Source organism: Peromyscus maniculatus, chromosome 4, assembly GCF_049852395.1.
Source record: "Peromyscus maniculatus bairdii isolate BWxNUB_F1_BW_parent chromosome 4, HU_Pman_BW_mat_3.1, whole genome shotgun sequence".
Taxonomy (NCBI): domain Eukaryota; kingdom Metazoa; phylum Chordata; class Mammalia; order Rodentia; family Cricetidae; genus Peromyscus; species Peromyscus maniculatus.
Window position 1 is genome coordinate 62,963,505 of NC_134855.1, and position 72,089 is coordinate 63,035,593.

At 37.8% G+C, this 72,089-nt stretch overlaps 3 protein-coding genes and 2 pseudogenes across 4 annotated transcripts; 2 read left to right on the forward strand and 3 right to left on the reverse strand.

The window, feature by feature from the left end:
* The first annotated feature begins 1,091 nt into the window (after positions 1–1,091).
* LOC102919428 (olfactory receptor 5G29-like) lies at positions 1,092–6,481 on the forward strand. 2 transcript variants are annotated; one of them, XM_076569849.1, is made up of 2 exons: positions 1,092–2,023; positions 6,476–6,481. In XM_076569849.1, the coding sequence occupies exons 1-2, from the start codon at positions 1,103–1,105 to the stop codon at positions 6,479–6,481; spliced, it is 927 nt and encodes a 308-aa protein (XP_076425964.1). In that variant the 5' UTR covers positions 1,092–1,102. The 2 variants fall into 2 exon arrangements, with proteins under 2 accessions (XP_076425964.1, XP_006989819.2); XM_006989757.2 differs by lacking the exon at positions 6,476–6,481 and having other exon boundaries at positions 1,092–2,047.
* Positions 6,482–7,226: 745 nt separating this feature from the next.
* Positions 7,227–8,535, reverse strand: LOC102919731 (cullin-2-like; annotated as a pseudogene).
* Positions 8,536–24,990: 16,455 nt separating this feature from the next.
* LOC102916241 (olfactory receptor 5G25) lies at positions 24,991–32,093 on the reverse strand. Its single transcript, XM_076568641.1, has 2 exons — positions 32,068–32,093; positions 24,991–29,982 (listed from the first exon to the last, which is right to left on the reverse strand). Exon 2 carries the CDS (start codon positions 29,688–29,690, stop codon positions 28,734–28,736), a length of 957 nt encoding a protein of 318 aa, XP_076424756.1. The 5' UTR covers positions 29,691–29,982; positions 32,068–32,093; the 3' UTR covers positions 24,991–28,733.
* A 1,332-nt stretch (positions 32,094–33,425) lies between these two features.
* Positions 33,426–37,167, forward strand: LOC143272629 (olfactory receptor 9G19-like; annotated as a pseudogene).
* A 971-nt stretch (positions 37,168–38,138) lies between these two features.
* Positions 38,139–43,712, reverse strand: LOC102916550 (olfactory receptor 9G4). Its single transcript, XM_006989672.3, has 2 exons — positions 43,657–43,712; positions 38,139–40,134 (listed from the first exon to the last, which is right to left on the reverse strand). The coding sequence occupies exon 2, from the start codon at positions 40,116–40,118 to the stop codon at positions 39,180–39,182; it is 939 nt and encodes a 312-aa protein (XP_006989734.2). The 5' UTR covers positions 40,119–40,134; positions 43,657–43,712; the 3' UTR covers positions 38,139–39,179.
* Positions 43,713–72,089: the final 28,377 nt, after the last annotated feature.

Sequence of the window (72,089 nt, forward strand, 5' to 3'; positions counted from 1 at the left end):
CTGGTTATTGGTTCAGACTCTGTGAGCTCCTATGAGGCCAGGTTAGTTGTTTCCATGGGTTTTCTTGTGGTATCCTTGACCCCTCTGGCTTGTACAATCTATCCTTTCTTTCTCCAGCAGGATTCTCCAAGCTCAGCTTAATGTTTGGCTCTGGGTCTCTGCATCAGTTTCTGGATAAAGGCTCTCTGATGAGGATATAAAATCCTTTAATTGTTTTAACTCAGTAGACACTTCCTTCCCCACACAATTTTCATTGTAAGTTTTTGCCAACATTTATGAGGTTTGTTGATGTCAGAGGCATGACTCTGATGTCCTTTTGGTGACATCATATTCTTTAGGTCTAATTATGCAGTCAGGAGTCATGTCTACCACCCCATTCCTCACTTGATTTCTTCCATTTCATAATGATGCTTCTAGCATTAAATCTGTCGAGAACTACATTTTATATTTCTAAGGGAAGAACTTTGTGACCATGATCAATTGTAACTTTACTTCTAAACACAGTAATTTAATTATCATTTAAAATATTATTTTATAATCTGAAGGATTTTAGGTTATATAGGCAGACACGATTTGATGGGAGTAGTGACAGAATCCAAAGAGATCAAGAGTAAGCTACTTCCAAGGTTTTGAAGGGTATTTGCACAACTACCCAGACTTTAAAGTTAAGAATATTAATTATTTCTCAGTTCAATAATATTTCCAATCATGTTACAGGATACTTATTGTAAGAATATTGAATTAAAAATTATTTTAGCTGTTAGTGATTATAACTCAGTAATATAGTACACATAGTAAGTTGAAAACTAAATAGTTATTATCATGTCAAATATAATTTCATAATGTGAGTGCACTTTACATCAATCACATGCTAGACAACTCTTGATGAGAAGGGAAACAGAATCGAAAGAGCTCAAGGAAAAGTTACTGATGTTTGCGTAGGATTTTTGCATGACTTCCTGCATCTAGCCTTACAGTTCATAATGTTGATGAGTTGTCTGTAACTGACCTATTGAGGACAATCTGACATTGATTTCAAATATCACTTGGCTGAGCTTGGTAAGGCCTGATTCTTGTTCTTTTGACAGATTCCAACTGACCAATGGAAGAAAAGAATCAGACTGCAGTGACCGAGTTTCTCTTCCTTGGCATCACAGATAACCTCCATCAACAGATTGTCCTCTTCATCATCTTTTTCTTTGTTTATCTTGTCACCCTGGGGGGTAACCTGGGCATGATCACTCTCATATGGGTGGACCCCAGGCTGCACACACCTATGTACTTTTTTCTCAGCCACCTGTCCTTTGTAGATGTGTGCTCCTCTTCTTCCATAGCCCCTAAGATGCTGTGTGACATCTTTGCAGAGAACAAAGCCATCTCCTTTGTGGGCTGTGCTGCACAGATGTGGTTCTTTGGTCTCTTTGTGACAACTGATTGTTTCCTCCTGGCTGTCATGGCATATGATCGATATACAGCTATCTGTAAGCCCTTGCTGTATACTCTCATTATGTCACAGAGGATCTGTGTATGGTTTGTCCTAGGACCTTATGTCCTAGCTGCTATAAACATCACAACTCATACAACCTTGACTTTTCGCTTACCATTCTGTGGTCCAAATGCTATCAACCATTTCTTCTGTGATGTTTCCCCACTGCTTTCCCTAGCATGTGCTGACACATGGATTAACAAGGTAGTGCTTTTTGTCCTGGCTGGAGTGATAGGAGTTCCTAGTGGTCTGATCATCCTGGTCTCCTACATCTGTATCCTGGTGGCTATCTTGAAGATCAAGACTGCTGATGGGAGGCAGAAAGCCTTCTCCACATGTTCTTCTCACCTAACAGCTGTTTCCATTCTTTATGGGACTCTTTTCTTCATCTATGTTCGACCTAATGCAAGTTCTTCACTGGATATCAATAAAGTGATCTCCCTATTTTATAGTGTGGTGATTCCTATGCTGAATCCCCTCATCTACAGCTTGAGGAACAAAGAGGTGAAAAATGCATTCAGTAGAACATTGGAGAGGAAGCACTTCCTAACAGATGCTTAAGAGAATTCTCTTTGTGTCAGACCTAAGATGTTGGTGCAAAATTTATATTAAAGACCACTGGAATAGGAATTAGAGGCCACATAATGAACCTGGTAATGCAGTTTGTAGTTTGTTTGAAAAGTCAAGACATGCCAGGCTGTGGTGACAGACACCTTTAATCCCAGTATTTGGGAGGGAGAGGAGGCAGATCTTTGAGTTTGAGGCCAGCCTGGTCTACAGAGCTAGTTCCAGGAGTACACAGAGCAATACTGTATCGTACTCCCCCTCTCCCTCAAAAGTAAAGATTCTTCTAAATACTTTTATGCTCAGTCTTTTTTGATGTGATAGCTCTAGGTAAATAATAGAGGTATATTAAGAAGAGATGTGTAAATATATATTAGAAGGTAACTCAGATGAATATTATATGAATGTGTGAATCTTTCTTAATATAGACATGAAAACTAAATATTAGAAATGATAAATCAAAGTATGTAAAATAAAATACAATAAAAGCAAAGATGTTTTCATATATGTTCCATCGTGAATAACATTTATAATGTACAAAGGAGCGTTACATCAATAAACCAATGATTAAAAGTAAGCTGGAAAATAACTGAGTAGACAATGAGAACACAAATCACCAAAGATGTGAAAGTTAATCTTGTTTTTTCTTTAAATCAACAAAGGAAGAATAATTGATCAATGCAGTAGGTTCCATCTCACATGAAACACTGGAAGTTTATTTTCATTTTTTTAAAAATAATGCTTGATGAGCTTCCTGTTTGACTATATATGTCACTGTTTTTGCTGATGATCCAGTTCTACTCCACACAGACTTTTGGTAGTTTCTATTAAAAAATGAAAACTTTACATGGGTTTCTCTTCAGAAAACTCCTTTAGATATCTACATCCCACATATGTAAGTGCCGGGGCATACAGTTATACCTATTACAACAGTATGTGTAGTAGAACGAAAATAAGGGGCAATTACTCAAAAGTCCACCATTATAAGAAAAGATCATTCTTTTTGTAAATATTGTACAGTTTGCATAATGAATGATATTGAGAGAACAATTTTATATTGTTACAGTAACATAGAAAACTCAAATTGAGAATCATTTTGCTGTACTTATTAGATTTTCAAAAGGAGTAAAAGTACATTTGAATAAAATCTGCATGCATATATATTTGTGTAGAACCTAGGGAAGTGGAAAAAGAACACACACTTATCTGTGGATACTGATTACTTTGTCAAGAATAGACTGATAGTAAAATAGACCTTTATTCACCTACATATGGATCTTTCGTCCGCTCTGCTTTCACTAGGCTCAGCTCAGGTGTACCCTTTCACCTTAGGATGGACTGCTGCTGTGTTTTTCTAGCTTTGTTTATTGGAAGATATGACCAGATTCTGCTCACAGGGGGCAGGTTTGGATGCATGGCAAGACGACACCTCATATACAAAAGTTAGTTTTTTATCAAGAAGTAGAAACAGACCAGAAGCTGTTTCTCAAAATATGTATATTTCATGGCAGCAAATTGCATGGGTTTGCTTTTGAACTTGAGACCCAAGTTAACTTCCCACTTTGGCATAAGTGAGCGACATCCTGCGGTTTTTTTCACACCACTTTAACTTTAAATTTCACAGATTCTCTTGTATTATTGTATATCAAGTGACAGGGCTGCTTGTGCTGATGAGTCCCTTTTCTGCTCTGCCTTCCACTTGACACTGGCAGCTTTCTGTGCTATTTGCTGTTTGGGCTGGGACAGTATTGCTGGGATGGAATGTGTTGCTCCCACATCTGGTGAGCTTAGCAGAATACTGCACCTCTTTCATTGTGAATACAACTTGTGTGCGGTGTTCAAGTATGGTCTTTGGTTCTGGACCAGTAAAAGCCCCTTGCACCACCACTGAAATACATCATTTTACCCTTTCCTTTTCCTTACTCCACTCCCTCTTATGATAATTCTCATTATTGTCTAGTTACATAGGTGTCTCAGTGTGTGGTACTTCAGTATGCCTCAAGCTATCGGTAGTGAAGAAATGTGAATGCAGTTTATCTTATATTCTCTGAATTGTATGTATTTCTCTAAGATTTCCAATACTATAGCAATTGTTTATGTAACCCATTATGTAGGTATGATGTTATCTGTGTTGTAGCTAGTATGTTATTTTAAGGGATCTTTAACTAGACAGATATCTTCAGATTATATGACTGAGGAAGGTATGAGTATTAATATTGATTATAGCACAGATACTATGGAAGAAATATGAAGCCATAATTTTTAAAACAAAATGCCATTGAAAACACAAATACCAACATCTAAAAGCAACATCATGATGACCACAGTTAGTACATATTTCAATAAAAATTTTAAATATTAATGGCTTCAATTCTATAATCAAAGGATCTAGATAGACTGAATGGATCCAGAGACTAAATCTTTTTATTTGTTGTCTATAAGAAACATACCTTAAACTTAAAGATAAGCCTCAAAAGGATGAACAAAAGTACTCCAATCAAATGGGACCAAGAAGCAAACATATATCACCATCTCAATATCTGACAAAATAGACTTTAATCTAAAACTAATAAAAAGAGATAAAGAGGGATACTTCATTCTAATCAAGGGAACAGTTAATGTTTACTGTCCTAAACACATATGAACTAAATTCTGGGGCACTAAGTTTCATTTAAAAAATGTGCTGCTGGATTTAAAGATACAGCTTTGCATCAATCCATTAATAGTAGGTGATTTCAATACCCTACTTTGTCTGTTAGACAGGTCATTTGAACAAAAAATAAACAGAAAAAAATCAGAATTATTTGATTTCATGCATTAAATGTACACAATAGATATCTACAGAATATTCTACACAAACAAAACAGAATACACATTCTATTCAGCATCAGAAGGAAGCCTTTCTAAAATAGACCACATCTTGGGACACAAAACAAATCTCTACAAACCCAAAAAGATTAAAATAATTTTTTACATCTTATTTGAACACAATGCAACAAAACATATTGGCAGCAAACAAATCTCTAGTTAATATAAGAACCCATGGACATTAAACTACTTGTTACTGAATGATGACTAGGTCAAAGAAGAAATCAAGAAAGAAATAAAACCTTTGTGGAACTAAATGGAAATGAAAACATAACACAACAAAAATTCTGGGACACATTGATAGCAGTTCCATGAGAAAAATCTATTTGCCTACATTTAAAAAATTAGAAAAAGTATAAACAAGTGATTTAATAATATGACTCAAAAGTTGGAAAACCAAGAAGAAATCAGTCCAAACCCAGTCAATGGCAAGAAATAACACAAATCAGAACAGAAATCAGTGAAATATAGACAAATAAAATAGCACAAAGAATCAATGAAATTAAGAGCTGATTCTTTGACAAGATAAACAAGATTGACAGACACTTGGCACAATTAACCAAAAGAAAAAAGAGATGATCCAAATGAACAGAACTGGAAATGAACAGGGAAACATTACAACAGACACCAAAAAATTCAGAATAACAATGGAATATTTTAAAAATCTGTGTTTCATTAAACTGGAAAACCTAAAACCCAAAATTAAACTAAGAAGGAGTGAAAAAATCCAACAAACCCATAACAAATGTAGAGATAGAAATAGTAATATAAAGCCTGTCAGAAAAAAGTCCATGGAATTCTTCCAGAAAATTAACTGAGATCTTAAACAATTCAATACAACAGCAACACGAGCACTTGACAGTTCCTTCTATGTAGCGAGTAGCCAGTATTGTTTGAACACCAAAACCTAGCAAAGACACAACAACCACAACCACATCTATAACCACCAGCTCCAGCACTGCCACTGCCACCACCACTGCCACCACCATGACAACAACAGAGGAAACTATAGAACAATATCCCTGATGAAAATAGACTAAAAAATTCTCAGTAAAATGTTTGTGAACAGAATGCAGATATACACCAAAAAGAGTACCCATGATGACCAAGTGACTTTATCCTTGAAATGCAGGGGTGTTTCAGTATATGTAAATCAATAAATGTAATAATCTACATAAATGGGCTTAAATACAAAAATCACACAATCATCTCAATAGATACATCAAAGTCTTTGATGAAATTCAACATACATACATGATAAAATTACTAGAGAAGGTAGGGCTAGAGGAACATACCTTAACATAATAAAAAGCCATACATAAGAAACCTACAGCCAACATCACCCTGACTTCCACTGAAGTCAGGAACAAGACAGGGATGCCCGCTATCTCTGCTTTGCTCAAAATGCTAACTGGAACAATGAAGTAAGAGAAGGAAATTAAAAGGGTACAAATAGGGAAAGAAGACGTCTCTATCCGTGTTTGTAGATGATGTGATGCTTTACATTTGAGATCCAAAAAATCTGACCAGAAAACTTTAAGAAATGATAAACAAATCCAGTAATGTGGCAGGATACAGAATCGCCTCTTAAAAATCAATAGCTTTTCTGTATACCACCAACCAATATACAGAGAAGGCTATCACGAAAAAATTCCAATTCACAATTGCCTCAAAGAAAATAACATATATAGGAATCGTCTTAACCAAGGTTTGTGAAGGACCTCTACAATGAAAACATTTAACCTCTGAAGAAAGAGGTAGAAGAAGATGCTAGAAAATGGAAGGACATCTTATGCTTATGGATTAGAAGAAGTAATATTGTGAAAATGACCATATTCCTAAGAGCTATTTGTAGATTCAATGCAATCTCAATTAAAAATCTCATTCCTCACAGAAAAAATAAAAAAACCTATCCTAAACAATATATGGAGCCACAAAAGACCCCAGGTAGCCCAAGTAATCCTGAGCAAAAGGGATTAACCTATAACATAAAGTTACTGCTAAGCCTCACTGATCTCTACTATTGGATAACAAACATTAAATACATATGTGTTTTTATTACATGTTTCCTTATAGATCTGAGTGTGTTCTGTCATAGAGATCCAGATAACTCAGGAATCAAGAAAGTTGAGGCTTCAGAAAATTCATGACTATTTTCAAGCAAGAAAGGGTAAAATAATGGGCTCAAGAGAGGATGAGTTGGCATAATGATGGGTGACTTTGAGCTAGGAAAGTTTGGTTGGAACAGAGATACAGGTTTGAAGAGCAGAGAAAAACAGAGAAGTAAAAAAAAAAAAAAGACAATTCTTTAGTTAAGTTGGTTAAATTTACCATGTACTTCCAGAACTGATTGCAGAAATAGTGTTGGCATAGAATCCCAAGTAATGTTATTGGTTGCTCTAAGGCCCTCATGGTGGATATGATTCCACAGCCCCTGAATCCTATGAGGTGAGACAGTGGACACAGCACTGAGTGAGATGTCCATGTCTGCCATGTCATTGTTTATCTCTTGCTGAATGATGTTATGATAGTCCTTGTATAAGAACTGAATGAAAGTGGTCTTCAACCAACCTGCTGATACTTACAAATCACTTTAATATATGAGTTTTGACATTGAATCTCTTCATTCTTTAATCTACCTATAACCTTTTGCATGTACTATGAGCAGTTTTATTCTTGTAATAAACTTGAAGCTCCTTGCTTTTAATATTCTCTTACTTTAGTCAGAAAAGGAGACTCAAATATTTCCTAATAAAACTGTAAGAGATTTTTTTTCTTATGCTGTTCAACTTGAGTGAAGAAATTAATGACCCCATGGATTACTTCTGGTTTGGGTCTTCACCTCTGTTGTTATTTTTGATTTCTTAGAGCAGCATGAGATGAAGATGTTCGGAAGGGGTCAAACATAAATCTCTTCCACATATCCAGTGCTAGCTTTCTATTTCCATAAGTGGTTTCTTCATATCTATTTAATCACAGTGGTATTGCAGATTGGCTACCATCAATTTATTTGGCTCTCATTCCTCACAGAAAAAAAATTTTATTTTATTTATTTATAAATAAATTTATTCTTAGTAAATCAGGTATTTAGATGCCTATATAAGGAGCCCCTATAGCTGGCACTAGCTATATTTTTCTCAGTATCTATAATATACAACAAGTATTCATTCTTCGGACTCTAGAACTCTCTTGCAAATACCAAACATGATTTAACAAACAAACAAACAAAACAAAAGCAAAACAACACAAGCAAAAATACTTAGCTTCTTTGTAAAGTATTTCTCCAAGTAGTTTAAGATAGGCCAGGTATAAAGCATAAATATCTTTTTTTTTGGGGGGGGGGGTACAAGCCAGGGTTTCTCTGTGTAGCTTTGGTGCCTGTCCTGGATCTTGCTCTATAGACCAGGCTGGCCTCAAACTCAATGAGACCCACCTGGTTCTGCCTCCCCAGTGCCGGGATTAAAGGTGTGCACCAGCATGGCTGGCTAAGCATAAATATCTTAGAAGCAGTCAGTCCACATTGATCTCTCAACATATTCCAGCACAGCAACTTTGATTGTCCTTAGGATCTTATTTCATGTCTCTTCAAAATCTACTACTCTTAGATCTAAAAACATTGAAAATTTGATGTTGAAACCTTATAATATTTCCTGGTCCATGCCAAGGGGTAAAGCCTTCTGACTAGATTCTGACGGAGCAGCCTGTAACTCAGAGACAGACAATAAGTACATGTGTAGGGTCTCCTCTCTCTCATGAAGCCACCAGAATGTATCCATTGGACTCTACATCATGATTCATCAAATTCTAGTCTCTCCAAAGGCCCCACCTAGAAGAGACAAGGGCCACAATCAGAATAAATTTGTGAGGATGGAGAGATATTTCCATATTTTGCTCCTTTTGCAGAGGGACCTGGGTTTGTTCCCGGTGCCCAGATGGCAGCTTACAAATGTCTATAACTCCAGTTACAGGAGATCCAGATGACCTTTTTTGACTTCTGTAGGCACCAGGCATGCCTGTGTTGAACAGACATATATGCAGACAAAACACAATACACATAAATAGATAAATATAAAAACCCCCAAATTTCCATCTCCTTGACTTTGGGCTGTAGGGCAAACCATTCAAATTGTAGGGTGTGAGGGCAAGAAAACTATTATCTAAACAATTTCCATAAATCTACAACTGTACTATAAAACTATATTGTGTCAGGCTTGGTAGCAAATGCCTTTGGTCCCAGTACTCCTGAGGTAGAAGCAGGCATGTCTCTGTGTTCAAGTCAGCCTGATCTAAATAATGCCTTCCAGGACTGCCAGAGCATCAAAGTGAGATTTTGTTTCAAACACACACAACCTTCCCACCTTCCCAACCCCACCCCCTGCTGCCCAAACAAACAAAAGCTAGGCCTGGTGGTACAGAATTTTAATCCCAGCACTTGGGAAGCAGAGATATATGGGGATCTCAGTGAGTTCTAGATCAGTCAGGCTGCAGAATGAGGCTCTCCACTCCTACCAGGAAAATCAGGCATCCAAGGCCATCCTTGGTTACATAGTGAGTTGTGGGTCAGTCTTGAGTGTAGATGTAACCCTTATTAAATAAGAAACACAGAAACAATGTAAAAGAGAAAGCCAAGAGGTCAGAGCTCAGAGCTAAAATCTCACCCTTCCTCCTGCTGTGTCCCATCTTCTCGAAAGAGAGCTATTTCCTGTGTGTAAGTCGTTTTTTCTAGTCATTCTGCCTTCTCATTGGTTGTAAACCCAAACATGTGACTGCCTCATCACTGTCTGAATGTACAGCCCCCTAGGTCTTAAAGGCATATGTCTCCAATACTGGCTGTATCCCTGAACACACAGAGATCTATGGGATTAAAGGCGTGTGCCACCATCTCCACACTCTGTCTATGGCTCTAATAGCTCTGACCCCCGGGCAACTTTATTTACTAACATACAATCAAAATCACATTTCAGTACAATTAGAATACCACCACATTTCCCCTTTTCTATTTTAATAAAAAGAAAAAAAAGCAAAAGGTTATAGCTAACAAAAGAAAAACTATATACAAAAGTACAATAACTATATACAATATATACAAGTAATATATACCTAAACAGGTATTTGACAAATCAGAGAAAATAATTCCATTATCTATCCTATTTTGGTAAATCCAAGATGTATCTAATGCACTTTCTATCCTAATTAATTTTCAACTATAACTAATCTTCAACCATAACTAACTAATCTTCAACTCCCTCAGAGACCCAAGAAGGGAATAATATTAGCTAACAAAAATAAAAACAGGAAGTGCATGCAAGCAACTTCCAAAAAATTTGTGAGTGGACAGAAACAGCCATCTGCCTGGGCAGTCACCTGAGGTTTCTCTGCAGTGTTGGGGCATCATCTTCAGCCTATAGGCTTAGTGTATCTGACAGACTCATTTGTGATGTAGGATGTACACAAGGTCAGCAGTTCAACCTCACATTGGGTGAGAGCAGTCCACGTACCAGAAACACCTGAATTCCACTAGTGTCCTGTCATGATTCAGGATTTTAAATTCTGGAAATTGTTGACAGTTTTTTAATTCAGCTGTTCATTCTTCTTGGCTGTGTATATATGGCTTCATCTCAGCATCCCCTTCTTCTTTTAGCTGCTGTTCCATTGCATAACAGAAGCCATCGGCCCTCTGCCTCTTAAGCTGCCTTCGAAGAAAAGGGCACCGTACCTTTTCCGGAAGCGAAGGCCGCTTCAGGGATGGGGCCATATAGTCCTGGCCTCAGAAGATGCCTTTTGATAAAGCCATAATCACACTTGTTTTGGCAAGAATCAGTAGTCCCTTGTTTCGTGTTCTGTCTGTCCATTTTGTCCTGTTGATTTGAGGATACTTTGTTGTCCATTGGCTAACTTTTGCCACAATGAAAGTTGACTCCATATGCAGTTTCTTCAATGCCCATATTTTCTCTGAAGTAGATTGGTACTGCCAGGAGCCGACATGTCTCAAAAAAGAAAAATTTTCTAAGTTATTAAAACATTTTAAATGCTATATTCTGTAGATCTCTGAAGGGTTTGAAGATGACCTATCTAAAACATCTCTGCTCAATTTTTAAAACATATCTAATATGACTACAAGTTCTGTTGTAATGTCTAACTACTAACTTTCATTTCTTTATATCCTAATAGTTGGTAATAATAACATTCAAGGATCAGAAATTTGCATTACATTGTTAAATGAATGGTATAAATACAATTAGAAATATACATATAGCATTTTCTAACAATATCAGTTTCAAATTTGTATACAATATAAAACAATCCAATCCAATGTAAAGTATTTAAAACTAGTAATTGTCTTTTTCTTTTCTTTCTTTCTCTTCCTTCCTTTTTTTAAAAAAAAAAAAAAAAACAAGAACCTTAAATCTAATCTCCTTTGCTTAGCCTTTTTCCTAACCCTTGACAACAACTTGTAACCAACCCCCCTAAATACTGAAAATTATCCCAGACCCAAAACCCATTAAAAAGACCAAAAAACAACCCGCCCCACACCACCTCTTTGGGAATGTGGGCGTCATATTTTTAAAATTGCTTCCTGCTGGGTATGGGCGAAGTTTTCTTTATCCTGAAAGAAAAATTTTAGGTTAATTGTCAAATTCTAGGAAAGGTAACTATATCCATCATTATCCAGCCTGTGTATAATGCCAAAGTTCAGGGTTTATCTCAAGTCCTTATTCAAGTAGTTTTTGAGACTGGATCATCTCAGCTAGTCATCTCAAAATTGCTCTGAGCACCTTGTAGTTCAAAGCTGATCTGTGGATGATGTTTGTCAGCTTAATTATATTATTATTATCCACGTGGAATTGTTGTTGTTATGGGGCCCCATCTTCTTTCTGGAGACTTCAGTTGATGTTAGGCCTGGCTGTGATTTCCTGCAGAAAACTGATAAGAGACTCGAACACAAAGACATATATATATGCAGGTAATTGAAGCCTTTTTTTTTTTTTTAGAATTAGTTAGTACTCTATAGGACCATTCATATCTTAACAAAGTTTAAAATGTATAAATATCTATCTATATATATATATTAATCTTGTAAATTTTGATATAAAATTCATACCTTAAAGTTTAAAGAATCAGAATAGAATCAAAGAGTTGAGATTAGTAATAGAATAGTCCCTTAATTAATTTGGCTTTTGTTCTGTCCCATAGCAGAAGATGGCTCTTTTATTCTGGCATGATACAGGGAGTTTGCATTTTCCTTTTAACAACATGCTTGAGTTTAAAGAAGGAGAGAGCCATTCTCCAACTCCAAAGTCAACTTTAAATTTTAATTGAACTGGGACTATTAGAAAACCAATAGTGTTGAATCTTAGAGAAAAGCAGAAACAAACATTTAGGAAGACAAAATTTTTTTAGATAATATATACCCATACACCGTTTCACTCTGTTTCTTGGGATAGATGATTTGTCTCTTTTCTTCTGTTGTCTCATTTGTCCAGTGTTCTTCAGATTCCTTAACCTTCATTCTCCTAAAAGACAAAAACAAAAACCTTTCCCCAAGACTAATTTTGGGGATGTTTCCTTTTGGCAAGTTATTATCTGATTAAATGAAAAGGCATGTGTTATTGATACAAGTTAGTTTAAATTGGATGTTCATGCTGGTTGATGAACTATCACCTCCTCTAATTAAGAGGTCTCTCTTGTTCAAATCGAACCTTTATCAATTTTGATGGTACCCACAGCTTATCTTCTCCTGTAGAAACAAAAGCAAAACCTCGTCCCCAATGTAATACATACCCTGGTTTCCATTCTGAGGTCAGCACATCCTTAAAGTATATAGGCTGATTTAATTCTATAGTTTTTTCTATTATCCAATGTCTCTCTGCAGCTGTTGTTCCTTTCTCATTGGCATTCAGAAAATTCAAAGTTAGAAGAGCATTATGCAGTCTATTTCTGGGGGTTTTTGTTACCCATTTCTGTTTATTTAACATATTCTTTAGAGTTCTGTTTGATCTTTCTATAACTGCTTGACCTGTAGGATTATGTGGTATTCCTGTAATATGCTTTATATTGTAATAAGTAAAAAACTGTTTCATTTTAACAGAGACATATGATGGAGCATTGTCAGTTTTGATTTGTGCAGGTATACCCATGATGGCCATAGCTTCTAGCAAATGAGTGATTACAGAATCAGCTTTTTCAGAACTCAAAGCAGTTGCCCATTGAAATCCTGAATAAGTATCGATGGTGTGGTGTACATATTTCAGTTTTCCAAATTCTGCAAAGTGAAACACGTCCATCTGCCAGATTTCATTTCTCTGAGTACCCTTTGGGTTACATCCTGCTGTTAATGGCATTTGATTGTAGAAGGAACAAGTAGGACATTTCTTTACTATTTCTTTGGCTTGTTGCCAGGTTATGGAAAAATCCTTTTTTAAGCCTTTACTATTGACATGATGTTTTTTATGAAATTCTGAGGCCTCCAGCACATTTCCTATCAATAATTTATCAATCTCATCATTGCCTTGTGCTAGAGGGCCTGGCAGACCAGTATGGGATCGAATGTGAGTTATATATAAAGGATGATTCCTTTTCCTGATTGTATCTTGTAATTGAATAAATAGTGAAGTTAATTCTGAAGCATCAGGGATAAATTCTGCAGTCTCAATATGTAATACCACTCTTTCAGCATACTGAGAGTCAGTTACTATGTTGAGAGGTTCTGAAAAATCCATTAATACCAACAGAATAGCATACAATTCTGATTTTTGAACTGAATTATACGGACTTTGAACCACTTTACTTAAATTTTCTGATTTGTAACCTGCCTTTCCTTCTTTGTTGGCATCTGTATAAAATGTACGAACTCCAGATATGGTTTTTTGCCGTACAATTCGAGGCAAGATCCAATCAGCTCTCTTTATAAGATCAACTCTATTGCTTTTGGGATATTTGCTGTTAATTTCTCCCAAAAAATTACTGCAAGCTCTTTGCCAAGGTTCACTTTCTGTCCATAATTTTTCAATGTCCTCCTTAGTTAATAGTACGACAATTTCTGCTGGGTCTATGCCTGCTAATGGACGAAGTCTCAATTTTCCTTTATAAATCAAGTCAGAGATTTTTTCCACATTTGTTTTTAATTTTTTATTTGGTTTATTTGGTAAAAATATCCATTCCAATATAATATCTTCCCTCTGCATTAATATTCCAGTAGGAGAATGCCTAGAAGGTAAAATAACCAAAATACAATCCAGCTTTGGATCAATACGATCCATGTGTCCTTCATGCACTTTCTTTTCTACCAAGGCCAATTCTTTCTCAGCTTCAGGTGATAATTCTCTTGGACTATTTAAGTCCTTGTCACCTTCTAAGGTTTTGAACAAATTAGTCAGTTCATCATCTTTTACTCCAACAATAGTTCGTAGATGAGAAATGTCTCCAAATAATCTTTGAAAGTCATTAAGAGTCTGTAGTCTATCTCTCCTAATTTGCACCTTTTGGGGTCTAATTTTTTTGTAGCTCTATTTTATATCCTAAATAATTAATAGAATCTCCTTTTTGTATTTTTTCAGGAGCAATTTGTAATCCCCAGCAAGGCAAAATTTTCTTTACTTCTTCAAACATTCTTTCTAAATATCTGCATTTGAGTCAACTAGTAAAATATCATCGATATAATGATAAATTATAGATTTAGGAAATTTTTTACGTATCACTTCCAATGGCTGTTGTACAAAATATTGGCACAGAGTTGGGCTATTCAACATTCCCTGTGGGAGGACCCTCCATTGAAATCTTTTAACCGGTTGAGAATTATTATAAGTAAGTACTGTAAAAGCAAATCTTTCTCTGTCTTTTTCTTGTAAGGGTATTGAAAAGAAACAGTCTTTTAAATCAATAACTATGAGAGGCCATCCTTTTGGTAACAGAGTAGGCAAAGGCATCCCAGATTGTAGAGAGCCCATTGGCTGGATTACTTTGCTAATTGCTCTAAGGTCTGTTACCATTCTCCATTTACCAGATTTCTTTTTAATAACAAATACAGGAGAATTCCAAGGGCTGGTTGATTCTTCAATATGCTGAGCATTTAACTGTTCTTCTACCAGCTCTTCTAAAGCCTGGAGTTTCTCTGTTGTTAAAGGTCATTGTTGGACCCATACAGGCTTGTCTCTTAACCATTTTAAAGGTAGAGCTGTTGGTGTCTTTGGAAGATCATCAGTTATTGTGCCCTGTTCTTGTATAATATCGATGGCTGGTGACCACTCATTAGAACAATATCTTCTAATATTTCTCTCAGTAACATGTGCTAGTTTATGATTTGTTTCTGAGATTGGAGGGATGTTAATCTGAGTATTCCATTGTTGCAACAAGTCTCGACCCCACAGGTTCATAGTTATGTTAGCCACATATGGTTTTAATTTTCCTCTCTGTCCTTCTGGACCTATACATTCGAGCCATCTTGCACTCTGTTTCACCTGAGATAATGTCCCAATTCCTAACAGTTGAACGTTTACCTCCTGAAGAGGCCAAGTTGGATGCCAAAATTCTGGTGCAATTATGGTAACGTCCACACCTGTGTCTACCATACCAGACAACAAAACACCATTTATTTTTATCGTTAATTTTGGTCTTTGTTCATTAATAGAAGTTTGCCAAAATTTTTCTTTATGTTTTCTCCTGAATTTTTTATTCTCTCTGTTTCATCATCCTGACCAGCATGATTTATTCCAATAGGCATTTGGTTATTTAATCGCTCAGAGCAAGGATTTCCTCTATGGCTGCAGGAAAGGTTTGAACTGGATTTGCAATGGGGGCCTGCGCAAGGCCCCTCTGGGAGTTTCCCGAAGACTGAGGCAAAGGATTACCCTGTCTGTCCTTTGTTGATCTACATTTGTTGGTCCAGTGTTTTCCCTTACCACACCTTCTGCATACTCCAGAAGGAAGGGGCATTCTGTTGCCATTGTTCCTTGAAGAAACATTGTTTCTTGGAATGACCTGTCTACAGTCCCTTTTCAAATGTCCTTGCTTTCCACATCCAAAACATCTAACACTCCTCAAACCTTTTGAAATTACTTCTCCTACCCACGTATCATCATGCTCTTCAGCCTCAACATTAATTGTTTCTCTAATCCAATCTTCCATAGGTGCAGATCTTGCCCTTAATGGCCTGATTATTCTTTTGCATGCTGCATTCGCATTCTCAAAGGCCGAAGATTCAATTATTGCCTTACCAGCTTCTGAATCCGAGACCATTCTCTTTACTGCTGAAGCCAGTCTTTGTAAAAAATCTGTAAAAGACTCTTTTGGGCCTTGCATCACCTTTGTAAATGACTCAGATTTTTTTCCTGGTTCCTCAACTCTGTCCCATGCATTCAAGGCTGCTGTTCGACATAAAATTAGGGTTTGGACATCATATAAACATTGTGTTTGTACTGAAGCATATTGGCCTTCTCCAATAAGCTGATCCTGGCAAACTTGTATTCCTTTATCCCTCCATTGTTTTTCTATGTTTTTAGCCTCCTCCTTAAACCAGGTCAGAAATTGAAGTCTGGCTGGGTTCCAGAACACCTTGTGCAAGGTCCCGCCGGTCCTGTGGTACAATAATATTATATGTTGACCAAGAGTTTAACATTTGCTTTACATATGGGGAATGCATGCCATAAGATACTATTGCCTCCTTAAACCTTTTTAAATCCAACATTTCAATTGGAGCCCAAATATTTTGTGTAGCCATTTGATCAGGCATCTGCTGTACGGTTACAGGATAAATTAAGGGTGACTGTGTGAAAACAGGCTTTCTTTCTATAACCTTATGATCCAGACTTGAAACAACTTCACTGTTAATTTCTTCTGTCTGAATTTTTACAGGTTTAACAAGTTCTTCTAAAGCAGTTATCCTGGCACTTAAATTGACTTTTAATATTTTTAAATATTAAAATGAGGATTAGCATAGTGAAAAACTGCATAATTCCACCAATACTAATCTTCTCATATAGTTGTTCTATTGTCAGACTGCCTAAAATTTCGAACAAAAACCAATTTTCTTCCAATGTACACATAAAACCCATTTTTTTTTAATGTGGAAAAAAATTCTCTTTTAGATAGTTTCCTTTAAAATATCTGATATGTTATGACTTACCAAATCTGTGTAGAACAGTAGAAATCTGAGGGGGTTTTCAAAACAGCCACTTAGTATCCGAGGTGTAAATCCAGAGAGAGAGAGAGAGAGAGAGAGAGAGAGAGAGAGAGAGAGAATGCACAAGATAGCGTAGCCGACTAAAGCTTAAATCCAGCCATGTGTTCCCTCTTGTGCCGAGTCAAGGCTTGGTCTGGCTTCCTTAAGCTCCGACCACGTGCGTTGGCTTTACAGGCAGGGCCCTGTTCGGCAGGGCAGGTCTGAGTTGTTTGTAACACCTGTAACACCAGCTTTAAGCAAGCAGCTCACAGTTAGTCCAGTCTGAGGTCAAGCAGACCTAGACCCGGGCTAGGAAGCCGCCGCTCGGACTAGGAAGCCGACCGCCACCTGCTGCTGCCTGCCACCGCCTGCTGCCCTTTCGGGAAAGCGGACCTGCTGCCAAGCCAAGCGGTTTTTAATGGATTCTTGTCACGTTGGGTGCCAGATGTAGATGTAACCAACCGTCTTATTAAATAAGAAACACAGAAACAATGTAAAAGAGAAAGCCAAGAGGTCAGAGCTCAGAGCTAAAATCTCACCCTTCCTCCTGCTGTGTCCCATCTTCTCGAAAGAGAGCTATTTCCTGTGTGTAATTCATTTTTTCCAGTCATTCTGCCTTCTCATTGGTTGTAAACCGAAACACGTGACTGCCTCGTCACTGAATGTACAGCCCCCTAGGTCTTAAAGACATATGTCTCCAATGCTGGCTGTATCCCTGAACACACAGAGATCTATGGGATTAAAGGCGTGTGCCACCACCTCCACACTCTGTCTATGGCTCTAATAGCTCTGACCCCCGGGCAACTTTATTTATTAACATACAATCAAAATCACATTTCAGTACAATTAGAATACCACCACACTTGAGGGTTGCAGGAGAATTGTCCATACAGTCAATCCACTGTGCCAGTAAAGTAACCTTCAATCAAAGGATGAGTCAGCGATTGGCTGACTGGGATTAGCTATAAAGTCCTTGGAGGATTTAGGAGGGCAGAAAGAGGAGGGAAGAATTCACAGGAATTTCTATGGCTGGTTTGGGAAAAACGTGGAGAAAGGGTCAGCCAATTGCTTTGCTTTTGTGAATTTTTCATATCTTTATCTCAATTTCTGACTCCTGAGTTTTTATTATACTGGAACAATTAGCTAATTGTTACATCTGGCATCCTCATCTGGTGCCCAACATGCAGTGTTATTAAACTACTCCAAGGAGGTGAACTTGCCACGCTGTGGCTGTGACTGTAGGGGCCAGCATTATCTCCTTCCCATAGGCCTTCCACACCTGTTTTTCCTTGTCTGGAGTTTTTCCGTAGTCTTTATACAGCAGCCTTCAGCTGCTGTCTGTCCCTGCCCCTAAAACTCCGCTGGGGTTAGCAGCCTCACTGCCAGCCCATGCTCTTACTTCCCACCATGCAAGCAGACCACCTACCCATGCCAGAACAGCTGCTTTGAGACCCAGTTGGGGCTTGGCCTCTTACTGCTGCTTTCACTGACACAAGTTACCGAGGAGCCCCGCTATGCCAGCTTTGTAGCACAGCCATAGCCAGCAGTCCACACTCCTGGTCAGCCACCTCAACGACGCTAGAGGCAGGCAGGTGGTTCTATCCCACGCTACATCCCAGTCACTCAGATTTCTCCTATGGGTTTCTTCACATTAGCTCTTCAGACAGCTCATGCCCTTTCCTGCATGGCACATGAGCAGCCTCATTCCCCCCCAGCCCAAGTGTTCATTAGAATAAGGTCAGAGCACCCTGCCACACACCCTATATGTAAACAGCTACAGGTGCCCTCCCTCAGCCAGGCCTTTGCAACACAGCAACAGCTTGCTGTGACTCTAATGCCCACCATGCTAGTCTGGCTGCCTGGGCACCCTACTGCCACTACAGCTGGCTACTTAATCCCCTACCCCCTCCTTGTGTATCTTTGCCTACACTGTCAGCATCATCAGGTGCTGTAAGACACTTGGGACTTTTTAAACAAGGAATTAGGTTATAAGAAAGGGGGAAGGGCTAAATCTTTCTCATGTTAAGAATTGAGGATATTACAATGCGGGGAGCTAGGACCCTGTTTACTGCTACTATGGATAACTTGCAAATGGAAAAATAAATGAGGGGATAAACAATTTAACTGGGATTGACATAATCTCAATCATAATTGTTATATAATATAGTCTGTTTGGTAATTCATATTTTATCATTAAAAAGTGGTTTGATAACTGTGTCAAATATTGTAATTTGACTGATAAAAGACAAGCCTTAGAAAGATTTACTATTAACAAGAATCAAGACTTAGAAAAGCTTACTATTGATAAGATACAAGCTTTAGAAAGACTTATTACTGATAAGATACAACACTTAGAAAGATCTACAAATAAAAACAAGAAAAATACTCAGACACAGAAAGAGGAATTTAGAGCAGAACCTACCACACCATTGCATTATGAAACTGAAGAGAAGCAGTCTATGGTTATTAGAAAACCAACCTTAATTTATCAAGTTACCACACAAAAACAACTACCAGATCATAGGCACCCCCATATCCAGAAGTTAATCGAGATCCTGTAGAAATGTTAGATTTGAGGAGATTTAAGGAAGCAGTTGTTTCATATGGTATGCATTCACCCTTTGTGAAGCAGATATCAAGTTCATGGGCAACTCAGAACAGGATTATTCCACAAGACTGGAAATATTAGCTGGTCTTTGGTTAAAATGGAAAACATGGTGGAAAGAGAAAGTTAGGGTCATAGAACAACGAGGTAGGGCTAGAGGTATGGAAATTTCCCAAGACCAGCTTCTCAGTGAGGGACAGTATGCTGATGTGCAAAGGCAGTCTAGATTTGATGGTAACACCTTACTGCAATGTCATAGAAGCTTTGAATGCTTGGGACAGGGTTGAAGAATCAAGAAAAAGGACTGAGTCACTTATTAAAGCTATACAAGGTCCAAAAGAAGCCTTCACTGATTTTTTTTTAACAAAGATTAACTTTAGTTGTAAATAGAATGATATCAGATCCAGGTGTGTAACATGAATCTTAAAAGGTCTTATTAATAAAAAAAAAAAAACCGGAGCCAGATATTGGGGTGAAAATTGAAAGACCAGAGAATCAGAATAAGACAGCCATGTTCTTACCTCTACGAAATCCTCAGTCTCAAGAGAGTGAGTTCCCGTTTCCTCAAACCTTATATACCTTTCTGTGACCTGCCATATTACTTCCTGGCATTAAAGGCATGTGTCACCACTGCCTAACTCTGTTTCTCTCATGTAGCCTGGTGTTGCCTTGAATTCACAGAGATCCAGATGGATCTCTACCTCCCAAGTGATAGGATTAAAGGTGTATGCTACCACTGCCTGACCTCTATGTTTAATATAGTGATTGGCTTTGTCCTCTGATCCCCAGGCGAGCTTTATAGGGGTACACAATACATCACCACACAGATGTTAGACAAATATTGAGTCTTTGGCTTTTGAAAATGCTAATTCAGAATGCAAAAGAGAGATTAGGCCTTTAAAGGCAAGATTCACTGTGGGATGTCTTTCTGTTTGCTGTGAATAAGTGCGGCTCCCATTGGATAACAAATAAAGCTAGGTTGGCCTATAACAAGAAAGCTTACAGCCAGGTGGGAAATCCAAGCAGAGATGCAGAGAGAAGAAGGGTGGAGTCAGGAGAGATGACAGCCGCAGCCTAAGGAACCACAAGATGCTAGCAGACTGGTAACACCATGGCCACATGGCAACATACAGATTAATAGGAATGGGTTAATTAAAATGAAAGAACTAGCTAGCAAGAAGCTGAAGCCATAGGCCATAGAGTTTATAATTTAATATATATCTCGAGTATTTATTTATTTATTTTTAGGGAAACATTTCACCTTTTATTTCCTCTTTGCTTTTCTGTTTTTTTTCTTTCCTTTTATTTTTATTTTACAATACCATTCAGTTCTACATATGAGCCACGGATTCCCTTGTTCTCCCCACTCCTGTCCCCCTCCCCTTTCCCCCAGCTCACCCTCCATTCCCACCTCCTCCAGGGCAAAGTCTCCCCGCAAGGACGAGGACTGAGATCGACCTGGTAGACTCAGTCCAGGCAGGTCCAGTCCCATCCTCCCAGACTGAGCCGAGCGTCCCTGCATAAGCCCCAGGTTTCAAACAGTCAACTCATGCAATGAGCACAGGACCCAGTACCACTGTCTAGATGCCTCTTCTTATGCAGAGAGGAGATAATATTTTAGAATGGATATTTTTGCCACCCAAACAGAATAAAAAAAATAAAAGACTTATGTAGAAAAGGCTTCTAAATTGATTCTGGAAGGAAAATTGAGACTTTGTCAAATAGCAGGAATAGATCCAACAGAAATTATAGTACCTTTTACTGATGCTGAAATTTCCTCATTATAGAAAGAAAATAAGCATTGGCAAAGAGCTTGCAATAGTTTCCTGGGAGAGATTAGCAACAAATAAATTTACAAATAGAACTAATTTAATTCTTTCTCACATTGTGCAAGGAACACTAATTTCTAGAGCCATTACATTCTGTACTGATGCAAATACATCAGGAAAAGCAGGTTATAAGTCAGTACATCTAAGTAAAGTGGCTCAAAGCCCTTATGTTTCTCTTCAAAAGTCAGAATTATATGCTGTTCTCATGGTATTATTAGATTTTCCAGAACCTTTTAATATAGTTACCAACTCTCAATATGTAGAAAGAGTTATTTTCCACATTGGAACTGCTGGACTTATTTTAGATGTTTAAGAATTAACTTTGCTATTTATTTAATTACAAGAAATAATCTGAAATAGAAATCAACCCTTGTATATAACACATATCAGATCCCATGTGGGTCTACCAGGCCCTCTAGTACAAGGTAATGATGAAATTGACCAGCTGTTTATAGGAAATGTGCTAAAAGTCTCAGAATTTCATAAGAAACACCTGCTAATAGCAAGAATCTGAAGAAAGATTTTTCTATCATTTGGCAATAAGCCAAGAGAATTTTAAGGAAATATACTACTTGTTCTTTGTATAAACAAACTCCACTACATGCAAGAAGTAATCCTAAGGGTACTTAAAGAAATAAAATTTGGCAAATGGATGTGTTTCATTTTGCAGAGTTTGGAAAATTAAAGTATGTATATCATACCATAGATACATATTCAGTATTTCAATGGGCAATTGCTTTGAGCTCTAAAAAGTCTGATTCTGTAACCACAAATTTATTAGAGATTATGCCCATTATGGGAGTACCTGTGCAAATTAAGACTGATAATGCTCCAGCATATGTCACTAGTAAAATGAAACTTTTTGCATATTACAACATAAAGCATATTACAGTTATACTACACAATCCTACAGCACAAGAAGTTATAGAATGAACTAACTACACTTTAAAAGATATGTTTAATAAATAGAAAGGGATAATAAAGATCCCCAGAGATAGATTATACAATGCTTTATTAACTTTAAAAGTTATAAATGCTAATGAGAAAGAAGCAGCTGCTGTGAAGAGACATTGGATAGCAGGAAAAAAAAACTGCTGAACTAAATGAGCCTGTATACTTTAAGAATGATTTGACCTTAGAATGAAAACCAGAATGTGTTAGTTTGGGGAAGAGATTTTGCTTTTGTTTCCACAGAAGAAGAAAAGCTATTAATACCATCAAAACTGATAAAGATTTGATTTGAACAAGAGAGACCTCTTGATTAGGAGACATGGTAGCTCATCAAACAGCATGGCAAAGAGGAAAATTCCCCAAAGTTAAGGTTGGGGCAGTGTTTCGCTTTTTTGTCTTTCGAGGAAAATAAAAGAATTAAAAGAAGAAATCTGAAGACCACTGGACAGATGAGACATCTGAAAAAGAAGAAGAAGAAGAAGAAGAAGAAGAAGAAGAAGAAGAAGAAGAAGAAGAAGAAGAAGAAGAAGAAGAAGAAGTCGTCATCGAAAAAATGTCCCAAGAAAAAGAGAAATTGGCCTAATGGCATAGCGCACTTCCAATAGGATAAAAAATCTCATAAATGTTCCCAAATGTTTGTCTCTACTATTCTCTACAGACATACAAGACAAATGGTCTTTTTGTAGCCCCAATTCAATTAAAAATTAAAGCTGACTTTGGAATTGGAGCAGGGCTCTCTCCTTCTCTAAACCCAAGCATGCTTATTAAAGGAAAATCTAAAAATCTCTGTCTCATGTCAGGAGAGCCATCTGGTATGGGACTGAAGAAAAACCAAAATTAGGAACTATTTTATTACCCCTAATCTCATAATCTTTTGGTTTTCTTTTGACTCTTTAAAACTTTTCTTAAGGTATAAATATTATTTCAAAATTTATAATATATATGTATATACATTGACCTTCTATTATAATATTAATGATCATATAGAACACTAACTGATTCTAGAAATAGGCTTCTTCTACCTTCCTATATGTAATTTTGGTCTTGAATCTGAAGCAGGTAACTAGGAAGTAAGTTTTTGTACCCCAGATTTATTTAATAGACCGTGGTCTTTTAACCTCTCTGATATCTGCTGCATATGACATTTAAAATGTTTAATTTTCCTGCAGTGAACCATGACCTAACAGGGATACTTGTTGTCTCCAAAAGGATATTGGGGTCTCACAATAATGACTCCACTTGGATTGTGGTAATGCCACTAAGCTAACAAACACTACCCAAAGATCAGCTTCGGACTACAAATGGCTGAAGAGAACTTCAAAACAGTTAGCTAAGATGGTTCAGCTGTGTAGATTACTCCAGTCAGGACTTCATATAAGTTTTGCACCCCCTCTTCATGCCAAGGCTGGACAACAGGTAGCTATCCCAGGACTTTATCTCAATTTTTCAGGGTCCTCTAACGATGCCATTGCCCCCAGACAACAGAAAGCAATTTTAAGAACATGACACCCACATTCCTAAGAGGTGAGTGGTTTTTTTGGTCCTTCAGTGGATGTTTATAATCATTTAGGCGGGTTGGTCACAGGTTGTTATTGGTCACGGTCAGGGAGGAAACTAAGCAAAGGAAATTAGATTCGGGGATCTCATTCTAAAAAGAAAAGGGGGGATATAGAAACGGTAGGATAAAAAGGTAGATTATTGTATCTGCTTTCAAACTTTAAAAGCGACCACTAGTCTCAATTATTTTCCATTGGTATGGATTTTTGTATATTGATACATGTTTTTGTTGTACCTTGACTGCTGACAGTATACTGCCCAAACTGTACAAGTAAGACACAAAAGAAAGCAACTGCTGAACTTTGCCAAGACAGGCTAGGACAGTCCTTCAAAATTCCTGCTTCATGGAAAAATCTGTCAAATATTCTAGGCCCATAGGCCAAAGATAGATGTCCCAACATTAGAGAGCAACCTTGGGGTGCCTGTCCATACAGATAGATGCCTGTCATTTCTTAGTTTTGGAAGTTGCTTGCTCTGCACTTCCTGTTTGCTCAGGTAATATTATATCCTTTTTGGGTCTCTTATGGGGTTGAAGATTAGATAGTTATAGTTACAGTTTTCCTTAGTTGGTATAGAAAGTAAATTAGGTACAAAACTTTGGACTCACCAAGGTAAGATAGATAATAGAGTATTTTCTCTGAATTTGCCAATTATCAATGGACTGGACATTATGAATATATTTCTGACTTGATAATACTCTTATTGTATATATTTTTGCTTTGTTGGAGTTAAAATCTTTCCTTTTTATTCAGACAAAAAGGGGGAAATGTTGCAGGAGAATTGTTTGTACAGCTAATCCACTGTGCCATTAAAGCAATCTTGAATCAGAGTCAGTGATTGGCTGACCAGGATTAGCCATAAAGTTCTTGGATGACTTAGTAGAGTGCCTGGAAAGGACATGAAGAGAGGAGGGAGGAGTGTAGCATGAATCCTAAATGGTCTTAATAATGAAAACTAAGAGTCAGATATCAGGGTGAAAGCTGAAAGATCAAAGAAGTAGAGCAGCCAGCAATTAGAAACACTTTTTACCTCTACTGAATCCTCAGACTCAAAGGGGGCTCAGCACTTGTCTTTTTCTGTTTTATATTCCTCTCTGTCCAGTCATATCACTTTCTGTGTCCACCTCTTTAGTGCTGAGATAAAAGGTGTGAACCACCACCACCACCTGCCTCTCTTTCTCTTTTAGACTGGATCAATCTTGTGTAGCCCAGGGTGGCCTTGAACTCACAGAGATCCATATGCATCTGCATCCTTTTTTTTTTTTTCTAAAATTCAACCAGTTCTGCCCAGATTTACAAAGATCCTTACAGAAGTGTCAGGACAAGGTTTTAGTGTAAAAGATTAAGTTGTGATGGTTCCTATGATGAGTCAAAGAGTGTCTAGAAAAGAGGGAACCCAGGCTCACAAATACAAGGGGCTCTAAGGTGAGACAGTGGCTCCCACCTGGAGCAGCTGGAGCCAAAGCAAGTGGTCAGATCTGGGAATACCAACATGCTCTTTGGGTCTTGTGTGGTAGTGGGCTGAAGGGACAAGAAGGTATCATACTTCCTCCATTCCCTTCTACCCCCACTAAACACCAGCAGATCTGGGCATGTCTTATCTGGCAGACATCACTTATACAGAGGGCTTTGTTTGACCCCAGTGTTTGGCATTCCCTGCAGAGCTCCCAGAAAGTTTACCACCTCAACACAAGGAGCCATCCCACTGGGTGGAAAGTGGGCCTGTGCTGAAAGCAAATCACAGAAGCAGGCACTGTCATTCAAGAAAAATGGACATGCCTTGTTAGTCCTGTCAGGAACCCAGCGGACTGAGTGGAGTAAGCTGCTGCAGCCCTTCCCATAGGAAGGCCAGGGCTATTGGAAGTCATTGCAGATCAATGTTCTGACCTGCATGACAAACTGCCAGTGCACAGAATGACACACACACTGGAGCAACTATCAAAGAGAGAGGACTCAAGTTGATACTGGAGGGATCTGAGAAGAAAGGAAACACTGAGATGTAAGAACAAAACAAATTTCAATTACAGAGAATAAAATGGAACAAGAAAGGCCAGATAGTGTTCCCCAGGGCTGGCCAGGTTGACATTTAAAGGCTGGGTTGACCTTTCACTTGACCTTTAACCCGGGCCAGGCTGACCTTTTTTTTTTTTTTAATTAATTAATTTATTTTACATCCTGACCACAGCCTCTCTTCCCCCTTTTCCCCTCAGTCGTTCCCTCAACCCACCCCTCCTCTTAGTTGCTCAGAAAGGGGCAGGCCTCCCCTGGGATTCAGCAAAGCATGGCAGATCAAGCTGCCAAAAGATGAAGCAGCTCTCCTGTATTCAGACTGGGCAAGGCAATCCAGCACTAGGAATAGCTTCCCCAGAGCCAGTCAAAGCACTGGGGGCAGCTCCCATTGCCAGGAGTCCCACATGTAGACCAAGCTACACAGCTGTCACATACATGCAGCGGGTCTAGGTAGTTCAGGCTCTATGAGTTTCCATGAGCCAGGCTAGCGTTTTCTGTTGTTTTCCCTGGATATCCCTCACCTCCTCACCCACATCCTGTTTCCCACAATCCCTCCTCCCTCTCCTCAGCAGGATTCCTCAGCTGGGTCTCTGAATCTCCTCCATTAGTCACTAGATCTATTTATACTTGGGGAGTGGGAAGAAGCCAGGAATGAAGTGTTTTGGTTTTCAAAGCTACACATACTGGCCTCTTTTTATTTATTAGCAGCTTTTATGTATTTTCAATATTATCCCTGAAAGTAGCTCTTTCTCTGAGTTCCCTTTCACATCTGCCTGTCACTTCAGATTTCCAGGTGTTAATTTACTGATCTGAGCTGTGATTGATAAGAGCAGAGTCCAAGGTGACTTTCCCCCCTGCCCCCACCCCAAATACACACAAGTCACATTACATGGACTCAACAGGTTATATTGGGGAATATATATGTATGTATAAATACATATGTACATTCAATAACAATTGATGATCAGTGTCTATGAATTTGAAGGGAAAGTTTGGAATGGTATATGGGAGATTTGGAGGGAGGAAAGGAAGGGGAGAAATGTTGTAATTAAAACACAATCTCAAAAACAAACAATAAAGAGCTAAGGAAGAGAACTGGAGAATGTTTAGGGCAGTTCATTCATGTGCTTATCCATTTATGTTCTCTGATTGCTGAAAATTGAATTATTGCTTCTACATTCTCTCAGAGACCAGAAGCAAAAAACATTCTCTTCCTGATGTAACTCCCAAGGAATTGAGAGTGCTAGACCTGGATTGCAAAACTGACTATATGTTAGAAATATATATTAGCATGCAGAGTTTTGAGTTTACTAAAATAATTCTCCATGAAAACCTTCAAAGACCTTACATTCCATGCTAAATCAGTCCAAAGTTCAGTCAAGGTGAACAGGATTGTCAGGCAGTCTTCGTAGGAAGCATATATGATCAAATACAGCAAAAATGCAAGTTTTTCAAAGCAGTAACAATGTGGCTGTGGGAAAACTCACAAGGCCTCTCCCCTAACAAAGAACTGTAGGTAACCAAGGACTTCTAAGAGTTGGACAAATAGTCTTCCCCAGGGAATAGCACAACAGCTAGTTATCTAATACCAACAGTCAGACTGAAAACATACATTCATATACAAGCAACATTATGCCGACTGAGAATGTTGTACTTATGTATGTAACAACAATTAAAGAAACAAAAGGTCCTGAATCGGAGAGAGAGCAAGGAGTGAGTACATGGAGGGAAGAAAGGAAAAGGAGAAATGATGTAATTATAAGCTCAAAATATAGTGATCATTATTGTTTCATAGAAGTCAAAATCATTTTTATAAACAAATTAGAATATATGTAAAAAGCGAAATAATTTTTAACATTGTATTGAAAGACAAAATATTAGTTATCATTGTATTAAAAGTCTACACATTTTTTGTCTTAGGTGTATAAATACAAAGGTATATTGGCATAATCCTCCAAAGCTACTAGTATAGTTTAAATAGAGACTACAGTGTGTACACAATTTCTTTGTAAAATATCTACTCCAAATATAAAAATACTTGTAAAAAGGGGTGTGATTGCTTACTACCTGATCATATACTTATAACTTTATTTGAACAGATTCAACATTATGTTTTAGTTCTGTGAAGAGACACCATAACCATGGCAACTCCTATTAAGGAAAACATTTAATTGGAGCTGGCTTACAGTTTCAGAGGTTTAGTACATCATCATCATGATGAGAAGCATGGAAGCATGCAGACAGACATGGTTCTGGAGAAGGAGCGGAGAGTTCTCCATCTTGATCCACAGGCAGCAGAATGAGACTGCTATACTAGGCCTTGCTTGAGCAAATGAGACCTCAAAGTCCACTTCCACAATGACACATTTCCTCCAACAAGGCCACACCTCCTGATAGTGCAATTCCCTATGGGCCAAGCATTCAAACACATGGGTCTGTGGGGGCCATTCTTACTAAAACCATAACAAATTATGAAATATCCTATTATAAGGGACTTGGCCTACTGTAAAGCACAGCTGAAGTATTATGAAATTCATTGCTTACTAAGTTTTATTGTTCCTTAGCTTAACAGAGTCTGTTATTTTTAGTCACAAGGCTTCATAATTTTGCTAAAGTTGTACATCCTATATTCCAGTCAGTTTAAAGGTCTAAACTTCTTGTGGTTAAAAGAAAAAAACTGAAATAGGATATCTAATAATGCTTATATCTAAAATATTTTGTCTTGCAAATTGTAGCAAAATTGCTTTTCAAATGTCCTGATGAATGCATCTTTGACTTCCTTATTTCTCAGGCTATAGATGAATGGGTTCAACATGGGGATAATGGTGGTATAAAATAATGACACAACTTTATTGATATCCAGAGAGAAGCTGGTGCTTGGACATACGTAGATAAAGAAGAGAGTCCCATAAAGGATAGAGACAGCTGTCAGGTGTGAAGAACAGGTGGAGAAGGCTTTACGCCTCCCATCAGCAGAGTGGATTTTCAGGATAGCGATGACAATGTAAATGTAGGACACCAAGATGATTGTACCACTGAATACACCCAGGATACCAGCCAAGATGTAAAGCAAAAGTTTATTCACCTGAGTATCTGCACATGCCAGTGAGAAAACAGGAAGAAGGTCACAGTAAAAGTGATTGATGAGATTTGGACCACAGTAGGGCAGGATAAAGGTAAAAGTGGTATGTACCATGGTGCTTATAAGGGCTATGCCATAAGGCCCCGTTACTAGCTGCACACAAACCTGCTGGGACATAATGAGTGTGTAGAGCAAAGGCTTACAGACAGCGACATACCTATCATATGCCATGGAAGCCAGGAGAAAACATTCTGTTACCACAAACTGGCTGAATAAACAAAGCTGGATAGCACAACCAAGGAAGGAGATGACTTTTTTCTCCACAAAGATGTCAGACAACATCTTAGGACTGACGACTGAAGAAGAGCAGGCATCCACAAAGGACAAGTGGCTGAGCAAGAAGTACATGGGGATGTGGAGTCGAGTGTCCAGGCGAATGAGAATGATCATTCCCAGGTTCCCCAGAAGAGTTAAAAGATAAACACAGAGAAATATCAGGAAGAGGACAATTTGGAGCTGGAAGGAGCTGGTTAATCCCATGAAGAAGAACTCAGTCACTACAGTTTGATTTCTGTGCTTCATTCCTCTGGATCAGTCTGTTATGACAGTGACAGAATTTCTTTCTCTGCAGTAAATTCACAATTAAAGTTCAATTTTTGTTAACTTGAGTTTTACTCTTCGTGTTCCTGCTAGTCATTAGAGGTTCCTTCTCCAGAGCTTGGGCACCTCTGAGTCAGTAACAAACCTCATTAGGTCTTTGATTTCCTCATTATTTTTTTTAATGAATGAGAATTTTATACCTACAATGTGAACTTTGGAGATTATGTCACAGATGTTTCCTACCTTCAAGCTTGGTTTATCTGTCTCAAAAGACCTGTTTATGAAACAAGGATATTTTAGGAAACATTACATGAGAAAAAGTAATTGGATGAATAAGTGAATTTAGATTATCTTAACCAACTCAAGGGCAGGCAAGTGTTATGTGTATAATCTCCATCCCTACACACTTACACCTTACAGAACCAAGTCTCCATGCTATCTAAGATATAATTTATAATGTCTAAGATATAGAATGGTATACTAAGAAAAGAAACTGCATCTTTGGAATAGGACTCACACATCTACAGAGTACACTTTCTTTCACACATTTACTGACCCATTTAAATCCTAAATATCACAGCCACAATTCCTCATATATTCTGTGGATCCCAAAGAAGGGTTCAATTTTAAATACTGATTGTTGACAGGATCTTTGGAGAGAACAATAAATGATTTGAGAATAAAAGCAGATACTTCATATTCATCCCAGAAAAATAATCTATATTCACACAATAAACTATATGTAATTGTCCATAGAAGCTTCATTTATAGTGGCCAAGAATTTGAAATGGCCAAAATTCCAGTAAGTTAGTGAAATATTCAAGTATGATACAGTCAACAACACGAACAGATATCAATAGCATTTCACTGAGTTGGAAGAAGCCAGGTCTGACCTAAAATATCTTATAGTTTATGAGTTCAGTGAGATGGCATTCTCCTAGGGGCAAAATTATATGGATAGGCAACACCTGAGTGTTTGCCAGTGATATTGTGACTATACAGGAAATGTCCCACATTTGTCTATGTAGGGATAGAACATTTCTGGCTGTGGGGTTTTTGAACAATTCCACCCTTGTGATAGATAGAACGATCAAGAATGATACAGACATGTTGTTTCCACATCATTAGTGATTATGACACCAACCACAGTTACATAATATTTACCACTGATAAAAATCAGAGAAAGATTACCAAGGGTATAACTATATCCCCTTGTTTTCTGAGCATCTGTGATTTTTTTCTAACTTAAGCACTTATTTAGGGAAAATGAAATCACATGGAGGAGCAGGAGAAGAAGGATCAGAGCAGTAAGACTAGGGAAGAGAGACATGCAGTTGAAATGATCATAGGTATTTCAAAAATTGTAGAAAAATAACCTCAGGATGTGCTATGACTTCAGGATGTATTGCCTGAAACTATTGACATGTATTTACTGACTTTCTCTCTGGCAGGAAAAGTGGGAAGGGTTTTTATTTACAGAAAGCAATTAATGAGAAAAGTCTTTCCAGTTTCAAAAACAATGGGAGGTGAGAAAACACTTGGATGAATATGACTAAGGTTGGTCAGAAAAACTCTTAGTACTAAAAAATATGTCAAAATTTTTATCCTTTCCAGGTATAGAAACTCACTTCTGGTTATTTATATTTTTTCATTATTAAATCAAGAGGTTATAAATAAAGCATTTTATATGCCACTACTAAAGTTATAGAAAAAAATGTGAGGCAATCAAGAATGCGCAAAATTGTGTCCCATATAATTGCCCCGTTAAACAAAGATATTAAAATGCATACAATTTTATATGATAATTAGTATACTTTTAAACTCTCTGTTCAAAGTGAAATGCTGTGTGAAATGATAGTCTAGTTGTATAAAATTTATTAGACTTTATGTTTGCTACCTTGGACACTAGCTGCCTGAGATTTAAATGAACTGATTCAGATGTGTGTTTTTTTTCTAATTATAATTAAAGGAGCTGTGAATGGGTGAATAAATTAGTTCTCACCAAAAATAAGACTTCTCAACTCTAATATACGATTAGCCAATAAATCTTTCTTCATATTGTACTATCCTTATGCCAACTCCCACACCCCTACCTCAACAGAGATCACACTATCATGTACATTCAAGTTAAGCCATTTAAAGCAAAAGACATGGGCGAAATAGTCAACTAATGCCTAATTGATTTTTCATGTTTAAATTACAAATGGTACTTTCCCAGGTCACTGAATTCATTTTAGTTACCTGGCCTCTGAAGGTATTTATGTATCAATTAATTCATATTTCAGAAGAAATTTGCCACAAACCACCCATGCAACAGTGAAGTATCAAATTTATGGTTCTTTACATGAGAATGACTTACCCTGAAAATATATACCTGCTGTCTTCAGCTTTCCTGGTTATCCAGAAGTATAAATACTATGTCATAGCACCTTGAAACATTAATAAGCTGATTTAATTCTGCACAGGATGCAGAGAAGTGTTTTCTAAAGCTTTGGAATAAATTGGTATCAACTCCCTCAGGAATCAGAATCCCAAGAGTGGAGGTCTATGAGGAAAATGTTAACAAATTTTTATTACTAGATTTTTTAGGCTCTAGATCATAAATAAAAGTGGCATAGGTGGAGATGGGGATAGCTCATTGCTAGACTACATGTGTAGTCCCAGACTCAATCCCCACCACGCTCACACAAAATGGTAATATTTATATACAATATGATATTTTGGTATATGTATAAATTGTGAAAATCTTCAATCTAATTAACATATTTATCCTCTGTGATGACAACACATGAGAGCTACTCTCTTAGACAATTTCACATAGATAAATATTATTAACTAGAGTCATCTTGATGTAAAAAAGATCTATAGTATGTAGCAGAATTACTGTTTTTGAAAAAATAATATTGGAGACTGAACCAAGTTGAAGTGTCTAAAATAAAACTCTTATTGCCAACATGTAATATATGCACTTTCTATAGATAAAATTTTAAAATAAAGACAATATTAAAAAATTGATTTAAATGTATAGCAATGATTACTAGAGACTGAGAGGGCTGAGGGGACAGTCAGATGTTGGATGATGGATATTTTAAAAAAAAAACAGATGGGTAGAAAATAATGTGTTCTAATTTTCTTTGACTTTGTAATAACTTAGCAATCAGTGCATTTAAGGTTTGTATCATGTTGTCATTTCTCAGCATGAAAAGGATTTATTTTACTGAGCAAAACCAAGCCTTGGTAAACAAATGCAATAGAATATGTTAGAATCACTAATGCATTTGAATGTTAGAAGTCAATTCAGAGACTCTGGGAAGAGCAATATGGGTGTTACTTTGTGAGTGATTACATGATTCACACCAAGAAGGAAGCACATTTTTGTGTTTGGAGAGTAGGAACACTTGTGACCTCTTCACAGGTTGAAAGAGAGGAACCATCACCTCTTCCTTTAGCTGATGCCACCACCTTATTTTGTTCTCTGACATGTGCTTTCCTCATGGATCTCCAAAGTGATTTTACATCATCAAACAGATCAGAAATGTTGTTACTCAAAACCCTCAGGTCTTGATACATGCTTTGCAAGCCAGGACTAAATGATACAAACTACTTAGAATTCTTACAGTCCTTAGAATAAAATTTGAGCCTGTTTAGTCTGGAAAGCTCCCGAGACTCCAGGTTACATTTATTCTCCACAATTCTAAGGCCAAATCCAAGTCACACATGCTGTGCCCAGCTCGATGTGGTGAATCTCTTGGATCTTATCCAACCTGTCTTTTCTGGGTCTATACTCCAAAGATTCTAGTGACCTGCCTCTCTGAAGACAAAAGTGGTTCCTTTGCTGGATATTTGTCTCAGCTCTTCTTTTCTGCTGGATTGGTACTACCTTCTAGGTGACAGTTTATGATCACTATGTGGCCATGTGACTCTCGCTTTAGGCACAGGTCTTATTAAGGAGGTTGCTCACCTGTTTGGTTATATATTCTCATACATGAGGATTTATCAATGTAGTAAGATTAACCAGCAATACTTTACATTAGAGTTTTTGGAGACAATGTCATTGGTGAGCGTTTCTGTGATGTCCCACCTCTGGTGAAGATGGCGTGTGATGTCAGGGAGAGTTACCAGTCTATGATATACTTCTACAGGCCTTCAATGCCTGTAGTTGGAAGTTTCTCTGCATCCCAGCCGGCTAGCAGTCAGGACAAACCTCTCCTATTTGTGTCCCCCAAGTAAACACTCAGAGGCTTATATTAATTATAACTTCTCAGCCATTAGCTCAGGCTTTTTACTGACTAGCTCTTACATTTAAATTAACCCATAATTCTTATCTATGTTTAGCCATGTAGCTTGATACCTTTTCTCAGTTCTGCCTTGTCATCTCACTTCCTCTGTATCTGGCTGGTGATGCCTGACTAATCACTTCCTCTTCTCAGAATTCTCCTTGTCTGCTTGCCCCACCTATACTTCCTGCCTGGCTACTGTCCAATCAGCATTTTATTTATCAACCAATCAGAGCAACACATATTCACAGCATACATAATGACATCCCACAGCACTTGCCCTTTTCTATCTAATCTAAAAGGAAGGTTATAACTTTAACATAGTAAAATTACATATAACAGAACAGTTATTAAGCAAGAATTACAGTTACAATATCTAGTCTTTGTATTTGGCAAAATTAAAGACATCATTTTATCATCTATCCTATGTTTGTGAGTCTAAAGTTTCATATCTAATTTATCTTTTATCATAACCAATGAAAATTATAAGTATCTAGTCTTCAACTATATCAAAGACCCCAGAAGGATATAATATTACCTAAGTAAACAGGAAATGCATTATAAGCAACTTCCAAAATTCTGGAAATGACAGAGACAGCTGGCTACCTGGACAGTTACCCAAAGTTCCTCTGCAATGTTGTGGCATCCATCTTCAGCCAACAGTCCTAGAGGTTTTTAGTTCCTTTTCCCTGTGTCCCGTGGAATATTTGGGAGTCTCCTCTACAAAGCATGTACCTGAAGAACCATTTTGCCTTGCAAAATTCAGTGGTTACCTTCCTATGGGTCCTGCTTGTCCACTTTATATAACATATTATCAACAGTCCAGGCAAGAGCAGTTTCTTGCCCAAATGGCTATTTTTTTGCCAAGAAGATAAACTCCATGTGGATTGTTTTCAATGCCCATCTTCCTCTTTGAAGTAATTGGTGCTGCCAGGAGCAGACGTGTCTCATTGTCCAGAAAAGTCTAAGTTCTTAAAACATTTTTAAATGCCATATTCTGTATGTCTTTGAAGTGTTTGATGATTACCTACCTAATTGAAATATATCTATGTGTACCTAAAAAAACTTAACTAATATGACTATAAGTTTGATTATTATAGATGACTAGTTATTAATCTGTATTTCTCAACTATACACTACAATTTTAAATGAGTTGTACAAACAAAATACTTTAAACAAGAATAGCAATATACATACAGTATAACAAATTTAACTTTAAATTTGTATCAATAAACTAAAATCCATAGCAATGTAAAAACAAGTTGTTCTTTAAAAGTAGATTCAATAATCTACCATTTATCCTATCATATCTATATAATCTTCTTTAGAAAGAGATTGCATTTATAATCAACCCTCTTTAAATAAAAATAAACATTTATAAACAATATTTTGGCAATTAGGGCATAGCTTCTCATACTACTTCCTGGTGATTAAGAGCACTGGCAATCTTATGGGAATCCTGAGAAAATTAAGAATTATGATCAAGTCCTGACTGAAGTAGTCTGTGAGGTTGCATTGTCTGAGTCAGTTGCCTTGAAGCTAATCTGGATGTTAGATCATCTGGACTAGAGTGTCATTGGAAAGCTTTCAGGGAGTCTTGGCTGATCAAATCATATTAGCCTAGAAGCAATCCACAGGTTCTCATCTTTTGTTGAAACAAAAGCAGAACCTCTTTTCTAAACCAATGTATCCTTAGACACAAAGTCAAGATAACTTTAAAATGTATATGTATTGACTTAACTCAGCAGCCTTTACAATCAAATGTCTTTCTGCAGTTAAAAATCCCAAAGACAATATAATCCAGACTCTATGTGTGATTTCCATCTTTGTGTAGCTTATTTTTTATATTACTTTTATTGTCTCTGTAAATACTTTATTTCTTAAAACTATCTCTTTATATAACTGCATACATTCCTTTTTCTCTCTCTTCCAAGCCTGTGTACATTTTTACACTGTAAACCATTTAGAGATTTATTCCATCTGAATCTGCCTTATTCTGAATCTATAATCCTTTTCTGACCAAGAGAAATTTTAAATTGCTAAACTGCATGTTTGGAACTAAAAAAGCAGCCTTGGCTGCTGACTCTGCCCATTTCAGCTTTTCAACATGGCGGAGGTAATTCACCTCTAGCTCTGGGAGCCATGCTCTGGGAGACAGTGGGTCCATGCCTCCATCAAAGCAGCATGTAGCCCAGAAACCATTTTTTTGTCTGTACTAACAAAAGCTAAATCCACCATGCAGCATACTGCATGGCTTGGAAACACCTCTGTATACTGTGTCAGGAATCCATCATGCTGCAGGTCAAGGTCACATGCAAACCTGCCATACCGTAGCTCATGGCTTGCATGAGAGACACAACTAGGAAGCTGTTTTTAGTTTTGTTTTAGAATTTTTTTAAAGCTTTCTCAGGTTTTAGGTGGAAACTCTTGCTCCACACTGGGCAGCCAAATGTAATTGGAAGTTTCTCTGTGTCCTAGCTGGCTGGCAGTAAGGACAAATCTCTCCCACTCACATCCCTCAAGTAAACACACAGGGGTTTATATTAATTATAACTGCTCGGCCATTAGCTCAGGCTTATTACTGACTAGCTCTTACGTTTAAATTAACCCATAATTCTTATCTATGTTTAGCCATGTGGCTTGGTACCTTTTCTCAGTTCTACTTTGTAATCTTGCTTCCTCTGTGTCTGGCTGGCAACTCCTGACTCGGCCCTTCCTCTTCCCAGATTCTCTTCATCTGCTTGACCACCTATACTTCCTGCCTGGCTACTGGCCATCAGCATTTTATTTATTGAGCAACACATATTCACAGCATACAGAGCAACATTCCCACAGCAAATGCCATTACTCTCACCCTGCTCATCTTGGCCTCCTATCTCTTCATTATTGTTGCCATTCTGAAGATCCAATTCACTCAACCATCTCAAAGCCTTCTCAACATACTTCTCACATCTTATCTCTGTGACTTTGTTCTATGGTTCCATTCTCTACATCTACTCTTGCACAAGTTCTAGCCACCCCCTGGAGAGGGACAAAATGTCTACCTTTTATATGTTTTATTTCTCATGTTGACCCATGATCTATAGTCTGAGGAATAAAGATGTGAAGGAAGCACTGAGAAAGCTCTCAGGTTAGCTCATTCTGAAGTCTCAGTTAACACATGCTTTGCAAACCAGGACTAAGTGACAACAAATTCCTTGGGGGCATGGTAAAGGAACTGAGAATATAGAGATAAAATTTCCATTATTTGAAACTCAACAGAAAATGTTTCATTAGTGTACATGTTTTCTTTAGTAGTGTCACAATTTTATCTTTTATAATATTATGGATTTTATTGTTATGTCTTCATATATATATATAATTATACATAAGGTACTTTTCTCTCATTAACTTTGTATTAGTTGTTGAGTAATTGAATTTCAGTCAACTATTGACTATCAATTTATATTATTAATGCAATTTTCAAACACAAAACTTAATTTGGATGTGAAATAAGAAAACCTATATTACTTGATTTTTGGATTGATGTCTAATTTATTCTCCCTCCTAGTACTTATCCTATTCTTGTCCTTGCACAATGGGTATTGTAGATATGTAAAGGAAAAACATTATGAATTATTAGTATATGTACAACAATCTGCATTTTCTAATAGTTGGATACTGGTAGGGATTGCTCATTGAACAAAAAATATATAATGTCAAAATTGGTTTTAGGGAAGGAAGATGACAATTATGTATGAAAGAAATACTACAGATAAAAGGAAAGATGGGAAACTTTGAGCTAGTTCACCTGCTGTAGTGTCTGCCACTATTGGCTATATTTAAATTTTACTGAATATATAAATGTGCTCATTTTATCAATTGTAATAATAAAATTTAATCTCTGATAGAGAAACCCCTTTTTTAATCTCTGCTCTAGAAACTTAATTAATAACTAAACCTGCCATGCACTAAATTTTGAAGTATAGTTTTTTAAATTGGCTGTTAGATTAATAGTAGTGTTGTGTCTAGAGCATTGTTTTATTTATCTGAACACATAGGTAGAATTGGCCTGAAGAGGTAGCAGAGGATTTATTTCAAGGTATTGTCCCACACTATCCTAAAACACTATCTGTTGGGATTCCAAGAAAGTAAATCACTAGATAACATGTTGATCGATCCACTGCATTTATTAATGGAACTTAGATATGGAGGGGATTATAGCAAGTCCTTAAAGGACACTAAAGCAGCAGCTTTTTTACCCTGTGGTATCCATCCACTAGACGCCGAGTTCATATGAAGGTGTAAAGCAGTTGGCTCAGAGCCAGTGGTACCAACTATTTGATCCTCCAGGGTTTCCTGAAGCAACATAAACAGCTTTGTTAGGGCTGGAAATGTGCTGAGAATTCCCTAGCTTGTCCCTAAGAGACAAACAGGCAACTGCTGGATCTGGGCAGATACAAGCTGAATGAACTTTTTTTTTTAATCTTAAAGATGTAAGTTGTTCCCTCCAATTGAGCTATTTTAGTATGTGACCTGAGAGAGGGTCTTGTCAAGTACCTACTCTACCTAGGAGACTATACACTAATTAGGGAAATACACACCCAGAAGGACTCATATTTTTCCATAGATTTATAAAGAGTTTTATTGCTATTTTTAGCTGCATCTCATAATCTTCACAACTCTTAAATTCTTTGTCTAATACTACATTGATATAAAAGATATGTAGTTTACAAAGAGTGCTTCTACACACTCCATTTATACATCTTTAAGTAATTTATTGGAGGTAGCACTGTACTAAGGGAAAATCCTGTAGTCATGCCTACATACCCAAGAATCTCAGCAGTCTGAATCTTCTTCTCAGGGAGCAACAATGGCTTGACAAATTTAAAATTAGACTGTATCCTTTGAAACTGTAATTTCTTTTCTCTTAAATAATTTCAGAATTAACCAATAAAATGAATTTTATGAAAAATTAAGAGACAAAATGTAATATTGAAGAGCATTAAATTCTCAAGTATTATAAACTATAAGTATTTAAATGAATCATATTACACACATAGTATGAAAACAATAATAAATAAAAGTCATTTGCTCAACATTTCATTGTCTAGAGGATCACTTGTTGAATTTAAGTGAAATGCATAAATTGTGAGCACAGCAAAACTGGGCTACTTCAAGAATATATCAGCAGGTCTTAACAAAAGGATAATCTTCATGCATGTGGTCGTATTGTCTGTATTGCTTTCCTGAAGGCATCTTTGACATCTTTGTTTCTCAGGCTGTAGATGAGAGGGTTGAGCAATGGGTTGACTACAGTGTAGAAAAGGGCGGCCACTTTGTCCTTTTCCAGAGAGTAGGTTGAACTAGGCCTTGAATACATGAAGAGCAAGGAGCCATAGAATAGCATGACAGAGACCAGGTGAGAGGCACAGGTGGAGAATGCCTTGCGTCTTCCTGAGGCTGAGCTGATCCTTAAGATAGCCAGGAGGATGTTGAAATAGGAAATGAGGATGGCAAGAATGCTGGAGAGCACAGTGAAGCCCACCACACCCAGAAGGACCTTTTCATAGACACGGGTATCTGTACAGGACATTTTTACCAATGGTGGTGCATCACAGAAAAAATGATCAATAATATTTTTACCACAGAAAGTTAGCCGGAAGGTGTTAGCAGTATGGGCTATGGCATTCAAAAACCCTCCTATGTAACAGCCAGCCACCAGCCCAGTACAGAGAGAAGTGGACATGATGCTTGAATAAAGCAATGGGCTACAAATTGCTGAATGTCTGTCATAGGCCATGGCTGCCAGCAGGTAGCACTCAGTGTAGGCTACAACACAGGAAAAGAATAGTTGAGCCCCACAGCCAGCCAAGGAAATTCTTTTGTCTTCGGAGACACAAGTGGCCAATATCTTTGGGGTATATACAGAAGTATACCAGAAATCCAAAAATGACAGATTGCCGATGAAAAAGTACATAGGTGTATGTAGTCTAGAATCAATACGGATTAAGACAACTAGCATCATGTTCCCTGACAGTGTCAACAAGTAGATGGTTAGAAATATTCCAAATAGAATCAGCTGCCAGCGGGGGTTTGCTGAGAAGCCCACCAGGATGAATTCAGTCAGGATGGTTCGATTGTCCACCTCCATGTCCACAGAGGAGAACCTGGTCATCAATAAACATTGAGTCATGATAGCAAACATATTAGGTAGTTCAGAAATTACTAGGAAGCCTAATAGATTTTATTTACCATGTTGAATTATAGAACTTTAGTCAGTGACATTAAAAGATCATTGCAATTGTAGTATGAATGACTTTAAAATTAGGGAATCTATATAGCAGCTTTAATACAGGGCATGAAATAGATAAGAGAAATAGCTTATAGAATGTTCAATAAACAACTGGCATCCTTTCTGATAATATAAACATGAAAATGTCCAGAAGAAAGTTTGGTCAGTAGTCACCACTCATAAAAACTGAAGTATGGTGAGCTGGATATGATGCCACATACCTATACACAGATGACTGAGACAAGGGGATCTAAATTCAGGTTAATCTTAAGCTTTCATAGTATCTCCAACAGAAAATTCACATACACACACACATTTAGTGTTCTTCCATAATTAATTGAGAATTTATGTGTCAAGAATTAAAAATTCATATACATTATCCCTTCTGCCGTGTAACAATCTGAAAGAAGACACACATATGGATCTTATAGCAGGTTCTACATTGAACTTTATGATTAATTTAATTTACTTAATTCTCATCAACTTTGCATAGGTCAAGTGGCATTTCATATTTTGTGATGTAATTGATAAAACTTAACTGTAGAATGTGAGTGACCAGTCACACAGCTAAGTAATCAACAAAACAGATATTTTAAGCCTCAAATCAGCTTACCCAAGAGTGTGTGCTGAGGAACTAGCTGAGACTTAGAAACATAAAAAAATTTCAGTATGCTACTGTGTCATAGATTATAGACATCTGTAATAACTATTTCAAACATTGTAAAAAATATTTTGAACATTCTCCCATCAAAGAGTAATTAATGGGGATAGTGAGATGGCTCATTAGGTGAAGGATCTTGCAGCCAAGATTGATAACCTGAGTTTGATCCTCAGGACCCATATGGTCCTCCTGTGGAGAGACATGATTCTTCTCAAAGTTGTCCTTTGACCTCGACATTTTACACACACACACACACACACACACACACACACACACACACACACACAAAAGAAATCTAAATAAAATAAAAATAAAAGAAAACATGAATTGCTTGAGGATATGGCATTGTTATATTTAATCCAATTATAATATTCTACACTCTATTTAAATATCAGTGCTACATAAATTTTTCTCAGTTTTTATTGAGTTTTTTGGGGGTGTCAGTAAAAATTAATTTGAATCTGAAATATGGGAAAGGAATTAACAAAGGAAGGCAGGAAGGCAGGCAGGCCAGAAAGCAGGATAGGAAAAGGATGGCAATATGGGGAGATGCAAAGAAGGAAGAAAGGAAAGAAGGAAAAGGAAGGAAGGAAGGAAGGGAAGAAGGAAGAAAGGGGGAAGAAGAATGGAAGGGCAAAATGGACTAGGGAGGTGGGAAGGAGGGAGGGAAGGAAGTCATGCTCTCAAAGATTCTAATGTGTCTTGTAATGATTATTTATTTCACCCATGTTCCTGTAAATTTCCTCCATGGATATTGTAAAGTTATAATCCTTTTATAAACCAAAACCACTTACTATTCACTTTATTTCAGTTGATGTGAGATTCAGAAGCATTTGTCAGGCATTTCCTTATATAGTAGATACTAAACCCCAGGAAGAACTTTTTATTTTATTATTTGCTTGTAATACATTGAGGAACTATGAACCAAGAAGTTAGAAAGCTGCTCTCACAAAAATTCCAAGAATTCTCTAAAACACAATCAAATTCAGAACCACACTCAATAGAGGATTTTATCTTTAGCTGTTAATGCTGAGTGGTAGTCTAGAAACTAACAGATGTTGCTGATGGATTTCAATGTTCAAGACACTCATCTTTGGGCAAAGCCAGTCACTATTGTCACTAGAAGGATGCACTCAAGACCTTTGGTTTTATTTGTCCTCTTCATGCTAAGGAGGCAAGGCACTTGGTAGTTTTTACTAAGCATAGAATTTAATGGATGCACCATGGCCAGTGCATCTTAAAGATGTAAAGCCAGTCTACGTCTCTCACTACTGCTATACCCTGCATCATTCCATTAGCACATAGGGTGCAAGCACTTTAATTTCACCCTTGAGGGTCTGAAAGCAGGCTGTATCTTACCTTGAGAACATCTCTGTCACTGGTCCTTTCTTATTTAGGAAGCAAACATATTTGATATTCACACTTGATTTATCCATAATGTATAATATGGCGTAGATGTTCCACAGTGCCTGGTTGTCTTTGTCTTGCTCTCGTACCATGGATTTGCTGTTCTGGCGATTTCCTAATTATAGGACATTATCTTCTAACACTTTCCATAACCTCCAATTCTGCCTCAACCTTTTTCTTTCCCTTTCTCAAACATGACATTCATGTGCAGTTTCAAAGAATTTTTAACAGTGCATTCCCTGTCCCTGTTATACTAATTGATGGTCATTTTCATGGTTAATATACCAATCTCTTTGAATGCCTTCAAAATGTCTTTTTCTGACTATGGTCCATCATTAATCACTTAAAAATAGCCTTCCTACCTCCTATCAATAGTTGTCACCCTTATGACTCTACTGAGCTCCTGCTCTGTTATCACTGTGTTGAAATATTGTATGCCAATGCCTATCAGTTTCTGATCAATCCACTGTCTGTTTCTCTCCACTAAAATGCAACTTCCACGGAGCAAAAATATTTCTCTGCTAATTGCTGCTATATTGTGGTATTGAGAACATTCTATGGGGTAAATAAATAAATACATAATCAAATTTCTTGAACTTGTATTTCCTAAATGATTACATATTTCTAACAGACTTGAAATATTTAGATCAAAAATTCAAAGGAGTATTACCATTAAATGTCTGACAACAAAAATCTGTCCTCAAGAGTGGCATACTTTATTACAGCAAGAAGGAAGACTAAGTGAAAACCCATTCCCAGAATATCAAATCCATTCTGAAGTTGAGATAAATTGCTGATTAGACATGGTTATAAAAATACAACCCACAGAAAATGTCAGAACTAGTCATGATACATCACACAGGCAGAATGGCTTTATAGAAATGTATTTCTCGTGTGTCTGCCATGTTCTAAGTTGCTTCAATGGAGAAAGAAAACAAACTGTTGAAGTATATCTCTCTGGCATCTGAAAATCAGTTCTAAGAAGGGGAAGAAACACATGCCACAGATTGAAATGCATAGAGTATTGCAAACAATTCAGCTGAAAGCAACTCACACAATCTAATATTTAACTGCTTAATTAAATAAATGGTGCTTCTGGTCAGATATTAAATATGTATTCTAATTGTGTAAGAACAAATAGAATATTAAGTAAAATGTGCACGCTTGCATGTCTCTGTGTGTGTGTGTGTGTGTAATCTGTATTCATATTTAGCATAGCAGTGACCTTTGGGTGGCTAAGCCAGACTCTATATAATATTCTCCTGTTTATTGTAGCTGAGGTCCCAGAATGAGAAAACTACTTAGTTGTCTCTCATTCCAGCTACTTACCCTTTGTCTCCAATGTCAGTTCTTGGAAGTGACACAATTTTTCTTTCTTTTGGTCTTTTGGTGTATCTTTCTCTGACCTAATATATTTATTTCCTCAGTTGCCCATTGAGGGCAATTACTTCTACATAGGAACCAGAAACAGATTACTTCTACATAGTAACCAGAAATATATACTTGATTCTCCAAAGACACAATTAGAGTTCACTTAGAATTTGGGGATAATATATCAATTAGGGTATAATCAAAGGAGTAGGGCTTTGTTCAGAGTTGAGCATATGCAACTAAGTCACAATATAAGCATAAAATATCTGATAATAGAACTTTTCCAAATTATACTACTCAGAGTTTTCTAGACTATATTGTTGTTCCAGTATTTTTCATTGTCATAGTCTTTCCTTTGTGTACAGACTACCATCCCTCTCTAGTTTTAGAAAGTGACTCATGTCTACCCTAGTTAATATTTTGAAGCCTTGACTTTCAGTGCCTCAGATTGTAAGTTATTCTGAGATAGGGCCTGTAGAGTGGTGGTTAAGATAAAAGGAGATAGTGAGTGGACTCTCACTCAAAGATCTGATATACAAAGAGACATGAGTAAACAGAGAGATTCCTGTGAACATAGAATAGAGGAGTCATCTTCAAGGCAGGCAAGGAGCCCTCAGGAGAAACTAGCTCTGCCTTCCCCTTGGACTTGGTCTTTAAGTCTTCAGAACTCTGAAAAAATAAATGCTTGTTTAGTCTGCCTAGTGTGTCGTCTTTCCTTATGGAATTCCTTAAAAATTAATATGGTTAATTGTCTATACTAAAGATTTTTATGGTGGAAAATGCCATGCTCTATATGCAAAAGTTATCTCAAATTAGTAATGTGATATCTCACAATGAATTTTCTCTAAATTTAATTAATTTATAAAAAACAGAATAAGGAAGCATATTATGTGTGTTTAGAGTTGAGAGAGGGAGAGAGACAGAGTGAGAGAGACAGAGAGAGACTGAGAGAAAGAGAGAGATACACACAGAAAGAATATCAGCAAAAACAAAATGTGGTCTTTAGATTTGAGTAGTAACTGAAGAAACTGGAAAGTGAAAGGGGACTGTTGCATGGTAGGGGAGCTATAGAGAGGGGAATAGAAGGGTGCAAATGATCTATATGAAGGAGGAAGATGACAAAAGGTGGCAGCTTTATTAGGGAAGGGAAAGGGAGATTAAAAACAGAAGAAAGAAGGAGAGTAAAATATTAGTAGGGATGTCTGAAAAAGTTATAAGGAATTCTGCTATTGAATATCTTCCTGAAACACTTATAATACATGTAGGTCTGTCTCTATAAATACATATTCATGTATAGTTTAAAAGAAATGTTTCTATCTGGGCTGGCAATGCTCTCCCCTGGAACTGCAGACACCATGGACTTCAGACACAGGACACAAAAGGACCAAGATCTGATCCAAAAGCCTCTTCTCTGAAGACTAGCTTTCATGGTACCAGAAGATGCCATATAAGCTTCCAGAAGTGGGAATCAACCGTAGTTCTATCCTGCTTTGAAGCACATGAACCAAAACAACAAGCAGCATAGCACAATAACCCAAGGATACAAATAAGGCATGCATAACTTTGCGGTATCCAACAGCTCTCGAATTGAGCTTAAAGTCATCTCAATAAGAGGGAAACTATGGCTGGTACTGGAAAAGTTGCCAACTTAGTGAAGTCATGAGTCTTTAAGGAGACCACACAATCAGCATTTTCCTATACCAGTATATTCTATAACTGCATACTAAATGTTTATCCTTACACCACAGATATAGTTCTCACCCCTCACCAAGGAAATTTCTATTTGTAACAGAGACCATTACAGAAAACCACAACTCATCAAAATTCAGCATTGTGAAGTCCAGTCTCCACCTGATACATCTCCAACTAGTGAATCAATGGCACAAATCCTGTACCCAGAAGCTCAGGGATCCTTGAGAAAGAAGCATAAAGAATTGTAAGAGCCAGAGGATTAGAGACTTTGCTGTGAGACTGTCTCTTCCAGTAATATCAGAACCTACAGACACAAAGTCTCATCAACTTGTCTAAATATGACAACAATAGACATGCTAAGGTGAGCAGGTGGAAGGTCATGAGGCCTCAACCTTACATAAAGAATTACAGGTAGCTAAGAAATGCTGAGAGTGGAGAAATAGTATTCCCAAGGGAAGAACACACAAGTTGGTTATCTAATACCAAACGGTCAGTCTCGAAAGTAGCATACAGACTGAGAAGGTTGCACTTATGTATTTAAGTTTATCTATCTATCTATCTATCTATCTATCTATCTATCTATCTATGAGTAATCAATGAAAAAAGAAGCCATGGATTTGAAAAGAGCAAGGATGGTATATGGGAGAGTTTAAAGCTAGGAAAAGGAAGGGGTGAAATGATGTAATTATATTATGATCAAAAGGAATAAAAGAAATGACTAAAACCACAAAATTGAATAAGTTGAACTGGTGTTATTTTTAATGAGATAATTCAAGTCCCAAAAGACAAAGTCCATTATTTCTGTCATGTATGAAGCCTGGCTTTAAAGCTTTTGTGTGTTTAATCTAGAACAGATATGGAAGTCAGAAAACTAGAAAGGGGCTTTGATGGGACATGTTAAGGGAGTGATGGAAAATTATAGGTAAAACAGAAGTAGTGCAGTAGACTGCTGGTGGTAGAAAGGCTTAATCAGAAAGGGAGTGAGAATGTTGGGAAAGCAGATGTAAAGGGGAAGGCTAATTCAGAGTAAGTAGATAAGAACAAGTCATATTGACTATTATCTCAGAACTCAACTTAAGAAGTGGGAGATAATCACATATATGTGAAATGAAATAAGAATGAAGGACTACTGAGGGTTAGAGAATTAAGTGGATGTGGGGTTGAGGAAATGTTAAAGAAGAAGAGGTAATGATTAGGTTTATCAAAACTAAGAATTTCTGAAAAAGCCTTATAGAAACACACTAGGTAATAAGCTAATTTCAACAAGGTATTTGAATAAAACTACCCAGCGTAGGTGGACAATGCTACACACAGTTACTTGGGTTAATTAAATGAAAACCACAGTATAAAGAACTGAATACTCCCTATGACTAATTGGTCAAGGAGGCCCCAGTGGTTTCCAACGTATCACAGACTATTTCTATCACTCCTGGTTATCTTCAATAAACACATAGTAAGATCCTGTTGCTAAAGACCGCAATAGACTTTGGCTGAAAGACATAGAAAAATAATTCTCAAACAGATTGAGAATGCTATTACATTCTGGCTAGCTTTGATAGAGCCATAATGTGCAATGCATGCTACCGGGAGAGAAAATACATCAGTGATCTTAGCTAGCAATGGACCTTGGCTACTGAAAAACTGACCTTTCAGGAAAGATATTTAATACATCTGCAATATAGATACAACTCTTTTTTTTTTTTTTTGAGACAGGGTTTCTCTGTGTAGCTTTGCACCTTTCCTGGAACTCACTTGGTAGCCCAGGCTGGCCTCGAACTCACAGAGATCCGCCTGCCTCTGCGTCCTGAGTGCTGGGATTAAAGGCATGCGCCACCACCGCCCGGCTTAGATACAACTCTTATGAAGTAACTCATTTATGTTCTGATTTGCCTTTACAATTGTTCCGCAGGAGCAGGTTTTATACTTGATACTGAAATCCATATCTCTCAATTTCTAGAAAATAATTAACACTTTAAATAAAGTGGCAAGATAGAAAATTAACCTATAACAGTCAGTAGCCTTGTACACACAAAAACAAATGTTGAGGAAAAAGTAGAAACATTCCCACTCATAGTAGTCTAAAAAATATCTAGAAGTAAGTTGGACAAAGGACATAAAAAACCTCTACATCTCTCTCTCCCTCTCCCTCTCCCTCTCCCTCTCTCTCTCCCTCTCTCCCTCTCCCCCTCCCCCTCTTCCCCTCTCCCTCCCCCCTCCCTCTCTCCCTCTCCCTCCCTCTCTCCCTCTCCCTCCCTCTCTCCCTCTCCCTCCCCCTCTCCCTCCCCCCTCCCCCTCTTCCCCTCCCCCTCCCCCTCTCCCCTTCCCCCTCCCTCTCCCCCTCTCCCTCTCCCTCCCCCCCCCCCTCTCTCTCTCACACACACACACACACACACACACACACACACACACACACACACACACCATCAATCTTCAAAAGGATAGCTATCAGACAAAAGAGAACTCTAGAGTCTGGAAGTGTAGGTTAAGAAATTAAACTTTGAGCTTGGATTTCCCTGTGTTTTTCCAATAATCAAATCTCCCTGGTTTTCATGAGAACATAGCTGCATGTGTTTCTATAATGGTAAACATCTGGGAGGGAGTGAAAAATCCAGTAGATTGTCTCAACACATCCAAACACAGATATCCTGTGCTGTTCAGCTAGATGCTTCCCTCCTGCCCAAATTCAACTTGGGAATCATTTGCCCTAAGCCCTAATGAAAGCCATGGATAGTGTGCCAGGCTATGGACAGGGCAACTCTGCACACAGGGCTACCCTGTATGCACTGTGCGGATGGTGCTGCCCCAAGCCCGATTGCTAAGAATCTGGAAGATGCTGAAGACTTTTACAGCAACCCACTAGGTGGTTTGAAGCATCCTAAATTTAGTAATTGGAAAACAAGCTGAGACTTTCTCTGGTTTACTTAAATGGTATTTTTTTCGATATTTTAATTTTCACAAACATATCTGTGACCAGCAATTAAAAGGAAGAACATAATTTTCCAGACAGTGCTTGTGTTTGACAAAACGCTAGGAAAGAATCCTTCCCACCATGCTTTTGGTTAAATGACAATAACATTGAATGAAAAACGGTCATTTATTATGAATGCTGATACCCAGGGGATTGTGCATTTAATTAGATAAAGGAGAAGAGATGGGGGTTCCTCTGGAGAAGCAGCATGCTTTCAGCTGAATGGGAGCCTGGGCACTTTGCTGCTTTCACTACCAAACTCTGCTCTTCCTTCCCTGTGTGAGTGCAGCCTTACTGCCTTTGATGCCTGCCAACCATTGTGAGGCTAATCTTGGAACTCATATGTGGGACAAAAAGGACAAGCAAAGAGATTTTCTGCAGATAACAGAATGGGATTAAAAGAAGTGTGGATAGGAGAAGGTCCATGCAGGAAGAAAGATCTGCCTCATTAAAAAGAAAGTCTAGAAGGATAGTCCCTGGACTGCTGACAGTGGCCATCTTTTGGAGGTAGGATTACCAAAATCTTTTGCTTTCTAAAAGTCCATGTCTTTGTATATTTTATAGCAAGCATTCGGGACTACTATTGGAAGAGGAAGGAAGACTAGTGAGGTCTAAAGATAGATTTTTGGAAGCAGTGTATCACTTGAAAGGGAATTTACTAAGAATGCCAACAGCAATACAAAGAAAGGAGCCCCAGAAAGCATCCCTCACCCAGCTCATACTGCCTGTGCCTGGGTGTCTGTGCAACTGGGCAGCCTGTCTTTATGGCAAGGCTCTCTTTCTTTCTTTCTTTCTTTCTTTTTCTTTCTTTCTTTCTTTCTTTCTTTCTTTCTTTCTTTCTTTCTTTCTTTCTTTCTTTCTTTCTTTCCTTCCTTCCTTCCTTCCTTCCTTCCTTCCTTCCTTCCTTCTTTCTTTCTTTCTTCTCTCTCTCTCTCTCTCTCTCTCCCTCCCTCCCTCCCTCCCTCCCTCCCTCCCTTCCTTCTTTTATCTTCTTTTTTTGAAAATATCCGTATTTTTTTTCTCTTATTCAACTTTTAAACATTTGTTTTTATTTCACATGCATTGGTGTTTTGCCTGCATGTATGTCTGTGTGAGGGTGTCAGATCCCCTAGAACTGAAGTTACAGGCAGCTGTGATCTGCCATGTGGGTGGAGCCAGTGCTCTTAACTACTGAGCCATCTCTCTAGGGCCACAGTCAAGTGTTTATGGGAAGATCTGAGGGTTGATGCTAGGAGTCAACAGGCATGTCATATCACATTGAGGCAGGACCAAGCTCCTCCCCCTGTGTCAAGGCTGAGTAAGGCATCCCAGCATGGGGAATAGGTTCCAAAGCACCAGCTCAAGTACCAGGGACAGGTCCTGGTCCCACTACTAGGCGCCGCCTGTGGTGGTATTGTGTTCCCCAAAATATTGTGTACTCTAATAAATTTATCTGGGGTCAGAGAGAAAAAAAAAGTCTGCAGGAAACCATGACCATGCCTAACAGTGACTTTGAAATCTTCAAAAAGATGATAGGATCCTACAACGATGATTCCACATGGACTATGATAAAGCCATTAAGCCGATTAACACCATGGAAGAATCGACTTTGGACTACAAACTGGTCAGGACAATTTCGAGAGGACTAGTTGAGATGATCCAGCCTGACAGACTACTCAAACAAGGACTTGAAACAAGCTCTGAACTTTCCTATTATGCAGAGACTGGACAAACGATACAGGACTTGATGATTAACCCCAAAATTTTCTTTTCAAGATTCCCTAAAGATATCTTCACCCCTAGAAAGCAAAAAGAAAAAGAGAATATAGATATGAGATAGATCATCGAATCTACTCTGAGAAAAAAGATAAAGAAATAATAGGATAAATAGGTAGATCACTGAATCTACACTGAAGAAAAAGGGGAAGATATAAAAATGACAAAAGGTAGACTAATGAATCTATTATGAAAAGAAAAAAGAGAAAATATGGATATGATAAGATACAAAGGGAGATTATGCAATCTACTTTTAAAAAGGAACTACTTGTTTTAAATAAGATAAGTAATGAAAATTTTTTGGTCTGAGTTTATCAGATGTTACTGGACTGGACATTGTTAATATATATAATGGAGTTTTTTGTCTGGATCTGTCAAATGTTAATGGACTAGACATTGTTAATGTAATCTTGACTGTATATTGCATATACTTATTGAAGATAGTTTTTCTTGTATTAGTTATAAGCTTTTTTAATTTTAGACAAAAAGAGAGGAAATGTGGTGGTATTGTGTTCCCCAAAATATTGTGTACTCTAATAAATTTATCTGGGGTCAGAGAACAGACAGCCACTAGATACAAAGGCTAGAAAATGGTGGCACTCACACCTTTAATCCTAGCATTCCAGAGATAGAAATCCCTCTGGATCTCTGTGAGTTCAAGGCCACATTAGAAATAGCCAAGCACGGTGACACACGCCTTTAATCCCAGAAAGTCAGCCTTTAATCCTAGGGAGTGGTGGTAGAAAGCAGAAAGATATATAAGGCATGAGGACCAGAAACTAGAAGATTTTGGCTGGTTAAGCATTCAGGCTTTTGAGCAGTAATTCAGCTGAGACCCATTCCGGATGAGGACTCAGAGGCCTCCAGTCTGAGGAGACAAGACCAGCTGAGGATCCGGCAAGGTGAGATAGCTGTGGCTTGTTCTGTCTCTCTGATCTACCAGCATGGACCCCAATAACTCGCCTCAGGTTTGATTTTATTAATAAGAACTTTTAAGATTCCTGCTACAGCCGCCCCACAAACAAACCAAACTACACAATTGCTATCCATATGCAGAGGGCCTAGGTCAGTCCCATGCAGGCTTCCTAGCTGTAAGTCTAGAGTTCATGAATTATTATTACCTTAGGTCAGCTGTCTCTGTGGGTTTCCCTCAAATGACCTTGACCTCCATTGCTCTTACATTCCCTCCTCCCTCTCTTCAACTGGACTCCCAGAGCTTGGCCCAGTACTTGGCTGTGGATCTCTGCATCTACTTCCATCAGTTATGGGATGAAGGTTCTCTGTTGACAACTAGGGTAGTCACCAATCTGATTATAAGCCAGTTCAGGTACCCTTGCCACTATTGCTACAAGCTTTAACTGGGGTCATCCTTGTTGATTCCTAGGAGTTTCCCTGGCACCAGGTTTCTCCCTAACCCCAAAATGTCCCCCTCTATCAATATTTCTTTCATTACTCTCCCCCTCTGTTCCATTCCCAATTCGACCAACCCAATCCCTCATGTTCCCATCCCCTCATCTCCTCCACTCCACCTACCCCACTGCCCCAGGATATCTCATCTATTTCTCTTTCCTGGAGAAATGTATGCATCTCTCTAGCATCCTCTTTGTTACCTAACTTTTTTGGGGCTGTGGATTGTAGCCTAGTTATCCTTTGCTTTAAATCTGTTATTGACTTATGAATGAGTACATAGTGTGTTTGTCTTTCTGGGACTGGGTTACCTCACTCAGGATGATTTTTTTTTCTAATTCCATCCATTTGCCTGCAAATTTCATGTTGTCATTTTTTTTTCCTGCTAAGTAACACTCCATTGTGTAAATGTACCACATTTTCTTTATCCATTCTTCAGTTGAGGGGCATCTAGGTTGTTTCCAGGTTATGGCTATTACACTGCTATGAACTTAGTTGAGCAAGTATCCTTGTGGTATGATTGAGCATTACTTGGGTATATACCTAAGAGTGGTATTGCTGGGTTTGAGGAAGATTGATTCCCAATTTTCTGAAAAACCACCATATTGATTTCCAAAATAGCTGTACGCGTTTGCACTCCCACCAAAAGTGGAGGAGTTCCCAGTTTTGGTCTTAGCCATTCTGACAGGTGTAAAATGGTAACTCAGGGTCATTTTGATTTGCATTTCCCCAATGACTAAGGATGTTGAGCAGTTCCTTAAGTGTCTTTCAGCCATTTGCGCTTCTTCTATTGAGAATTCTGTTTAGCTCTGTAGCGCATTTTAAAATTGAATTGTTATATTTTGATGTCTAGTTTCTTGAATTCTTTATATATTTTGGAGATCAGCCCTCTGTCAGATGTGGTGTTGGTGAAGATCTTTTCCCATTCTGTAGGCTGTTGTTTTGTCTTATTTACCATGACCTTTGTCTTACAGAAGCTTCTCAGTTTCAGGAGGTCCCATTTATTAACTGTTGCTCTCAGTGTCTGTGCTACTGGTGTTATATTTAGAAAGTGGTCTCTTGTGCCAATGTGTTCAAGGCTACTTCCCACTCTCTCTTCTGTCAGGTTCAGTGTATCTGGTTTTATGTTGAGGCCTTTGATTTACTTGAACTTGAGTTTTGTACATGGTAATAGATATGGATCTATATGCATTCTTCTAAATATGAACATTCAGTTATGCTAGCACCATTTGTTGAAGATACTTTCTTTTTTCCATTGTATAATTTCAGCTTTTTTTTTTTTTGTCAAAAATCAGGTGTTCATAGGTGTGTGGATTTATTTTAGCACCTTCAATTCCATTCCATTGATCAACCTGTCTGTTTTTATGCCAATACCATGCTGTTTTTATTACTATAGCTCTATTGTAGAACTTGAAGTAAGGGATGGTGATACCTCCAGAGGTTTCTTTATTATAAAGGATTGTTTTAGCTATTGTTTTTTTTCTTTTTCCACATGAAGTTGAGTATTATTCTTTTGAGGGCTGTGAAGAATTGTGTTGGGATTTTGATGGGGATTGCATTTCATCTGTAGATTATTTTTGGTAAGATTGCCATTTTTACTCTGTTAATCCTACCTATCCATGAGCATGAGATCTTTCCATTTTCTTATATCTTCTTTAATTTTTTTCTTCAAAGACTTGAAGTTCTTGTCATACAGGTTTTTTACTTGCTTGGTTAGTGTTACACCAAGATATTTTATATTATTTGAGGCTATTGTAAATAGTGTTGATTCCCTCAATTCTTTCTCTGCCAATTTATAATTTGTATATAGGAAGGCTACTGATTTTTTTTGACTTAACCTTGTATCCAGTCACTTGACTAAAGGTGTTCCCATGCAGAGTTTTTGGGGTCGCCTATGTATGCTATCAAATCATTTGCAAATAGTGAAAGTTTGACTTCTTTTCCAATTTGTATCCCTTTGATTTCCTTTTGTTGTCTTATTGCTCTAGCTAGAACTTCGAGTACAATACTGAATAGATATGGAAAGAGTGGACAGCTTTGTCTTATTCCTGTTTTTAATGGAATTGCTTTGAGTTTCTTTCCATTTAATTTGATGATAACTGTTGGCTTGCTGTATATTGTTTTTATTATGTTTAGGTATGTTCCTTGTATCCATGATCTCTCCAGAACCTTTATCATGAAGGAGTGTTAGATTTTGTCAAAGGCTTTTTCAGCATCTAATAAGATGATCATGTGTATTTCTCTTTCAGTTTGTTTATATGGTGTATTACATTGACAGATTTTCGTATGTTGAACCATCCCTGCATCTCTAGGATGAAGCCTACTTGATCATGGTAGATGATTTTTTTTTTTTTCAAGAAAGGGTTTCTTTGTGTAGCTTTGTGCCTTTCCTGGAACTCACTCTGTAGCCTAGGGTGGCCTCAAACTCACAGAGATTCGCCTGCCTCTGCCTCCCGAGTGCTGGGATTAAAGGCGTGCACCACCACTGCCCGGCGGTAGATGATTTTTTTGATGTGTTCTTAGATTAGGTTTTCCAGTATTTTATTAGTATTTAGCATTTTTGAATCAATGTTCATGAGGATGATTGGTCTGTAATTCTCTTTCTTTGTTGCATCTTTTGTGTGGTTTGGGTATCAGGGTTAACTGTGGCCTCCAAAAAAGAATTTGGCTTCTATTGTTTGGAACATTTGAGTATTGGTATTATCTTTTCTTCAAAATTGTGATAGAATTCTGTACTGAAACCATCTGTCCCCTTAGGGGTTATATGTCTATTTAAACTGTTTATCTGGTTTTGATTTAATTTTGGTATGTGATACCTATCAAGAAAATTTTAGATTTTTCCAATTTTGTAGAGTACAGTTTTTCCAAGTATGACCTAATGATTCTCTGAATTTCCTCAATGTCCTCTTTTCATTTCTGATTATATTAATTTGGATATTCTCTTTCAGTCTTTTGGTTAGTCTGGATAAGTGTTTGTCTAGCTTGTTGATTTTCTTAAAGAAGCAACTCTTTATTTCATTGATTCTTTATATTGTTCTCCTTGTTTCTTATTTACTGATTTCAGCCCAGGGTTTGATTATTTCCTGCCTTCTACTTCCCCTGGGTGAATTTGTGTCCCTTTGTTCTAGTACTTTCAGGGGTGCTCTTAAGTTGCTAGTGTGGGGTTTTTCCAAATTCTTTATGTAGGCACTTAGTGTTATGAACTTTCCTCTTAGTACTGCTTTCATAGTATCCCATAAGTTTGGGTATTGTGGATTCATTTTCATTTAATTCTAGGAAGTCTTTAATTTCTTTATTTCTTTCATTACCCACTGGTGATTCAGTTGAGAGTTGTTCAATTTCCATGAATTTGTAGGCTTTCTGTAGTTTGTGTTCTTGAATTATAACTTTAACCCATGATGATCCAATAAGATACAAGACTTTATTTAATTTTTTTGTATCTGTTGACATCTGCTTTACGACCCACTGTGTGATCAGTTTTAGAGAAGATTATATGAGGTGCTGAGAAAAGGTATATTCTTTTGTGTTTGGGTGAATGTTCTATAGATGTCTGTTAAGTCCATTTGAGTCATAACATCTGCTAGTTCCCTTGTTTTTCTGTTAAGTTTCTGTCTGGCAGACCTGTCCATTAGTGAGAGTAGGGTGTTGAAATCTCTCACTATTAATGTGTGGGGTTTGATGTGTGGGTTTAAGCTTTAGTAATGTTTATTTTACAAATGTAGGTGCCCTTGTACTTGGGACATAGATGTTCATAATTGAGATTTCATCTTAATGAATTTTTCCTTTGGTGAATATGAAATGTCCTTCATCTCTTTTGATCAATTTCAGTTTGAAGTCTGTTGCTGGAGGGCTTCTCTCTAGGTTCCCCAAGCCCCGCAGTCCCACAATCCACGTATAAAATAATCACTCAGACGCTTATATCACTTATAAACTGTATGGCCATGGCAGGCTTCTTGCTAACTGTTCTTTTATCTTAAATTAACCCATTTTTATAAATCTATACCTTGCCACATGGCTGGTGGCTTACCAGAGTCTCTACATGCTGCTTGTCCTGGTGGTGGCTGCAGTGTCTCACCCTCCTTCTTCCTGTTTCCCCAATTCTCCTCTCTCTTTGTCCCACCTATACTTCCTGCCTGGTCACTGGCCATCAGTGTTTTATTTATATAGAGTGATATCCACAGCACTTCCCCTTTTCTTCTTTTTTTAAAAAAGGAAGGTTTTAACTTTAACATGGTAAAATTACATATAACAAAACAATTATCGAGCAAGAATTGCAGTTACAATATTAAAGAAGAGGTCCTAATATTTGTGAATTTAAGGTTTTATATCTAACTTATCTTTTATCATAACTGAGGAAATTACAACTATCTAGTTTTTAACCACATCAAAGACCTGAGAAGGAACATAATGGTACCTGAGAAATGGTAGATGGATGCAAGCAATTTTCGGGAATCTTTCAAAAGTAGACCAAGACAGCTGGCAGCCTGGACAGTCACCTAATGTTTCTCAGCATTGTTGGTGCATTCAAATTGGCTACAGGCCTAGAGTATCTGACAGACCATTTTCAGAAGCAGGAATTCTGAGAGACCATCTTACCCTGTCTTGGCAGAGTACAGTGGTCGCTTTCCTTGTGTCCCGCTTGTCCAGAAAGGACAGCATTGCATTTGTACTGTCAGCCATCAAGGCAAGGGCAGTTCTTTGCCCAGTAGGCCATTTTGTGCCAAAAAGACAAACTTCCAAATGGAAATGTCTTAGAAGCCCAACATTCTCTCGGGATCAATTGGTGCAGCCAGGAGCAATTGTGTCTCACGTCAACACAATTCTAAGTTATTTAAATGCCATATTCTCTAGGTCTATGAAGTGTTTGAAGATTACCTATCTATCTGAAATATATCTATGTATACCTAGAAGACTTAACTAACATGGCTACAAATATGATTATCATAGATGACTAATTATTAATCTATTTTAATTATCCATTACAATTTTAAATGAGTTACATAAACAATACCTCAAACAAGAATAGAAATATATATATATACAGTATAACAAAATTAACTTCAAGTTTGTATCAATAAACTAAAATTTATACCAATGTAAAACATTTTAAACATAAACTAAAATCTATACCAATGTAAAACATTTTAAACAAGTTGTTCTTTAAAAGTAGGTTCATTAATCTACCCTTTTATCTTATCATCTCTATATCCTCCTATATATCTAATCATATCCCCTTTTTCTTTTTTAGAAAGAGATCACATTTATAATCAACCTGTTTTAAATAAAAATATTGGTTTTTTTCTGTTCCACACCAGAGGGCTCTTCTGATTTGGGACACAAGAATCTCTTAACCATTTTTTTAAAGCAATATGTCTGGGTTTAGAGGGGGAGTGAGCCAATTCCACCTCTAAAGCCAGCTTGGTATATTTGGGAATTTGGGCGTAGCATCTCTTACTACTTCCTGCTGGAGGGGGGTGCTATATTTTATGGGGATGCAAAGAAAATTTTAGGCCTATGGGGTAGTCCTTGAGGCTGTATTGTGGGAGCCAGTTGCCTTGAAACATTCTGGATGTTGGATCATCTGGGCCATGGTGTCATCGGAGACCTTTCGGGGGTCTTGGCTGGTGAAACCTGATGTATCTTAATCTGGAACAAATCCACAGCCTCTGGCTTTCTGTGGAAACAAAAGCAGAATCTCTTTTCCAAAGCAACATATCCTTAAATCCAAATTTTGAAGTGAAGGTACCTTTAAAATATACATTTTGGCATAACTCAACAGCTTTTGTAATCAAATGTTTTTCTTTAGTTATGAATATCAAAGAGAACATAATCCAGATTCTCTGTGTGGTAGCCATCTTTATGTAGCTTATTTTTTATATTACCTCGAGCCTATTGCTTTAAGCTGCACCATTCTAAGACTGAAACAGCGCTGTGGCTGCTGGCTCCGCCCACTTCAGCTTTCCAACTTGCGGTGGTACATTTTCTGTCAGCTTGAGGAGCCATCAATTCTCAGAAATAGTAGGTCTAAGCTTTTATCAAAGCAGCGTGTAGCCCAGAAACCTCTTTTTTTTTTTTTTTTTTTTTTTTTTTTTTTTAATACTAGTAAAGACTAAATCTGCCACACAGCGTAATGTGCCGCAGGCAGATGCCTCATTTCCGCCATACAGCCGGTCAAACGCACACGCCAGGAACCCGCCAGTGTTCAAACCTGCGTTTTGCGTTGTCTAGCTGCCCGTATGAGACAAAAAGCAGGAACCTGGTTTTGGCTCTGTTTAGAATTGGTTATTAAATATTGTCAGGTTTAAGGTGGAAACTCGAGCCGTTGGGCGCCATTTGTTGCTGGAGGGCTTCTCTCTAGGTTCCCCAAGCCCTGCAGTCCCACAATCCACGTATAAAATAATCACTCAGACGCTTATATCACTTATAAACTGTATGGCCATGGCAGGCTTCTTGCTAACTGTTCTTTTATCTTAAATTAACCCATTTTTATAAATCTATACCTTGCCATGTGGCTAGTGGCTTACCAGAGTCTCTACATGCTGCTTGTCCTGGCGGTGGCTGCAGTGTCTCACCCTCCTTCTTCCTGTTTCCCCAATTCTCCTCTCTCTTTGTCCCACCTATACTTCCTGCCTGGTCACTGGCCATCAGTGTTTTATTTATATAGAGTGATATCCACAGCAGAAGTCTATTTCGTTAGATATTAGAATAGCTACACTGGGCCGGGCAGTGGTGGTGCATGCCTTTAATCCCAGCTCTCAGGAGGCAGAGGCAGGCAGATCTCTGTGAGTTCGAGGCCAGCCTGGTCTCCAAAGCGAGTTCCAGGAAAGGCACAAAGCTACACAGTCGAAACCCTGTCTCGAAAAACAAAACAGAAAAAAAAACTAGACAAAAAAGAATGTAGGAAGTAGTCTTGAATGCATTGGCACAGTAGACCATTTCCTAAATATAACACCAGTAGCACAAACACTGAGAGCAACAGTTAATAAATGGGGCCTCCTGAAACTGAGAAGTTTCTGTAAGGCAAAGGACACAGTAAATAAGACAAAACAGCCTACAGAATGAGAAAAGATCTTTAGCAACATCACATCTGACAGAGGGCTGACCTCCAAAATATATAAAGAATTCAAGAAACTAGACATCAAAATACCAAAAAATTCGATTGTAAAATGGGCTACAGAGCTAAACAGAGAATTCTCAACAGAAGAATCTCAAATGACCAGAAGACACTTAAGGAATTGCTTGGCATCCTTATTCATTGTGGAAATGCAAATCAAAAGGACTGAGATACCATTTTACACCTGTCAGAATGGCTAAGATAAAAAACACTGATGACAGCTTATATTAGAGAGGATGTGGAGCAAGGGGAACACTCTTCCACTGTTGGTGGTGTTCATCAGCTGTAGGAGTTCCCTGGTAGAATTTTTGGGGTCATTTATGTATATTCAGAATGTGGATTTTAAATGAGTCTTATATCTAACTTGTACAGCCATTTTGGAAATCAGTATGGCAGTTTTTCAGAAAATTGGGAATCCATCTTCCTTAAGACCCAGCTATACCACTCTTGGCTATAGACCCAAGGAAGGCTCAATCATACCACAAGGACACATGCTGAACTATGTTCACAGGAGCACTATTCATAATAGCCATAACCTGGAAACAACCTAGATGCCCCTCAACAAAGAATGGATTAAGAATATATGGCACATATACACAATGGAGTACTATTCAGCAGTAAAATAAAAATGACATCATGGAATTTGCAGGCAAATGGATGGAACTAGAAAAAAATCATTCTGAGTGAGGTAATCCAGACTTAGAAGGACAAACATGGTATGTGGATACTAGATGTAAAGCAAAGGATAACCAGACTAAAACTTATAGTTCTAGAGAAGCTAGTTAACAATGATGATCCTAAGAGGGATACATGGATCACCTGGAAAATGTCAATAGAGGAGATCTCCATGTGTAAACTGGGGATGGGGGATGAGAACATGAGGAAATGGTCAAGCTGGAGCAGAGATAGAGTAGTGCCGCAGTGAGGGAGATACCATGATGGAGGGAGTCATCATGGGGATGGGGAGAGGCCGGGTGCTTGGAAGGTTCTCAGGAATCCACAAGGATGACCCCAGCTTGGACTACTAGCAATAGTGAAGAGAGTGTCTGAACTGGCTTACCCAAGTAATCAGATCAGTTAATACTCTGTTATCATAGAGCCTTCATCTAGCAGATGCAGAGATCCACAGCCAAGCATCAGGCCAAGTTACAGGAGTCCAGTCAAAGAGAAAGAAGAGGGATTCTATGAGCAAGGAGCATCAAGATCATGATGGTGAAATCTACAGAAACAACCAAGCCAAACTAGTTGGAACTAACGAACTTTAGACCAATAGCTGTGGGGCCTCCATGGGACTGGACTAGGCTATCTGCATAAGCGAGGCAGTTGTGTAGCTTGATCTTTTTTTTCTTTATTAAGAAATTTTCTACTCACTCCACATACCATCCACAGATTCCCCCCTCTTTCCTCCCCCACCCCCAGCCCTTATTCCCGAGCCATCCTGCATCCCCACATCCCCCAAATCGAGATCTCCCATGGGGAGTCAGCAGAGCCCAGAACACTGAACCTAGGCAGGTCTTAAGGGGCCCCTAGCAGTAAGATCAGGATCTATCATTGGTGCATGAGCTGGCTTTTTGGAGCCCACTAGCTATGGTGGGAAACCTTGCACAGCCTTGATGCAGGGGGAGGGGCTTTCACCTGCTTCTATGGACTCCCCATGGGAGACCTTGCCTTGTTGGAGGTAAGAATGGGGGGTAGGATGGGGGGGGGAGACAGGATGGGGGGAGGAGGGATGAGAGTGTATCTGTGATTGCTTTGTATAATAAATAAAAAATTTCCTAATAAAAAAAAAATAAAAACCTACATTCTGCATTTCTTTGAGGATCTTCCCTGAGGGATTTTCTTTTAGCCCACATACTGTGTAAGTAATAATGAATGTTCTAGAATAATCTTTGGTCTGTTTTTGTTTTTTCACTGTACTCTACCAGTTTTCAACATACATTGACAAGTGACAAGAAGCAACTAGACTCTGTTAAGTATGTAAGGAAGGGGAATAAAGAAGTGCTGGTATCAGTTTAACAAATGTGTCTACTATGGGTCAGACATGTCATTGGACATTATGCATGTTAGGAATAAAAGTCCTCATGGAAAATATGGATTAATATCAAAAACAATTGAGTAGTTGAACAGAAATGAAATAAATGTGTAGGTTTTTATGAGTAAAGATATCAGGAATCTAAGACAGTATATATAAGGCTATATTTTAGACACAATATTGAAAAACATAAAAAGAGTAGGGGTAGAGAAAGATGAAAAGAATATATTTTTAGTATGGCTTCCAACAGTCTGGAGAAGCAACAAAAGGTGAAAGGGATTCTCTACCCAATATTCCCAGGCACTTACATATTGTCCAGCAAAGAGAGCAGAGTGTTCAAGCTGGTTTGTGCTAGCCCCCAAGGTATTTTTATTCACTACCTTATATGTAATTTGGAAATGTAGAAGGCTGAGAATAAAGACATCATCCAATGCTTTCTTAGGGGAAAGGTAGCATCTGTACTAAAATTGGCATTTCTGAAAATTGAAAATGAACCAATTTTGTTTTGTTTTGTTTTAAACCTATAGAGGTATTTGAGGATCCTTTTTGTCTTCTGTAATAGATTTTAAACTTATAATTTATTATTTAGTACAGAAATTGGAATCTTTAAATTTATATATTACTTACATTTAAATTCTTCTAATCTTGAATTACTCATTTGGATTGTCAGCAATCCCATCTCATTTTGAATCCATTAGTTAATAGGATGTGTTATCGTCTTTATTTACTTTATCTGCTGTGTCTATAACAATTCTACAAGTAAAATAATAACACTTACATTTTAAAGTAAAAAACTATACTAAGTATAGTTTTTGATGCATAGACAATTGCCACAAACACATTCTTTAAAGCAACATAAATGAAGCACATTTCAGTCCCAGCCATCTGGAGTCCTGGCAAGCTGTTTTCAACACGCATTGAGACTGAGATGAACATGTCAGGATGTTTTGTCTTTTCTGGATACCTTGTGGAAAAATGCAATACTAAGATCATTTGGCTGAAAAGTTCAGTTTCTTGCACTTGTGGGACTGTCTTCCCTGTTCTTCAACAGCTGCCAGCCAGGGGCCTCACCCAGACATTGAAGGCTTCTATGTTCCTTCTCAAATGTCCCTTTATCCTCAGAAGACCAAGGACACATCTATCCAACCTTTATCAACATGGTAATGTTCTTTGAGTTCTTCAACTTGCAGCTGGGAAAAACTCTGCTCTACACTGCATCTTCCTTCTTTAAGACTTACTTAAATAAGGGCATTTCCCTGATTAATTATTCATGTAGGAGGGCCCAATCCACCTTGATTCCAAGGTCAGGTGACCCAGGACCATATAAAAAGGCAATCTAAGTGAGCCATAGGGTTTAAGGTGGAAAGCAATGCTTCCCCGTGAACTCTGCTTAAGTTTCTGTCTGGGGATCCTACCCTGACTTTCCTTCCTTCATGATGGATTATAGCTACAAGCCCAATAAACTCTTCCCTTCTCCTTCTAAAGATCTATTGTGTTACATAACATTATATAACCATATACTGAAAGAAAATCACCTCCGCAGATTTCAGAGTTTAAAGAAGTTGGTGTTTGCAGGGCAATTATAGAAATTGTTCAACTATAAACTTCTGAAAGGAAAGCTTCATACCTGCAAGTTTAGAACCAAGAGGCTGAGGCAGGATAATCTTGAATTTGCAGTTGGGATGTGCAGGATTGTGAGAACTTGTTTTAAAAAGAAAAAAAGGAGGAGGAGGTTGTGGAGGAAGAAAAGAAGGAGAGGGAAAGAAAGAATTCCTCTTCACCATATTTATCAACTATCAACTGGAGATAGGAACAAATAAGACCCAGAGCTAGACAATCTGCCGAGTGAGAGGCTTCAAAACACTCAGCCTTGAATGGGATTTCTCCATCAAATTCCTCTCCTCATAGTTCAGGAAGAGCAGTCAGAAAGAGTCAGAGCCAGAGGGGATGAAGGACACCAAGAAAACAAGGCCCTCTAAATCATCATGAACATAGTTCTTATGACCTCACAGAGACTCAAGCATCATGCATAGGGCCTGTCCTGGTCTGCACCAGGACCTCTGCATATATATTATGACTTCCCATTTTGTGTTTTAATGAGATTCCTGAGTTTGCAAATGAGTTGGGTCTCTGATTCTTGTGCTCTTTTCTTCCTTTTTGTTTGCCTTATCCAACTTTGATGCCATTGATATGGATTCACAACATGCCTCCACGGTTGAGCATGGTTGCGAATGCCGGGCGGGACCTAGTCACTTCCGCCTAGTCATTTTCAGGTCAAAATGTCTCGCGTGACCAGGACCCCATGACTTTGAGTGGCTGTGTAAAGCATGCAGCACAACCATGTGGTCTATGTACATGCGTGGAATAGTCACTTGAGCCTGTGTGCGCAGGCATGGCCTGTGGTGGTATTATGTTCCCCAAAATATTGTGTACCTTAATAAACTTATCTGGGGTCAGAGAACAGAAAAGCCACTAGTTAGGCAGTGGTAGCACACGCCTTTAATCCTAGCATTCCAGAGGCAGAAATCCATCTGGGATCTCTGTGAGTTCAAGGCCACATTGGAAACAGCCAGGCATGGTGACTCACGCCTTTAATCCCAGAAAGCGAGCCTTTAATCCTAGGGAGTGATGGTAGAAAGCATAAAGGTATACAAGGCGTGAGGACCAGAAACTAGAAGCATTTGGCTAGTTAAGCATTTGGCTGGTTAAGCATCCAGGCTTTTGAGCAGTAATTCAGCTGAGACCCATTTTGGATGAGGACTCAGAGGCCTCCAGTCTGAGGAAACAAGACCAGCTGAGGATCCGGCAAGGTAGATAGCTGTGGCTTGTTCTGTCTCTCTGATCTTTCAGTGTTCACCCCAATAACTGGCCTCGGGTTTGATTTTATTAATAAGAACTTTTAAGATTCATGCTACAATGGCCCAGCCTTTATAAGCCAGTGCCATGATTCCCGGCTCCATCTTTACTCATGTGTCCTTTCCACAGGCCTGTGCACCTCTGTCTCTTTACCTTATCTTAATAAAACTCTTGTTAGTGGATTCTGTTGTGTTCTGTGACGTTTCCTCGCAAGGTAAGAGCGCCGCAAATAACCAACAGCCATAGTTTTTGTTTTATCTTATCTTTTATTTTAATATTATCCTTTAGAAGCCTGCTTGTTGTCTAATGAGAGACAGAAAGGGAGTGAATCAGATAGGAGGGAAGGAGGGGAAAGTCTGGGAGGAGTAGAAGGAAGGGAAACCACAATCAGGATATATTATGCGAGAAAAAACATATTTCCAATAAAAGGAAAAATGTTAGTTTGGCAAAGTGTTGGGCTCAATAATATCATGTCAACTACTTGGCAGTTTAGGAAATGGTATACTATTACATAGCATCATCACCATTTTGTAATCCTACCAACAGTGAAGGAGGGTTCCCTTTCCTCCACACCCCATCCTGTATTTGTTCTTGTTGGTCCTTGCCATTACGATGGAGCTAAGATAACATCTCAAAGTTGTTTTGATTAGCATTTCCCTAATTTCTAGGGACAATGAACATTTAGAAAAATATATCTTAACAACTTTTTATCTTCTTTTAAGAAATCTTGTACAGGTATGTGGTGGTTTGAATGAAAATGGCCCCCTCAAGCCCATAGGGAGCAGCACTGTTAGGAGTATGGCCTTGTTGGTATAGGTGTGTGTGGCTTTGGTGTGTGTGGCTTTGTTGGAGGAGGTGTGCCACTGGGGGTGGGTTTTGAGGTCTCAGAAGCTCAACCAAGGTCCAGTGTCTCTCTCTTCTTGCTGCCTGTCAATCTGGATGTAGAACTCTCAGCTACCTTTCCAGCACCATGTCTGCCTGTGTGTTGCCATGCTTTTTTGCCACGATGATAATTGGCCAAACCTCTGAACCTGTAAACCAGCCCCAATTAAATGTTTCCTTATAAAAGTTGTCATGGTCATGGTGTCTTTTCACAGTAATAAAACACTGACTAAGACAAGGTACTAGGCCCATTTATTGAATGGATTATTTGTTTGTGTATATGTCTTTATTTCTTTGTTTTTTGATTTTTTAAAAATACATCCAGAATATGTGGAAGAATTCCCACTGGGCTACACCTGGTCTGGCACCAGAGTGCTAGCTCACAGCCATCCCATTATTTTACCATTCTCTGAGATGAAGGTCACCAATAAGGAATCTAACTGTGTACATTGGCAACAATGTAAGAGTGAGAAACTTCAAGTGCTAATTAGTATCTCCCAAGTAGACATCATAGATTGGAGTCTTTATGGCTTCCCTCAAGGGAAATATACTCATCCAGAATTAAGATGGATGCTATAATAGTTTGAATGGAACTGTAGAAATCAGTGCTTCTGTTAATGAACCTATACAATGGCATTTAGTTGGAGTGTCAAATCCTCTCCTACAATTTGACAATTCAATTCAGACTAACTTGTAGTAATTGGCAAGTGCCTTTCACCCTCTTAAGGCATGGGAAGGAAAGCTAAATTTTAACGATAATAAGTATACTTTGTCATTTAAACTAAATCAGAGCCATTCCTTTATGGCATGTGTACCATTACCTTATTTGCTACTAAAGGGGCCTATACAATGGCACCCTAATAATTACAGCATCACTTGTGAATCCTGTACCCTTCATACCTATGTTAATTCTAGTATGTCTTTAAAATTAACCTCTGAAAGTTTTTACATTCATAGAACAAGGCCAGCAATCTAGATTCTGGTGAGGTTACCCTGGCCATGGCAAGACTCTCCTGTGATGATCCTGGTACAGAAGCTCGCTGAAAGAATATTAGTAAGGACATGCTGAATGGTTGGACTAGTTATTGCATTTATTATTGTATTAACTGCTACTACTGCAACAACAGCTGGAGTGGCACTTCATAAAGAAATTCAAACTGATGAGTTTGTCAGGGAATGTCATGAATGCTCTAATGGACTTTGGACTGAACAAAATACTGTAAATAGTGTGACAGTGAGTTAGCTGATTTAAGACAAACTGTTATATTGTTAGGAGATCAGTTAGAAATATTAAAGGAACAGTCAAAATTAAAATATGACTGGAATGTTTCTTCTTATTTTATTATACCTTTAATGTTTAATGAAAGCCAGTATGATTGGGAAAAGGTTAAGATGCATTTGATGGGTCACCCCAATTCTTCTCAAATGATTTAAGATTTAAAACAAGAAATTGAGGAAACTTTTACAAAAATGTTACCTGATATGACAAGAATAGATGTTATAGGAAGACCTTGCAAATACTATAGCCTCATTTAACCCTGTAAATCACTTTAATAGATTCATTGTTCTGGCATGTGTTATTCTTGTGCTAACAATAGTAACCTTATTGGCTTTGAAATGTATTTTGGTTTACTTACATAAGATTATACAATGGAAAGATAGGGGGAAAGCTATATATATATGCTGTGAGGCTGCATAACCTCCAAAATAATTAATTTCTGTTTAAAAGAAAGGGGGATCTGTGGGAGAATTGCCACTGGACTACACCTGGTCTGGCTCCAGAGTTGTTAGCACCTAGCCTTAATCCATCCTTTGTTTATCGGTTACCTTTTTTCCTCTTGTTGATCTCTATGTGAATCTTGTCTGAGAGTTTTCCAAGGGTACAAAGCCTATGCAAAACTTGTTTTGGAAAAATCTAGCAAACTGTGATATTCCTTGATTTACATTTGGCATTGTCTCTTGGAGACCCAGGCAGGTTTTTCTGAGGATGGAAATCAACTTGCTTAAATGCAGATTTGGAGAACAATAAAAATATGCTTGGCTAAGGGAAGGGGTCTCAGTCCAAGAAGAGGTGGAGGCCTCTTGCAGCTGGAAGGCTAAAGACATTCTTAAGGTGTCCTGTCTTCTTCCCACTGACCCTCATGAATCCACTCCCACAAATACAAGAATATTATTCCTCTCAGGTGTATAACTAGCAAAGACTGTCTCTCATTCTTTGGGCTGCCTCTTCCAGTTTATTTTGTTGTATGGAATCTTTTTAGTTTATGAAGTTCAATGTCTAAATTGCTGGCTGTAAATCTTAGACAATTGGAGTCCTATTTAGGAAGTCCTTTCTCATACCTGTGTCATATAGGGTACTGCCTACATATTCCTCTAGCTGTTCCATTGTTTCTGGACTCGCATTTATGTTTTTGGTCCATTGGGAGTTAGTTTTGGTGTAAGGTGATAGATACAGGACTAAATTAATTATTCTGCTTATGGACATCTGGTTTTCCCAGAACATTTGTTGAAGATGCTTTTATTTCTCCAGATTATGTTTTTTGGCATCTGTGTCAAATATTTAATGACTGAAGTTATGTGTGCTCATGTTGGTTCTTTGATATTGTTCCATTAGTCTACATGTCTATTTTTGTGCCAATGTCATATTTACTACTATGGCTCTGTAATATATCTTAAGCTCTAGAATGTTAATCCCCTCAGAATGTTCTTTTTATTCAGGATTGTTGGGACTACCTGGGTTCTTTTGTTATTCCATATGCATTTTAGGATAGTTTTTCAATTTCTCTAAGGAATTAGGTGGAGATTTTGATTGGGATTACACTGAATTTGCAATAGATTTTGGCAAAACAATCATTTTCACAATGTTACTTTTTCCAGTCCATGAGCATAGAGTGTCTTCCCATTTCGGAGCATCTTCCTCTACCTCTTTCTTCAGAGGTTAAAAGTTTTCATTGTAGATGTCCTTCACAAACCTTGGTTAGGATGATTCCTATATATGTTATTTTCTATGAGGGTATTGTGAGTCGGAGTGTTTCCGTGATCTCCTTCTTTGTCTGCTTGTTGTTGGCACATAAAAAAGCTTTTGGTTTCTGTGAGTTGATCCTGTCATATTGCTGGATTAGTCTATAATTCCTAGAAGTTTTCTGGTAGAATTTTTTGGATCTCTTATGCATAGCAACATGTCATTTGCAAATAGGGATAGTTTGACATCTTCTTTCCCTATTTGTAGCACTTTAATTCCTTTCTCTTACATTTTTTTGCTCCAGTTAATATCTTGAGCAAATTTATTAAAAAAGAGTGGGAATAGTGGACATCCCTGTCTCATTTCTGACTTCACTGGATGATGTTGGCTGTAGGTTTCTCATGTATGGCTTTTATTGAATTAAGGTATGTTCCCTCTATCATGAAGGCATGTTGGATTTTGTCAACGACTTTGTGGTACCTATTGATATGATTACATGATTTTTGCTTTAAGTCCACTTATGTGAATTATTCCATTTATTGACATATATATTGAAACAACCCTGCATTTCAGGGATAAAGTCAACTTGGTTATTATTGATAATCCTTTTGATGTGTGTTTGTATTATGGTCACAAGTCTATGTTCATCAGGGATACAGTCTTATAGTTTATTGTGTTGTTACTTTGGTGGTAGTTGTAGTTGTGGTTGTTGTGTCTTTGCTGTGTTTTGGTATTAGAGTGATACTGACTTAATAGAAGGAATTTTGGAGCACCCATTCTGCTTCTATTTTATTGAATAGCTAAGATCTCCACTGAATGTCTGGGAGAATTCTGCTGTGAATATTAGTGGCCCTGAACTTTTTTTTTAAGCTGGAAAATTTTTTCTTTTTAATTACTGTTTCTACCTCTCCATTTGTGTGGGACTGTTTAGGTTGCTGACTTCTTTGTTTAATTTTGGTGATTTGGTTGAAACTAGAAATCTATCCACTTTTTTTTTTAGGTTTTCCAGTTTAATGGGATATGGCCTTCAAAAAAATATTTCCTTGTTGAGTGTCAGAACCAGTGAATGACTCACTTGCCAGTAGAAACACTCTCCTTCCTGGATTCTGTTCCCCAGGTCCCTTTCCAGGCTCACACTTTCCCAGCTCATCTCTGACCCCACTGCTGGTCTGGGCCCTAACCCCAGCAGGCTTCTGCCATTTAGGAGCAGGCTACACTAGATTTAACTAGTGCAAATCATACCAGTTAGAAACAGGTGAAAGCCATATCAGCTTGAAGATACTTCAGCTTTTTGGCTTCAGACAACACTAGTCAGAAGAACAGGTTCAGGCCACACCAATTAGAAAAACAGAGACCCTTTACTGTAACAAAGGTCACGACCACCAGAAAGCCAGTTCCCAACTTGGACAGAGACTCTAAACTAGACCAGAAGTCACACCAGCCCTCAGAAATCCAGGCCATAAAGTCTAGAAAACCAAAGAAGAAACAGAATCCAAGGAACAAAGCAACCATCCAACAAAGACAAATTCAGAAATCAGGCATGAGAACTAATCATCCCAAAACCAGATACCTAAACACCAGTGTAAAAATACAATCAACAACAGACAGGGCAATGTGGTACCACCAGAGCTCAGCTATCCTATGACAGCAAGACCAGAACATTCCAATTCATCAAAAGCCCGAGAAAATGACCTTAAAATAACTTTATAAAGATGATAGAGGTCTTTAAAGATGAAACAAAAAATTTCTTTAAAGAAATCAAAGAAAATACAACCAAAAAATTAGGGAAAATCAACAAATCCTTTAAAGAATGCCAAGAAAGCCAAGAAAAAACAAATAGGTGAAGGAAACTATTCCTAACATGAAAATCAAAATAGAAGCAATAAAGGAAACACAAACTGAGGGAATCAGGAAATGGAAAATCTGGGTAAGTGAGTAGAAACTACAGATATAAGCATCACCAACAGAATACAAGAGACAGAAGAGAGAATCTCAGCCATTGAAGATACAATAGAAGAAATAGATTCATCAGTGAAAGAAAATGTTAAAATCTATAAAGTTCTAGCACAAAACATCCAGGAGATCTGGGACACCATGAAAAAAATCAAACCTAAGAATACTAGGCCTTGCTCTGGAGGAGATGGGAATGGGGGATGGGCTGGGGGTGGAGAAGAGGGGGGCAGGAAGGGAGAGAACAGGGGAATCTATGGCTGTTATGTAGAACTGAATAATATTGTAAAATAAAATAATAATAAAAGAAAAAAAGAATACTAGAAATAGGAAAAGGAGAAGAATCTCAGTACAAAAGCCTCAAAAATATATTTAACAAAATCTTAGAAGAATAATTCCTTCACCTAAAGAAGGACATACCTGCTGGGCGGTGGTGGCGCACGCCTTTAATCCCAGCACTCGGGAGGCAGAGGCAGGCAGATCTTTGTGAGTTCGAGGCCAGCCTGGACTACAAAGTGAGTTCCAGGAAAGGCACAAAGCTACACAGAGAAACCCTGTCTCGAAAAACCAAAAAAAAAAAAAAAAAAAAAAAGGACATACCTATATATGTACAAGAAGTATACAGAAAACCAAATAGATTGGATCAGAAAAGAAAATCCCCAATGTCATATAATAATCAAAACACTAAACATACAGAATAAAAAATAATATTAAAAGCTGCAAGGGAAAAAGGCCAAGTAACATGTAAAGGCAGACCTTTAAGAATTACATCCAACTTCTCAAAAGAGACTCTAAAGCCAGAAGATGGGCTGATGTCTTGCAGATTATAAGAGACCATGGATGCCAGCCCATACTACTATACCCAGTAAAGCTTTCACTTACCATAGATGGAGAAAACAAGATATTCCATGATAAAGTCAAATTTAAATAATATCTACCCACAAATCCAGCCTATGGAAGATACTAGAGGAAAAACTCTAATCCAAGGAAGTTAACTATACCCTTAAAAACCTGGTAATAGATAATCGCACACCAGCAAAACCCAAAGAAATGAAATACACACACACACACACACACACACACACACACACACACACACACAGCCACCACAACCATCATAATAACAAGAGTTAAGAATCAGTGGCCATTGATATCTCTCAATATCAATGGACTCAATTCACCAATAAAAAGACACAGGCTAACTGAATGGATACAAAAACATCTTTCTGCTGCATATAAGAAACACACCTAAGGGGTTGGGGATTTAGCTCAGTGGTAGAGCGCTTGCCTAGCAAGTGCAAGGCCTTGGGTTTGGTCCTCAGCTCTGAAAAAAAAAAAAGACAAAATAACAAGAAACACACTTAAATATCAAAACTAGACATTACTTCAGAATAAATGTCTGGAAAAAGACTTTCTAATCAAATGGCCCTAACAAGCAAGCTGGTATAGTTCTCCTAATGTCTAAAATAGACTTCAAATCAAAATTAATCAAAAGAGATGGAGAAGTACACTTCATACTCATTAAAGGAAAAATCATCAGGATGATATCTCAATTATGAACATCTATGCCCCAAATGCAAAGGCACCCACATTTGTAAAAGAAACATTACTAAAGCTTAAATCACACAATGAAACCCACACATTATTAGTGGGAGGCTTCAACACCCCACCTTCACCAATGAAAAGGTTGTTTTTACCTTTTAGTTTCTACTAAACAGAGAAATAATGGTACCAACAGATGCTATGACTCAAATGGACCTAAGAGATATCTACAGAGCATTTCACCTAAACATAGAAGAATATACCTTCTTCTCAGCATCTCATGGATCCTTCTCCAAAAATGACCATATAGTAGGCCACAAAGCAAGTCTCAACAGATACAAGAAAACTGAAAAAATCCCCCTGCATCCTATCAGATGACCGTGGATTAAAGTTGGATTTCAACAACAACAGAAACAACAAAAAGCCTACAAACTCATAGAAACTGAGTAATGAAATTTGGTGCCCCTGAGTTTGGTGCATATATGTTTAGAATAGTAATGTCTTCTTTGTGAACTATTGTCTTGATTGAAATATGATGTATCCATCTTTATCTCTTCTTATTAGTTCTAGTTTGAAGTCATTTTGTCAGACATTAGAATATTGATACATGCTTGCTTGTTGGTCCTGTTTGATTGAAGTACTTTTGTCCATCCTTTTATTCTGAGGCAGTGCCTATCTTTAAGTTTAAGATGTGTTTCTTGTAGACAAGAGATAAATGGATTTGGTCCCTGGATCTATTCAGTCTGCCTATGTCTTTTGATTGGAGGATTGAGACCATTGATATTTAAAGTTTTGCTGAAATGTATGTGTTAGTTGTGGTCATCATGATGTTGATTTTTGGTGTTGTTGTTTGTGTTTTCAATGACATTTTGTTTAAATAATTATGGCTTTGTATTTCTTCTGCATATTTGTGCTATGTATATCCCTTTCTTCAGCCTAAAACAATGCTTCCTGTATTTTCTTTTGGTTTGGTTTGTTGTATATAGACATTTTCATGCTGTTTATGTAATGGAAAAACTTTTCTTTCTCTTTCAATTGTGGCAGATAGTTTTGCTAGTTATATTATTCCAGGCTGGGATTCATAGTATTTTAGGACTTTGAATGTATTACTCCAGGTTCTTTGGGTTTCAAAGTTTCCATTGAGAAATCAGCTCTTACTCTGATAGGTTTTCCTTTATATATGATGTGTGCTTCTTTTTGTTTTTATCTTTCAGCTTTCAATAAGCTTTTA

Bases quoted from the DNA above. Each gene is read 5' to 3' on its own strand.
- LOC102919428 (XM_006989757.2), top strand. From the start codon at position 1,103: ATGGAAGAAAAGAATCAGACTGCAGTGACCGAGTTTCTCTTCCTTGGC.
- LOC102916241 (XM_076568641.1), bottom strand. From the start codon at position 29,690: ATGAAGCACAGAAATCAAACTGTAGTGACTGAGTTCTTCTTCATGGGA.
- LOC102916550 (XM_006989672.3), bottom strand. From the start codon at position 40,118: ATGGAGGTGGACAATCGAACCATCCTGACTGAATTCATCCTGGTGGGC.